This window comes from Pholcus phalangioides, unplaced genomic scaffold, assembly GCF_987345545.1.
Source record: "Pholcus phalangioides strain wild (caught in Gottingen) unplaced genomic scaffold, Ppha-v1.0 ptg000002l_1, whole genome shotgun sequence".
Classification (NCBI taxonomy): domain Eukaryota; kingdom Metazoa; phylum Arthropoda; class Arachnida; order Araneae; family Pholcidae; genus Pholcus; species Pholcus phalangioides.
This window is the reverse complement of record NW_028301595.1, coordinates 4,113,066-4,181,225: the sequence shown is the minus strand read 5'-3', so window position 1 is coordinate 4,181,225 and position 68,160 is coordinate 4,113,066. Positions and strand designations below refer to the sequence as shown.

Genomic DNA, 68,160 nt, shown 5'->3' with positions numbered 1-68,160 from the left:
GTCAAAAAGTTTAATATTACAAAAAATGCCCTAAGAGCACAAAAAAAAGCAGAAAAATTGCAAAAGATACGAAAAAAATGTAAATGTCATCAACATCCGGGTTATGATTACAATAATAAAAACTCACAAACTCTCTAAAATTGCCAAAGAGCATGGAATTTCTCAGAGTCGGGTATCAAGCATTACAAAAAATGTGCATGAAATTGAAGATTTTCGAAAGAACGGAAGCTCTTGATCTCTCGGGAAATCCAATTTCGACGATGTTAACTAATTTCTATTGCAATGGCTTTATGCTGAAAAGCCAAAGCTGCGTCAACCGACCTCGTCATGATTAGGCAAAAAACATTGGAAATAGATATTTAAAACTACCGAATTATAAAAGCATGTAATTATACAGGGTGTCCTGTAAGTGCTAATGTGGCCCCAATTTCATCAACCGTCGTAAAGGTATAATTTCAATTTAAAAAATGCTCACAAGGCATTCCAAAATCACTCTGTACCAGTTTTTGAGAGGGAAAATACGGTGTGTGACAAAATAAAAATATATATTTTTGGCCTCTAACTTACAATAAGAAAGAGGTGTTCTCTCTTCTGCGAAAAACTTCCATGTTTCCAAGTGCCATATTCGCTAAAACATTTGAATTGAAAAATCGGAAAAAAGTTATGAAAGAACAGCAAAAATAAACGGAAAAAACGCTCCTTTCTCACATTTATGCTGTCCTTTCCCAACTTTTCTCCGATTTTTTAATTCGAAAATCTTAGCGAATATTGTACTTGGAGACTTTGAATTTTTCTTTTGTTGGCCTCAGGAGAAAGGGTGCAACAACTTTCTAATAAGAAGTTAGAGAGGAACAGGGTGGACCGTATAAAAAATTAGTTTTCTTATTTTGCTAGAAACACTGTATTTTCACTCTCAAAATTGATAAAGGGTAATTTTTGAATGCCTTTTGAGCATTTTTCATTCGAATTATACCTCTATGATGGACGGTTGATGAGATAAAGGTCCCATTAACACTTACAGGACAACCTGTATGCAGTAAATGCTTTCAATATAAAGTCTATACTACGGTATGAAACTGCAATCTAACTGTTCCCCGCATAATCGGATACTATATGCTAGAATCACTGATATCCCTTTAACCGGAGCCGATTGCAGTTTGATCATTAACGAAAAAGAAATCATCAGGTATTGAATGAAATTTTGATTCCTAGATGTCTACTATAGACAATAATAAATGAAAAATTTATGTTGTCATACTAATAATCTTATGTTGACTGACGTATGATTGATCAATCAGTTTTTTGTTTCATTTCAAAACGTGACGTGGATTTGCTTCCTCCGCCATTTTGAAACTATTGTAAAGATATAAAATATATGACATATTTGGGTCTTTTGTCTAAAGTGGTTGCGGCTCTTCAATTTCGAAATTGAACATCAATCGAAGAAAAGACTTTGATTAGTGTTCTCCTTAGCCTTAAGGACGTGGTCTGCCTTTTAAAAACATATTTTTTTGTCCTTGGGTGTTGTTAAATCCACGGGTTGAAGTTATAATAACTTATCATTGTTTCGTATTTATTTTTGTGGAGAGACCTCAACCCTTTGGAGATTTTTTACTTCTCATTTTTCCGTCTCCCCATGACTGTCATCTCTTTCTCCCTTTGATTTTAATTATCTCTGTTTACATTGATTTTTCTATCGGTTAATCGCGACGTGGGAATTTCCTCTTATGTTCTTTGATGATTATTTTCGCGTATCTGTTGCAAGGCCGGTTAATTGACAGACACGTTATCGGATAGCGTTATCTTTTTACTCTGTCTCATTTGTCACGATTTCCTTTTATGTACTGATTTGTGGGGTTGAAAAATAACGTGAAGTTTGTGGTTTTTTTCTTCCATATGTGGAGTGAAGATTGGAATTGTTTACGTTATTTTTCGGTCAAATTTATCTATTCTAATTAATTTTAACGTTAAAAGATCATTTTTATTCATGGGAAACGAAGATGAATGATGATATTTACGTATTAGACTATTTTGAATCTAAATATGAACGTTCAATTCCATTTTCACTAAACGATGACGAATTTTATGTTTTGGTCACTCCCATGCTTGTACAGTTTCGGTCACTGTTTCGGCTGCTCACTGACGTGGTTCCTTACTGGGTCACTTTTTTGGTCACTCACATGCTTGAACACTCTGTTGGTCACTCTTTTGGCTGCTCACTGACATGGCTCCTCGCTGGATCACTCTTTTGGTCATTGACATGCTGGCACACGCTCTCAAAAAATCCTATATTTATCCAGAGGTACATTTATGGTTTTGCCACCTGTGGGCTACACAAACTTTGCCGCCCTTCTCTCATTCTAGTCTAATTTTTCTTGACTCTCTTTCTTCGGATTCGCCCCCCTGTCCTATAACATGCTTGGCCTCCCTCATCTCCTGCAAGTACACCCGTGTTTCGAAGTCACTCTTTTGGTCACTCCCATGCTCACGCACTCTATAAGTTCCTATTTTAGCCACTTGCATGATTGCACACTGTTTCGGTCACTCACATGCTCGCACACTGTTTTGGTCACTCATATGCTTGCACACTCTGTAGGTCACTCTTTTGGCTGCTCACTAACATGGTTCCTTACTGGGTCACTCTTTTGGTCACTCACATGCTTGCGCACTCTGTAGGTCACCCTTTTGGCTGCTCACTGACACGATTCCTTACTGGGTCACTCTTTTGGCTGCTCACTGACATGTTTCCTTACTGGGTCATTCTTTTGGTCATTGACACACTTGCACACACTCTATAGGTCACTCGTTTAGTAAGTCACATGCTTGCACACGCTCCTTTGCTCCCCTCACGTGCTTGCAAGCTCTCTAAGGTCACTTTTTTTGGTTACTCAGTAACGTAGCCTCTAGCTGTCCGGTCAGAGGTGGATTCATTGAGGGTTATACGAATTTCACCGTCCTTCGCCCATTCTACTAATTTTCTTGGCCGAGCATTCCTCAAACTTGCTGCCCCCCAACATGAACTCGCCGCCCTGGGTTATAACCCGTTAAGCCCCCTGTAAATACGCCACTGTATATATCCTTAACCCCTCCAATATTTTCTTTTCTCTCCTCATGGGCGGAGATACGGGGGGTCATGGGGGAGGCAATGCCCCCAGCGTCGAAGGCAAAGCAGACTTATATAATGTATTTGCGTATACACGAATTGACATCATCATCATCATCATCATCATGCCCCCCCAACAATCATCGTGCCCCCCCCAGACTTCCAAGTTTATCTCCGCCTATGTCTCTCCTCTTTCCAATGAAACGCGTCTTCTTCTACCCCCACACAAAAATAGAAATCGACAAAAAGTTGGAACAAGGCACTGCAGAAAGCAGGAAAGAGGATGTTATTCTAGGTTTTAGTGATTCATTAAGAATAGACGATGTTGTACAGATTAAGGAAGGCCTATGAGTGACTATTCATCATTGGAGTAAGTAGCAATTTTAGAGCTGGAGAAGAATTATTTGCTGTCATTTGGTCTTCGTTTTTAAACAATCCTCGCTATTATTATCATTATTTTTTAACGACAGATTTAACACAGTCGAATTAGAGCTTACGGGGTATTCTGTAAGTCCTAATTCGGCCTTTATCTTGTCAACCGTTGGTCATAGAGGTGTGATAATAATTAAAAAAAAAAAAGAAAATGCTCCAAATGTGTTCGAGAATCACTTTGTACCAGTTTCGAGAGTGAAAATACAGTGGCTGGTTTAATAACTGGCTGTTGCGAAGATGAATTTTTGAAAAGGGATAAACTTCAACTGCCTTTGCGGGGAATAGAACCCACGTCCTTTCCGGGTGAATGCCCTAGACCACTAGACTACAAAGGAAACGAATATCGCAATCTTTCCTTGGAGCTCGTGCGCACTGAACGGGACCGTACATGGACGGCTGGTCCTGACTCAGGCCAAGCTCACAACTGCTGACGCTGCCACCAGATGGCGACTTATAACAGGATGACTTTTATATGACTCCCTTTCCAAAAATTTATCTTCGGAACAGTCAGTTGTTAAAAACCTTCGTATGGTAGCGGAGAATGACGCGATCCTGTTATAAGTCGCCATCTGGTGGCGGCGTCAGCAGTTGTGAGCTTGGCCTAAGTCAGGTCCGGCCGTCCATGTACGGCCCCGTTCACTGCACATGAGCTCCAAGAAAAGATTGAGCGATTCGTTGCTTTTGTAGTCTAGAGGTCTAGACTGTTCACCCGGAAAGTGAAAGGATGTGGGTTCGATCAGCACCTCCTAGAGATAGAAGGCGTCTGCAGTGTTTGCCATAAACGTCATTCAGACTACCTAGCAAGTTTGCCACATTTTGAAACACAGCATCCTATTTCGTTTCTTCTTATTTTGGCGTAGAATCTTCCTGATTGGCACACAAATACTGCATAGCGATTGGTTGTGAGGCATAGAAATCGCCAATTCTCAGCCTGATCATTTCTTTTCCTCACAACGATGATACTGGCACGAGCAGAGAATTTTTTTCCCTGAATATTCTGAGGGAAAATGGACTACTTACTGACGTCACAAGCAGACTGCGGAGGCCTTCTATCTCTAGGAGGTGCTGGTTCGAGTCCCCGCAAAGGCAGTTGAATTTTTTCTCTTTACAAAAATTCATCTTCGCAACAGCCAGTTCTTAAAAACCTTCGTATGGTAGCGGAGAATGACATCATCCTTGTTATAAAATACAGTGTGTCATAAAATAAAAATCTAAATTTTTATACTTTCCCCTTGTCCTCTAATCCTCTAACTTCTAGTAAGAAATTTTTTTTGCCTTGTCTCTCCAAGGCCCAACCAGAAAAATCTCCCGTTTCCAAGTGCAATTTCACTGAGATATTTGATTTCAAAATCACCTGGAAGTTGGGAAAGAACAGCATAAACTAACGCGGCAAAACCATGAATGTTCCTCGGCAGGTCTTATGGTTTTTCTTTATCTTCAAGTTTCTGGTGCGCGAATGGCAGGAAAAAAAAACGAAACAACAACAACAACACACAATGGAATTTCGAAAAAAAGCGTAAATTTGTGAGAAATAAATTAAAGAATTTTTCAAAAAATACAGAGGAGCACTGTTACTCCCCCCCCCCCCCCCACTTGCTCAAAAACAAGAAAAATGCTCAGAATTTCTATTACGATCTAATAGGTGTTTTTCCCTGAAACCGAATTGCAGAATTCACGTGTCAAAAATATTTATGACTATCATTACTATTTATTGGAAAAATAATATTGTAATACTTTATCAAAGCGCATGATATATTACATCAATTCCAAATATGAGAAATCGGATTTTTTCTTATTCATTACAAAACTTAATGTTATTAATCATTTCATGCTCGAAATATTTGCGCGTGAATTGAATTTGAAATAAATATACCCATAACCTCGTTTTCTTTCTTCTTCTTCTCTGTGAGAAACGTGAAACATTTCGGAATTTCTACATTACTTTGGTCTATTATATTGAGCAATTTTTTATATGTAATATTCGGGGGATGTAAGCGGGGGTAAAAAAGACAAAAAAATTAGATTAATTTTCCATTTTGTAATCGTTTTTAGAATTTTTATCCATTTTGTGGGAAAATCTGTATTTAAATCTACAAAGAAATAATTCCGGAATTATTTCTCTCATAAATTCTGAATCTCCACCAATTATGTAATTGTTCTCTCTTTAGCAAATTCCAAAATTTAATCAATTCTGGAATTATTTCTTTTATTTATTTTGAATTTTTATCGATTCTGGAATTATTTCTTTTATTTATTTTGAATTTTTATCGATTCTGGAATTATTTCTTTTATTTATTTTGAATTTTTATCGATTCTGGAATTATTTCTTTTATTTATTTTGAATTTTTATCGATTCTGGAATTATTTCTTTTATTTATTTTGAATTTTTATCGATTCTGGAATTATTTCTTTTATTTATTTTGAATTTTTATCGATTCTGGAATTATATTTTTATCATTTATAATGAATTTCCATAAGATTGTAGAAGTATTACTTTAATTATTGTTGGAAACTTTCATCAATTCTGGAACTATTTTTTTATGATTTACTCTGAATTTTCATGGATGCTGGAATTATCCTCATCAATTATTTTTCTCATTTTCGATTCAGTGATTCTGAATTTTCACTTGGTTTAATTTTGAATCATTTTAATTAGATCGAAGTTGAATAATAATTTTAATAAAACAAAATATTGTCGAATACTCAATAATATAATTGAATTTTATGATTAATAATTATTTAGGATACATATATTTATGATATTATATGAATAAACACACACAACTTATAGAGCATTTTTTGATTTAAATTTTAGTTTCGAAATTTTTTCTCATAACGTTTGTATGAAACATTGGTTTTTTATTATTAGCCATTACCAAATATTTAATTAAAATATTGTCCTTCATAATCACAAATCAATAATGGTTAGAGATTATTAATTATCCAGTTAACTATGAATTGATGTGATAATCATAAGTTGATACTTATTACTACAATTATCATTCCGCAATTCTAATAACGTTAATAAATCGATAATATAACATATATTTAAAAAACCCTAGAATTTTATATATAATGATTAGAAAAGAAGAAAAATATTTCACGCACACAAGCTATATAAATATTCATTCACATAACAGTAAGAAATAATGGTGGGAATAAATACTGAATTTACATAATTCAGTACATTATACATTTACTGAAATACTGAATTACTGAAGCAACAATGTATGCAAATCAGATGTAACACAGTTAATAATGTAATAACGGTTACTGCTTTCTATGCTTTCGTATGGTGTGATGATGCCATGATGGATGGTCAAAATGATCTGACTCCATTATAAGTATGAGTGGATTGAACAAGGCTGTACAAGAAGAAAAATAGAATTAACAATATATTTGTAGTTTTATAGTTGTAAATGATACTTTGAAAACAAACCGAATAAATTGAATAAGTAGTTATGTGTTTTCTGTGTATTTTTGAAATTTCTAAGGCAAATTTTTATTATAACATTTTGTAAACACATATTTCTTGGATGTTAATGGATAAAAATATAATTAAGTTTTTCCAAGTGGCAATCATATATATAGATAATTCAGAAACAATGTCTCATAATTCCATATTAAAATCCGTATTTGTTTATAAACACACAATTTATTTGATGATAATTTGAAAATATGTATATAAATTTCTTTCTAAATAATTACATAACGTACTAAAATTTATAAAACAATTACATAATTTCAAAAAAAAAACCTCCAAAATACACTTATTTAAATAACTGCAAAAAAAAAATTACAACCACGGGTTCCATGACCGACGAAATACAAATCGCAACGTAACCAAATAATAGACTAACTTACTAACATCATTGTGATACAACTAACAAAGCTATCAAAAAAAGATAATTTACATTATAATAATGATAATTTTTTTCCCCTTCCTTTCATTTAATAATCCGTTATCCTTCAACCTTGAATAAAAAAAACCGCTGTGTTTTTTAAAACCTTGAATGTTAAGAAAAGAAAACCAAAATGGTTGCCGCTTCCACCGACTCACTTAACCTAGTAAACCGGTAACTAAAGTGTTTTCGGAAAGCTCGAGATATCAGTTAGAATGAAAATAAATAACTACAATTAAATTGTTCAAAAGGTGAATCTCTTAAAGCTTCATAATATATCAAGTAGGAGCGGAGAGCAAAAAGCAAAAAAGAAAAATTACACGCCAAGTGAATTAAGTATCATCATCGAAGATCTGAAAGTAACGATTTGGATCAAGGCTGTGGTAATCCCCCGCTAGGTACGTACGTAAGTACGAATCATGGGCGCGGTTAAGAAAAACGCCATGTCCGAATCTCAACACCCATGTCGAGAGCGGGGCCTATTTATTTATTTGTTTTTTTTTTTTTTACCCCATCTTGTATGATGTTAAAAAATGTTAAATATTTTTTCTGGTCACTCCCATTTTTTTTTCTTTCCGTTTGAAGATTCATTGTTTCCTATTCCAGTTGGAATCATATAAAAGGGTCTCGGCGACTCAGTCTGGACATTCAGTTGTATCTGAAGATCTTTTTCGAAAAAAACCCCATCATGCAGGTGAGTTTTTAGTATACAGCGTTTTCCATGCTTTGAAATTGGTTCTAGTTTCGTGCATGTTTCGGATATTGAGCGTAACGTTGATGCGACTTTTTTTGTTAGATTTTTATATTGATATTTAAGACTTGGAAATGAGGATGGACTAGGCATGGTCGTAACTAGGAGTATGGATCATATCTCTCACACAAGGAGGTGGGGAGAGGGGGGGGGTGTAGTTTTTCCACCCTCTCCAACTATAACAGTCGATTCTATTACGATTCTATTCCCTTAAATTGGCTTATCATTGAGTAACTTTTAGAAATTTGAAATGTCTGACGCTTCTTTGGAGAACTTTGTTGGCTCTCAGTTTAGCATTGTTTGCTCTGGATAATGCTTGCTTATTCGGCTAGCATTCAGATAATTTCAGACTGGTTTGGTTAAAAAATTCATATCAAAGAAGTTTATTAAGTTATTCGGATAAAAAAGTATGATTCAGGTATAATTCATATGATTTCTGATTGACTCAGTTTTCACATTCAGATTATTTCCAGTTAGTTTAATTAAAATCCAAGTCAAAAAATCTGATTCAGTTAGCATTCAGATAAAAAAAAAAAAGGTTAGCATACAATTTATGTTTTCCACGAAGGTACGATTATATTCCTTCTTTAAATTCCTCATTCACTGAAACACATTGCCTTTTTAGATTTTTTGCAAAATACAGTGAAATCTACATATAACGATAGTCTGCGGACCAAGAAAAATATCGTTGTAGAGAAATTATCGTTATATCGATAGGCAGCAGACAGAGAATAATCATTTTGAAACGATACTTGAAAAAATATCGTTGTAAAGGAATTTATCATTATGTCGAGTATCGTTGTAGCGAGGTTTCACTCCATTTGTATAACTTTTAAATTTGCAAAAATATTTATGTAGTTTTCGAACTTTAGAAATATTTGCTTAATTTTTAAATTTTCAAATATTTATGCAATATTTAAATTAGTAAAATATAAAAGTTTTTTAACTCTCTAACCGTTAAAAAGACATTGCAAATCGATTTTTTTTACAAATAAGGATGTAAATGGGTGCTGTTAGCGCATATTTAATTGAAACAATACATCAACACAGCAATTTCATTAATTAGAGTGGGTTTTTCAATTATCTAAAATGATTAATCAAAGGCAACATTTACGGTTAATTTATATTTTGCTGTTGTCTATAAACAGATTAAATCTTGCTTATAAAAGTTGAATAATTATTTCTTTGAATTGTATTTCGAATTTCCTCAATTTTTGGTGTGATTTTTCTAAATCTCTAAACAATAGTAAAATTTCGGCAACTGTCAAAAACTGACGCTGACAGACAATCGCTCTTTCTAGAAAGTTATTGTACTTATATATAGCCGCATTTTGCACTGAAATGACACCATAAGATGTACTTTTTAAAATTTTAAAAATATTGGTATATATATAATGGGTTTTTGAGCGTGTGTGAGCTTGCCATGTATATTCAAATATACACTGGATCTAGAAGATTAAGTTATGGCATTAAAAATATTTTTTGGTAAACATTATTGGCATATCTAATTTAATTTATTGAATGATATAGGATTCATGCTATTTCGGCAATTTTCTCTAAATATTTTGAATTTTTATGCATTCTAGGTACTTATCCTTTTCGCTATTGTCGCCGCTAGCCAGGCTGCAGTTATCCTGCACGGCACTGGATCTAGCCAGCAATTTAGGAGCCAAGATGTAAGTAGTATACGACAATATATTGTGGACTTATCGGTTATATATATACGGTTTAGGGCGGTATTCACCGACAGGGTAAAAAACTTTAAACTATAGTCTCAATTTGTGGGTAGGAGATAGACACGGATTCTTTAGGGCCCTATTCACCGACATGGTTTAAACCTGTAGTTACAATTTTTGGATAAGAGATCAACATAGATTGGTTAAAACCTCGAATTTAACCAATCCGTGTCGATCTCTTATCAAAAAATTGTGACTATAGCTTAAACCATGTCGGTGAATACCGCCCTTAAAGAATCGAATCTAACCAATCTGTTTCTATCCCTTACCCATAAATTGTGACTATAGTTTAAAGCCAGTCGGTGAATATCGCGCCTTATAGTTACATGTTTGATGCGGATCACATCATTCAATGATTTTCATTCTTTCTCCCGATTTCATTTAGGGTCTTGGCAACTACGCATTCGGATACAACGAGGGCCATGCCTCAGGAGGCACCTTCCGCAGGGAATCTGGTGGCCACGGAGCCGTCGCTGGTTCATACGGACTCACTGATGCTGACGGAAGGCAGCGCGTCGTCAACTACGTCGCCGACGCCGCCGGTTTCAGGGCCGACGTCAACACCAACGAACCAGGAGTCGAACCTAAGGACCCAGCTGCAACCAGCATCAACAAGGCCGGACTCGTCGCCCCAGTAGCCCTCCACCACGCACCGGCCGTCCACCACTACGCCGCTGCCGTGCCACACCACACTGGAGCTTTTGCCTACAGCTCTGCCGTCGGACACCACGGACTCTCCTACGGACACCCATTGGGACACAGCTATTACACCATCTTCTAATTGGTCTCGTCAAGAGGTAGTCGAAAGGATTATGCGGAAGAACAAATTAAATTTTATTTTATGAACTTATTTTTTTTTCCTAAAAATGCCTGGGAACGCTTGTTATTTCCTTTTCCGGAATTCACAAATTTGGGGCTTGGTCGCCAAGTACGGTTAAAGCAGAAAAAGTGCTCAACACACACACAAATATAAAATGAAGAAATATTCACGATGCTGTCACTTCTTTCCTATGGAAACTCTTCTGGTCAATAAAATTCCTTTTATATTTTTTATACACATGTTTTTATTGCATTATTTTTGATCATTTCAATTATTTCAATTCACAAGAAAAACAATTGGAGTATAGAAGTCAGATTGCACCACTGGAAATCAGTCACATTCCTGCAGGAAGTTCAAGGAAAAATGATTACGAAATCTATGCAATTCTCGAAAAATAATCTGAGCCAATATGAGAAAAACAACGAGTAAAATTTCAAAATGATATGATAGAAAACTAAAATGCAGGAATATAAAATTTTAATTTAATAATAATAGGGAATGAAAAAAAAATTCACCGTTAATAATTTTCATTCTTAATTGCTCCCCCCCTCTGGATCGTGGGCCCCAACGTTGGGATCCATTGCACCATACTCATCGGCCGAGTAGTAAAAACTTTTTCTTCGTTCCTGGATAGGAATTTGTTAGTTCTGCGTTTGCTTAGCCTAAATCACGGATCTTCAACGAATGCCCCGAAGGCCAAAATGTGGCCCTCGGAGCTTTTTTGTCGTGGCCCACCGACCATTCTGAGAAATTTCTACTTCGCGTAGAAAAAATATTAAATTACGAGGAAAAAATCATCTTTGACGAGAGCACTGGGGCCACTGAAATCTATATTGCTGTATTCAGATCTTTGAGATACTCCCCAGATTCAATAGTAATAATAATATTTTATTTCTGCTTTAGGAGCAAGAAAACACAAAAATTACATTAAACGGCAGAAAATGGGGGGGGGGGTGAGTTGAGATTTATACACGTTAAGGGCATTAGTGAGAAGAGAGAAACATCAAATCTCATCAAATATATACAATTAAAAGAACAAAACAAGCATAATTTACATACGAGAGTTGCCAGTGCGTATTTTTACATAATTTATAAAATCTCAAACCTGACCTGGCTGGGTATTCAAGAAACTGATTAACTCGGAAAGGGGAAGGGTGAGAAGTATCAAAATGGTGATCACGTAGGGAGATCAACATAGGGAAGGTGCAAAGAAATGCATAAAATCTGTGGGAAATCGCCCGTCACAGAGAGGGCAGTAGTGGTTGAAACGGCTGCAACGTAGTGCAAAATTACATCGGGCCTGCAAGATGGCTGGTATCTAGGTCTTGTTATTAGAATTGTTAAGATACGGCCCAGTCAGGGTAGAAGGAGGAATTGAGATGTCTGTGGAGAGGATTGGAGTTGCTAACGGGAATTTTATTGGTGAAATGCTTCACGTGAAGTGTGTTTTCAAAAGCCAGCACCTGATCCCCACCCCCTCCCCAAATGACGGCCCTGGATTCCAAAAGCAGTCCAGAAGAAGAAAGTGTACTATTAAGTTCCAATTCGCTGGGAAAAAATTCTGACAGAAAGTTATAAAACCGGGGTTGTCCCAGCCCTTTTAGGTATGGAGAAACCAATTTAAACTCATTTTAAGTATAAGATTGTGCGAATCTTTTTCTCTATCTAACCACTTGAGAGTACGTTTAAACATATTGAAAGGAACAGGAAGCCTTCCGAACAGATTCACAGATGCAATTCACAGATGCAATAGTAATTTTGCCCATTTGATACATTCAATGTGAAGGGTAATGAATTCAGGGGGGGGGGGAACTGAAGTGAAAACACTTTTTGTGGGATATATGATTTCATATAACTCATTCGAGAGTCCTCGGCATCCAAGAGGCTCAAATAATTACAGAATTACAGAAATAGTGAAAACACCTTACTATGAATGAAATAGTTTCATAATTGAATAGTTTCATAATTCCAGAGTTAATGAAAAAATAGTTATATAATTCAAATCAAATCAAATTTATTCATTTCCAACATACAGAGATTTAGATTAGTTTAAAAAAACATATTTATTATCCAGAGGCTGTGATGATTGATGCTGTACGGATGATTGGAAATTTACATGATAATTAATGAATAAAATATATAAAGCATGCGACATGAACAGAAACATAAAAAAAAAGACACACATACAACATAAAAGAGACAAAATTATCACTGTCAAATAAAAAAATACGTAAAGATAAAAAATCAAAGTTTTTTAAGTAGTTCATGAACATGAGATTTTCATTTTAAATTGCTGTCTACATTTAAACCCAAGTATTGAATACTATTTACTTCTTGAAAAAACGTACATAACACAAAAAAGACAAAGTTCTTAATGCATGGCGAGAAATGTAAAATAAAACAAAACATTAGATAAAAAATATATGGAAAAAAAATGAAACTCGCACATGCATAGACAAACACAAACAATTTTTCTTTTAATTGAAAAAATACACATAATTAAAGTGGCAAAGCTAAATTGAATAAATTTTATTGCTCCTCCTAAAGGTCAAAATAAGAGTCTACATCGTCTATTGAAATTAATAATTTGAATAATGATTTTTTAAATGCCGCGTGTGTGGGTATATTTCGTATTTCTAGTGGTAGTGAATTATATAATTTCGGAGCTAAATAATAAAAATGTTTACGAAAAATTCCTTTCCTAAAACTAGGAATACGGTAAATCATATGAGGTCTTCGCTGGGAAATATTATCTTTTAAACTGCATAATAGCCTTTATTACGGTTTAAGAACAGAATAATACGAAAAAGAGCATTATGGCGTAAAGGAAGTAGATTAAGATTTCTAAAAATTATAGAAGAATGAAACTGACCCCGATTCAAAATTTTGAAAACCCTTTTTTGTATTGAAAATGAAGGCAATAAATAAGTTTTATAATCACCGCCCCATATAATTGTACCATAATTTATAAGTGAATAAAACTAAGCATAGTATAGATCTTTTAGAAAATTAGCGGAAACTTTCTTACTTATATTATAAAAATTATATAAAACCAAACGAAGTTTTTTAAGTAGTTCATGAACATGAGATTTTCATTTTAAATTGCTGTCTACATTTAAACCCAAGTATTGAATACTATTTACTTCTTGAATTGCATCGCAATGACAATGAGGTTGAAAATCACAAGCGAGGGTGTGAAATTTAAGATTAAGATGTAAATTAGATTGCGTGAGATTGAAATTAATGTATTTTGTCTTCTGTGAATTTAATTTTAAATCATTACCATAGAACCATTTTTTCATTAAAATTAAATCGTGGTTAATATGATTCTTAAGGCTGTCAAGATCATCACATGTATACATTAATACAGAATCATCGATCATGGAACCGTCAAATTCTAAATTACGAAGATCATTAATGAAAATCAGAAAAAGCAAAGGACCCAATATAGATCCTTGTGGGACTCCTCTATTTATATGGGCATAATTACTCAAATTACCTTGTATTTTGACTCTTTTTTCTGTATTAAATAAATATGAAGTTAACCATTTCAAAATATGATCCCGAATACCAGGTGAATTGAATTTTTGAATGAGGATATAATGGTTCACATTGTCAAAAGCCTTTGAAATATCTAAAAATATTGCAACAGTGAATTTGTTCTTGTCAATGTCATTATAAAAAAATTTCGAAAAGGCCAAAAGGGCATTTTCAGCACCTCGTCTTTTTATAAAAACAAATTGGTTTTTAGCAAAGAAATTCACAGAATACAAAAAAAATATATATTCTTATTGAAAGAATTTTTTCAATAAGTTTAGAAAAAACCAGTACAATTGAGATAGGCCTATAATTCAGCAGAGAATTTTTATCGCCAGCTTTAAAAACAGGAGTAATAGTGGCTCGTTTCAGTGACTCAAGAAATACAGCAAGTTGAAATGAGGTATTTATGAACATTGTGAAAAATGCGGCATTATTTGCAGCAAACTCTTTAATCAAGTAAATCAATTACACAAAGGAATACAGTAATTGGTAATTGCAGAACTACTGGTAGAAATAATTTCAGAATTATTGAGAGTGATTTCACAGTTGGTAAAAATAATAATTCATGAAAAAATAAAGAATTGATGGAATAAATCATTTCATAACTAATGAAAATTTAAAATTAATGAAAAAAATAATTTCATAATTAATTAAAGAAATAACTAATTAAAAAATCGTAATCAGTGAAAAGTTATTTCAAAGTAAAGAAAAATTCAGATTTAATTACAATTATTTGTTTATACAATATTGTTAGAGGCCTACAGGCCCATGCAAGAGGATACGGTTGATTTAATCCATGATGGAATATATAGCTGTAGCAAAGCGAGCAACGAATCAGTCCAACGAGAGAACGCAATTTCTCATTCGCGAAAATTCTTAAAAAGGCGGCAAAAGAAAGTGCCACCGGACTTCAAAAAGTCACACAAGAATAATAAGTTTGCAAACACGAGGGAGTGTTAGGTTGTATTCATTATGGTATTGTATGTTTATTTATGGCATTATATTGCAGCATATATATTTTATTGCATTGTTTATTATGTTACTATTGTGTTACAATACCGATTGAATGCGGTTTTTGTTAGTCGTTTTTATGTGAGTGAATAATTATGGAACGAATTATCAGAGTTTCTAATATTTCCTATGGGGAAGTTTGATTCGATATACGAGCGATTCTCGGATAACGAGCACGTTGGCGGAACGAAATAAGCTCGTTAACCGAAGTTCCACTGTAAGTACAGTAGAAATAATTTCAATGTAAAAAAAAATTATTAATTGAAAGTTTTAATAACGGTGAATACTACGGCATATGACTTGGTAGTTTTATGGAAAATTTTAATTTGGTCCGCGCAGTGTCTGAAAGGCTGAAGGCCCCTTTCCTAAATAATTACGAAAAGGTTATTCCTTTCAAGCTTTGCTTTTGTGGTAAAGAACACCGAGATTTGCGGACTGGTCACTAACCATTAGCTGACTGGGTGACAAGAACATTGAAAATGACAAATAACAACCTTTTCGCCTTGATAATCATTTAAAAAACTGCAAATAACTTTCAAAATATGAGACACGTGCAAAGGAAATAAAATTAACGTTAAAATAAAATTCGAAGTTCAAAAAATGATGGGATTCCATCTTTATTCCCATATACGCTTTATATCACGTTTTAGCTCCCAGAAGTAGTCTCTGTGATATTTTCGTTTAATTTCCCCTGATATAGACGTTCTTGTAGTCGAGAATTCCTTAGAGAAGGTGTTCTTATAAGCAAGCATGCTTTCTACGAATTTGTCCAGATGAGCGTGCAGGATGTGATATGCCTGCTACTTTTTTTATTTTTTGGAATTCTGTTTTTGTACAGATTCATATGCTTTCCTACAAGCGCAAGATTGTTTTGGAATTCTAGATTTGTTCCAGTCTTTATCTAGATTTGTTCCAGTCTTTATCTAGATTTGTTCCAGCCTTTATCTAGATTTGTTCCAGTCTTTATCTAGATTTGTTCCAGTCTTTATCTAGATTTGTTCCAGTCTTTATCTAGATTTGTTCCAGTCTTTATCGAGATTTGTCCCGTAGTCTCAGTTGCATATTATCTGGTCACCTTACCCAATACCATAGTCACTCACGGTCAACGGAAAACTACGATTGTGAAAACATCGATAACATGCGAGAATATTTCTCGAACGTTTCAATCGATACTAAGTTCACATAGGTCTTAGGCCAGCTGGTCAAGTGGACATGCCGGCACGCCGGGGCATTCGAGTCATAGATACGGGGAAATTCTTAAATATCTCTATTCTAAAGATCCATTGAATTGGCTTAATGAGTATAAGGTGATCCTTATTGAACCTCGCTTTTCAGTCCCGTCATTTGGCGGGGGAAGGGTTTGGGGTCGATTGCCCTCCTGGCTTTAAAAAATACAATAGAAATGGACAAACAAGGTGAAATATGTTTATGTATGCATACATATATTGAGTATGTGTTATTATCGTCTCCCGCAAAAAAAGTTGAAATGACGGGCGTGTCGGTCTTACTGGCATGCCGGGAACGGACCAGATTCCAACATTCAAAAAGCTAGTGTCCCTCGAGTTTTACAGCATAGCTGGAAGAAGGTGACTACTTATCATTTACAATTACTTTTTTTTCAGCCACCTCGTTGGGCATTTTGCCTGTTGTGGAATTGTATTTGTATTTGTATAAACCTCCGCACAACGAGAAGGGCCTGACCAGATGTACTGATCTGATATACGAAAGTCACTCAAATCAAGACTCTGGTAGTCTGCTTTGCTTTGCTCTTTCAAGTGCAGTGAAATTGCACCGGTGAGCTATCTAGAACAAACTCGCATGGCTCGTATTGCCATGCTATGCCCGAGTAGCGTGGTGGTAAAATGCTCGTCTACCAACCTTGAAACTTGCCGTCATGTCACAGGTTCAATCCGGAGGAAGAATATAGATAAAAAGGTATTTTCACAAGCTACCACCGAGAGATGGGGCCTTCATTTTCAACCTAACTCTGTAACGGCTGTAAATTGTAATGTAGCGATGTGTGGTGAAGTAGTAGTAGCCTATTAAAAGGCTAGGTTATAGGTGGTATCATTTTAATACATAGGTCGTTTGTGCTCTATCTCATCGAGGTAAATCTCGATGAGATAGAGCAACACGATCACCTTCAAATTATTACATTTGTAAATATGACTCTTTAAAACTTCTTCACAACAAGTTAGAGCAAAAAAAGAGCTTTGTGGTTTGTTTTTTAGCGGTGTTCAGGTTCTGGTTGAAGCAGTTATTCTGAAAATCAAGGGCCATGCTGTGGGAAAAAAAATTTCATCTAAAATAGTTGCAAGCTGCCTAGATAAAAGAGGAATTGGATTAAGTTCAATGGGACTCGGCAAAATCATTAAAGACCATTTATTTGTGCATCAACGAACTGAAACTGGCCGCGCATCCGTCGAAGAAGAAAAACATCTTGGGTGTCCGGTATAGGCCGCCACCCTGGAAATCATTGAAAAAGTTCACAGTATCGTCATGGAAGATCGCAGTTTGAAGTTGCTTCCGATAGCTGATGTTGTGGGCATTTCAACAGAACGGGTCCACAATATTCTCCATGAGAAATTGGAAAAAATGAAAAAGCTTTGCGCAAGGTGGATGCCGTAAGTGCTGTGATCAAAATCGAATACAAAAGACATTTCAAAAAGTAAATTTGTCAATATTGGCTTATAATCCTGAAGACTTTGGGCGTCGATTATTGACCGTGGGTGAAACATGGACACACCACTACACACCAGGGTCAAAACAACAGCCAAAGCAAAAGTAAAGCGTGGTTAAACGGCCGAAAACAAGGCAGTGACCGTTTTGGCTGCTAGAAAAGTGGTACTAGCTACATTTTTTGGGATTCTCAAGACCTAACCTATACAGACAACTTCCAGAAAAGTCAGAAAATAATTAGAGAATATTATGACTCATACTTCTGCGAAATTGTAAAGAACTGCAGCAGATGAAACGGCCTTTATTGAAGCATAAAAAAAGCCCTATCTCACCAAGCCAATGCCCCATCTTAGAGGAGCACCATTACAATGGCCAAATTGCATGGAGTAGGGAGGTTTGCACCAGGACTGGACTATTTATTGCCTGACATGTCCGGGGAATGTAAAAATTCTTACCGGACATATACATTTTTTAACCACATGCCCATAAAAAACCAAATAGTAGAACACTTCGTGGACTTTTAGTATGGTTATCGGTGGCGATGCATGTGTTTCTCCAGCCTAGTGACATATGAAAGAAATACATTAAGCGAGGCCTAATTTAAAAAACAAAAAGAGAAAAATTTAATTCTAAATTTCCTAATTTTTGTAAGGGCCTAATTTTTGTGTTACTGAAACTACCACAAGCTAGGGATGAGTCATTTCACGACTCACTGTAATAATTGTATGGGTGTGCAATACGGCGAAATTTGGTTTGCATGGCATATAATACAACGCGTACTGTGAAAGTCCCCTCCGGGCATTTTTCTTCTCTACCGTTGGCTATAGAAATAAACTTCAATTAGCAAAAGTATCCAGTTAACGCAACCATTTGCATGTCATTTAAATTGCCAGCCCCTCCATCCAAAAGCACTGTATGTAGTTGCAAGATAGACAATATTAAAAGTAAATATTGCAAGCTATAGTAGGGGACGGTAAGAGAAAAATTCTGGCGTTGGACGTTAAGTGAAATAAGCTGGCAGCCGTCATGTCAATAGTCACAGTAGTGATAAGGCAGATTCAGATGATTATTTATATTAATTTCTTTTTTTGAAAAGGATTATGTGAATAACTATTACATGAAACTATTTTCTGCGTTATTTTTTTACAATGAGAAAAATTATATTTCTTTAAATAAAATAAAAAAAAAAACAATAATAATAATAATATTTAGTTATACTGAGAAACTGAATTTTCTGGATGCCGAAACTGATATTTGGAAAGAAAAGTGATTTGCCTCTTCCTGGATTCGAACCCGGGCAAGGGCGCTAACCGATACACCAGAGGCACTTTCAGTTTCCCAGTATATTGGAGGCCAAAAAATACCATCTCTTCAATATTTTGTTATATTTTTCGGGATAAAATGTAAAATTTCGGAGATTTTTGTTTAGCCCTGGTTTTCTGGAAACTCTCATCCACCAATTTCTACCTATTTTTTACCAAGTGACTTTTTCCTGTTCCCAATATTGAAAGTTCGGTTGGTGGAAAAAATTATTCGCCAAATGGAAAGGCTGTTGTACCTGTAAAATTATTATAGTTTTTTTTTTGGAGAATTAGAAAAAATTTGTAATTTTCTAACGGGATAAAGAAATTTGAACATCATTGAAAAAAAGGGCGTGAAGCTTGAAGCAGACCACGTTGAAAAATAAAATAGCGTAGTCTTACCCTTATCAGACCACCCTCGTAAATCTGTCTATATATATAAAATTGATTTTTCTGTGTGTGTGTGTATGTTCTCTATAAAAATCTACAATTTTCGATCGATCGATCGATCGTCGTCAAATTTTGCGTATATACCAAACGGAACCCGACTTGAACGATAGGCTACTTTAAAATTTTGTCAATTTATGTCAGGGCAAAAACCCCAAATGGGCAAAAAACTGTCGGGCAACAATGGTTTTTGGGCCTCAACAATCACTTTCCGAACGTTTACTTTGGTTCCCTAGCAATGCGTTCCAGACGTGTATATGCCTTTAAAATGGTTTGTCACTTCTTCAATGCTGCCAGTAGTTAGGCTTTTTGAATAGACATCAGAATCATCATCAGCATCACTTTGAGGGTCAGGCAAAAGATGACCCCCATAGAAATCAGTGTTAAAATTGCCGATTTTAAAAATTTGTATTGAATTTCCGATTTTTGAAGTATTGAGTTCACTTAGAGATACGAAGCCCAAAAAATTAAATAGGAAGTAATTAGCCGGGCCTACTTTTGAGTTGGATATCATGCAATAACATTTTATTTTAACTTTCAATTTTTTATTTTTATCTTCCCAAGCATGAACATTTATGTCTCCGTATTGTATTTTAATATTCAACTGCATAAATTCATATTGTTTTGGTTGTTTTAAAATTAATTATGGGCCCGTAAAGTACATCGAAGAAATTCCACAGCTTTAATAAAGCATTTTTGGAAGTAGAAACAGGCAGATCGGTAACTTGAAGTTCAGGGGGGGGGGGGGAAGGATCGAAATACCTAGCGCTCCTTAAAAAAAACGGGGGAGGGGAGAAATCATTTTTACGCTTCTTTAAATCTAGATTTGTTTATTTCATGAGTCGCGCAGGAAGTCGCCATATTGGTTAACTTAGACACGGTTTGCATGTCCCTCAAAGAAAGAGAGAGATATCACGTAATCCAAAAAGCCTCATTGAAGAAAATACGGGCAGCACCGGGTATTATAGCTATAACACAGGGTATTCATTCACATTTAACCTCACGGTGAGTCATTCATTAACGTTATAGTCGACGTGTTTTAACGTCGTCATACTTTTAATAACCGATCTATTATTGACTGTTTTTACAAATTGATTTGGTATTTCTTTGAAGAAATCGTTTGAAGAAAAGCAAATATTTCCATGATTTTTATGGCTTTTCTTGACGTCAAAATAAAGGAACAATAAAGAAATTTTCAAGGTAATTTGCAATGATCACCAATCATTTAATAAAATATTTTTACAAAAAATAAATTTGTATTTCATTTCAGGAATTGGAAAAACAACATAATTTATATCTGTCCTCCTAATAGATGTTGTAGAGACCATGATGTCCGAGAGCGGCGTAATGACCGAGACCGTGGTGTCCGATGGCCGTGCTGTAAGCATAAGCTCCGCCGTGGTGGATTGCTGGGGCGTAGTGCAAGGCAGCTGGCACAGCAGCGGCGTGGTGCAGGACAGGTGCAGCGGCAGCGTGGTGGAGGACGGCACCGTGGTGCAGGGCTGGTGCTGCCACGACTACTCCGGCCTTGTTGATGCTGGTTGCAGCTGGGTCCTTTGGCTCGACACCTGGTTCGTTGGTCTGGACGTCGGCCCTGAAACCGGCGGCATCAGCTACGTAGTTGACAACCCTCTGGCGTCCGTCAGCGACGCTGAGTCCGTAGGAACCGGCAACGACTCCGTGTCCACCTGATTCCCTGCGGAAGGTACCACCGCTAGCATGGCCTTCGTCATATCCAAAAGCGTAGTTACCGAGTCCCTGCAATCAGATAAAGCAAAAGACACAACATGAATATCTCATATACCTTGGAACTAATGGAAAATAAATTTCATGACAGCAATGCAAAATTCCCGATAGAATTTCTCAATGTAAAGAAATAATATGTTTGAAGCTTTTAGAAATATCATTTAAGGCAGTGTTTCCTTTCCGTCTTTCTCAAAACAAGGACCAGTAAAGTGTTTGAAACAATTTGAAGGGCCACTTGTGTCCTGTATTACGGGACATCTGTAATTGTTCTGATTTTTTTTTAATACATTTGTCCCGTTTTTTGAAAGACATTAATTTGAATTTGGAATATTTACCAAAGTCGTGAACACGCAAGGCACACGCGCAGCGTTTCATGATATAAATTATATTTTGATAATTATGGCAAAAATTATAAGTAATGATATTCAAATAATAATGACAACATATAATAATAACAAATTAAATATTCATCTCACATATTTGTCAGGTTTAACGTTTTCCCCAATTTTTGTGAAATGTTAATTACGATTGGTGGTTGTTCCTAATTCTGCTAATGTTTCCGATGACAATTGGCGATGTCCCGTATTTTACGGATTATTATTTAAGATCCCAGTTAACAGAAAATTTTATTCTCCTCAGTCATCAGATCATGTGAATATTGTTTTAGTGAAATACACATTTCCGTTTACGGCGAATTGTAGCAGCCCTTTATTTCCACACCTTCAAATTGCATTTGAAGAAATGAATTGCAATTTTTTTTGCAAAATTTTGTGATATTTCGTATTTAGGATCGTGATTTCTCGCATTCTCCTCAATGATGTATGATGAACCTAAGTATGAAAGTATAATTTTATTTGAACTTATATGGATTTATTACTACTATCAATTACAACGGGTGAGTAATTTTATCAAGTCTGCCTGCTCACCACCTATGCCATCGCCTCGGATCATAGGTTGAGAAACGCCGATTTAACTGAAATAAAGATCATTTGATATTACACACACAGCTTTTTTTTTTAATAATTTTTTTTTTAATAATAAGCTCAAGTAAATTTTCAGTAGGAAAACAACGCATTTAACTATTAATGCCATATGCTTGGATCGCAATAATAACAATATTGTACTACATACAATCAATGTCTATTATGTCATTATAACTGAGGTTGACGTTTTCAAGACCTATTTTGACGGAAAATATAAGCAGGTACAATCAAATAATGTTAAATTTTTAACTTCATTATGATTTGGGAGTGACCATATTTTATCGATAAAAATACAGGAAACAGGTTTATTATAAATACGGGATGTTGCCGATTGTCACCAAAAAGATTATGAATTGAAGAGAGTGAGCTATGTTGAAATAAACGGGACCTATTATGTCCGAGGTCGTTGCGTTTTCATCGAAGTTAAAAGCAAAGTTCATTAGCATTATTCTCTATGGGAATCTGTTGGGACCGCCAATTATGGATATAAAGCCGAAGTGTCGTTATAACTGAGGTTGGATATTGTATTTTGTTTTTGAAAAATAATACGTTGTTTTCTGTCTTGTCTGAACCCCATATTTGGCATCTGTACTGGAGTTTTTAGTCTAAGAAAAGAGGAGATAGCATGTGTTTGGGAAGAACTATGAAACTGATTTTTGAAATAGCCTGCGTTATATCTATCTTTGTTTTATCTTGGGGATTTTATTCAATTCAAAGCCTTGATAGGTTCATTCGATTTTAAGAACATTTAAAATTGACTTACATCTTCGCTCCTGTACTGTTGACTAGCGCCGGTTCCGGCGTGTAAGACTGCTGCACCCTGGCAGACAGCGATGAGAGCGAGTGCGATGAATGCCTGGAGGAAAATATTAAAATTAATAAATAATCATAAATTTCAAAAGTAGATAATTGTAACTCTAAAAAACAAAACAAAATGCATACTAAATCTGAATTCCATTATTGTGCTAGAACCATTATTGGTAGTTGAGGAACTAATACAATGCTGTCAGTAACAAGTACATGAACAGTAAAATTATTATATATATAATCTTATTAATAAGCAGAATTCAATAATAAGTACTGGAATTCGCAGTTAAACTAAATGAACAAAAGCTGAAATTCATAAATAAGCTGAATGCAGAACAACTGGAATTCACAAATATGCTAAATCAAGGATCAGCTGGAATCAACAGCTATTTAAATCCAGAACAACTGAAGTGATTCCCACCTATGCTAAACACCCAAAGTGAAAAATTATCGATAATGCTTTCCTTGGCCATTTTCAATAGGTTTGTTTTTTCGGTCTAAAAGACAGTCGCGTTGATTCTTCTTCCTCCTCAATATTTTCATAAATATAGAATTGGCATCATAAGTGAACATTTTTGCAGGTAGCATTAAAGAAGAGGCAAACGATTGGAAAATGATAAACACGTTTGAAATGATTTGTCTGAGATTCACGGTAATCAAAGTAAATATTCCAAACGTCATTGTTGAAACCCAAGAATCATTACTGACCGACAGTTTTTTTACCTTTTCGGGCATTTGCCGAGCTTTGACAAACTTCAAAATTAAGCCTATCGTTTAGGTTGGGTCAAAATTGGTATCCAAAATTAAAGATAAAATTTAGGACATTAATTTGGTTATTTTGGTAAATTTTAGGAGATGAAATGCATACTTAAAATTCGAATTTTCATAGACAATATCATTATTGGTAATATCAATAACATTTAAGAATCCCAATAGAATAATTTAGAATAAAATATAACTTTAAATACTGATTTCGTCTCTAGAATAAACGGATTATTTCTGCAAATTAAAAATTTCGTCAATATCGAACAATCGCAATGCTTAAGAAAACGAATCCACCAACACTTACCTTCATGTTCAGAGATGATAGTTTTGTAATGTGCTTGGTACAAAGCTACTACAATGTGGCTGCGTATCGACCGCAGCTCCTTTATATACCCAAACACACCGGCATTCTTCAATGAAAAACAGAAGGAAAAGGAACAATGTTAATGAGAAGTGTTGAAACAATTATTATACATAAAGAAAACTTTCATTTCCTTAATTTTTTCACACAGAAAGTGAAAAAAACCCGAGGGAAAAAAAGAATTTTTTTTTTTTCATTTCTCGAGGGGAATTTTTCAAAAGGTTAACAAGACGGGAACGTATATAACTAGAATATTAAGTGTTATAGAGAGGCTTATGAGATGCATACACAGAAGCTAACGTACGCATTTAGCGTACGTACGCTTCGGGTTTTCAACGCCTCCGGGCACACACACACACACACACACACACACACATTTTTTTTTCTAAGGCGTGTCCCGAACCTTGATCTAGATTCTGTTAAACTTCCTAAACACTTGAGATGTTCAACGTTTTCCTTCCCTATAAGCTTTGAAACATCTTGAAACACTGTAAGAATTATGTGTAAATTATTTATTGTTATTATCAGCGTAGTATTTGAATAATAAGGTGGGCATTGAGGGTGTTCCGGAAATGTATTGTAATGTATGTCTAACACATTCGCGACGCTAACTCATTATTACTTCCACGCTGTCTTCAAGTAGTGTTTAAGTAACTGATAAATTAACTGCATTTCTTTCTCAAAAATTATATTTTCGCATGTATGATTTGGTGACATTAACGCACTGCATAATTATTATGTAATAGTTAATTATAGGCGTTTTGCGTTGAAATCAGTAAAATGTCATCTAATGCTTTAACTAAAAAAATCATAGTAGTTTTCTTGTGGTTTTTCATAATTCAGTTAGAGAATTATGATATATACATAATCATAACAATTTTATAATTGCAAACTCCATAAATAAAAATATAAATGGTATTTATGCACTATTTGGATAATTGAAATTGAACTACACAAAAAAGATTTTATTTGAATCATTTTTAAAAAGTTTAATTAATATAAATTAACTGACCAACAGGATATTAAATTTAAAGTAAATGATTATTTGTTTATTAAATTTATATTATTATTAGGTGATTATTGAATGTTTATTACATTTAAATAATTATCAAATTGTCATGAAATATTTATTAAACTTTAATGATTATCAAATTTATTTTTTCAAAATTTAAATGATTATTTTGAATGATTGTTAAATTTTTATTAAATTAAATGATTGTTAAATATTTATTAAATTAAATGATTGTTAAATATTTATTAAATTAAATGATTGTTAAATATGTATTGAATTAAATGATTGAAAGTGATTAAATGTTTATTAATCACTTTCCGGTGGGTTTTTAATTTTTTTTCTGCACAGAAAATGTCAGGTTTTTGTATTTTTTCTATTCTATTCATATTTCTACGACTAAGATTGACAGGAAACAACAGAAAAGAAACCAACTTAATTTTTTTAATTTAAAAATCCTAAAATTTTGGTTACCTTTCTTTGAAATTAAAATTTTCGTTTCAAAAGCTTTAATTTTTTGAGTTTTTTTTTACATGGAATACAAATAATCTAGTTATTAGATAGATTATGTAACTATGTAATTAGCTTACAAGATTTTGTTTCTAGTTGTTATTTTACTACTGCTGCATGAAGCCATAGCATTTATACTGATTTAGTTAAATTTCCGATTTTGGTTAGCGCCATCTAGGGGCAAAGATTACGATGCCTATGATACTCTCAGGCAAGTCAATTTCAGGAAGAGGATGCCTATGTCTGACAAGAGCGAGATAAGCAAGTATAATTGAACTTAAATTATTATTAAATGAATATTAAACTTGAGAGCGATAGGGATAGATTCGAGAAATAAGATAAATTAATTTATGATTAAATAAATTTTTAAAGTATTGTATTAAGTCAAATATTGATAAGTGTGAATATGCTGTAAACTTATGTTGTAAAACATTAGTAATTTTTGTAAATTGTGGCAAAGTTGGTCACTTTGTGAAACTGAATTGTTTAATATTGTAGATATTGAGAATATTCGCAATCTACGAGATTTATATTTGAAAGTAAGTGTAATCTGATGGGGTCATCGAGCTTATATTAATGGAGGGAGCATCCAGCCGCAGCGACGTCGTAGATATCTAATGCAAGAAAACCACGTGACTCGGTGCAAACAAACACGATCCCACCATAGCGATCAATGTTAAAATTGCCGATTTTAGCATAGAAATGCGGAAATTTGGTGAGGTTTTCCGCCGCATCAATAATTTTAAAAATTGAATTGAATTTTTGATTTTCGAAATATTGAGTTCACTTAGAGATACGAAGCCCAGAAAAATTAAATATGAAATAACATTAGTCTGCATGATATCAGATGATTGAAAACTAATAACTGTCCTTAGCTCACTTTTTTATGCTGATTACAGAACTGTGTTCTCAGTTTTCTTCTATCCCGTACAGTTCGTTCACAATTGACCCGAGTTGATTTTGAAGATTCATCGCTAAGAGCATTATGTATGAGGCAGACTATTATATTATGAGGCAGACGATGTTGAATGTGAGCGTGCTGCAATCTCCAAAGATGATAGTGATGATGTCTATGAGCCTGAAGATGACTTTAATTCACAACGGTTCTCCCAGAGTGAACTTAATGATCTAGTACATGATCTGAACTTGCCTAAGGAATCTGCAGAACTACTTGGCTCTCGGCTCAAAAGCAAGAATCTTCTGGCACCGGGAACACATTTTTCCTGGTACAGACACAGAGAAAAAGAACTACTTCCTTTATTCTCAAAGAATTTTTTTTTTTTTCAAAGGAAAAAAACATCGGTTTACTGCAATAACGTTAACAAGTTGATGCACTTCTACGGTACTGAATATGATCCTACTGAGTGGAGACTTTTTATTGACTCCTCCAAGAGGAGTCTCAAAGGCGTGTTACTGCATAATGGGAATATATATGGATCCATTCCTGTGGCCCATTCAGTTCAAATGAAAAAGACATTCGAGAACATGAAGGATTTGTTAAGAAATATTCAGTATGCGTTATACAAATGGCTCATCTGTGGTGACATCAAAGTTATAGGAATACTATTAGGACAACAAGCTGAGTACACAAAAATGCCTTGCTTTCTATGTGAATGGGACAGTCGGGTATAGCAATAGCGTTGGATTGTGAGAGTTTGGCCAGAGCGGAGAAATTTTGTCCCTGGGAGTAAAAATATCCTGCACGAACCGCTCGTAGACCCCCAAAAAATCTTGCTTCCACCATTACACATCAAATTGGGCTTGACGAAGCAGTTTGTGAGGGTTCTACCACAAGATGGGCCCTGCTTCACGTACCTTTCTGTGAAATTTCCCTCCATCACACACGAAAAATTGAAAGCTGAAATTTTTGTTGATCCTCAAATCAAAAAACTGATGAAGGACAAAGATTTTGAAAAAATGATGAATCAGAGAGAAAAAGATGCATGGATCGCCTTCTCATCTGTTGCTGAAAAACTTTCTAGGGAATAACAAAGATCCAAATTACAGGAACATTGTTGAAACAATGTTGGAGAATTTCAAGCTCCATTCATAAAACTTGCATCATATTGGCTGAAAAAACTTGAATAAAATGAATTATTTCTTCAAAAGAAAAAGAAAAAAATTGAAAAATATTTAGACATTTATGTTTTTAATAAATTTTTTGAGCAGCAAAATGCAAAAAAAAAAAAAAAAATTGGAAAATTCCAGAAAAAAATCGATGTTCGGGTCTGAAAAGGATGAGAAGCTCTTCAAATTTTAGTCCGTAAAAATTGAAATCCCTTTGATCAGAAGCTTTTCAGTTTCAATAAGAAAACGTTTTTAAGACAGGGTGTCCATGGATTTCGTAAGAGTGTGAAATTCAACTGCATAAAAAAATATTATCACCAATCAATGTCATTGCGAAACCACCCTCTCTAATCATCGAAGATGTCCAATGAATCGAAATCACCAACTCCCTTTTCTTCTATCTTTCGAATGACGTGATTGGCTTCAAGAAGTAGTTTGGTGACAAACTCGTGCTCAATATGTGTCATAGTGTCATATCAATGATCTCCTTCATGTTAACAAACAAACAATATTGTGAAACAAATTTTCACCAAAAATGTTCATTTTTTTGCTGCGGAACACGTAGGTTCGTCTTCAATTATTCCACGTTTTGCCACAAAAGGGTCGCCCAGTTTCAATCTCTCTGTGATGGATAACCCGAATTCTTCCGAATTGAGCAACTTTTAATTATTGAGCAGTTGTTCTGTTTGTAGCTAGAATATTGATCTCTTTTTTGGTAAATTTTGAGATAAACGATACAAAAATGTTCCATTTATTTGGCAACTGATATCAATGTCCAAACACTTTTACATTAAAAGTGGATGAATGATATTTTTTTAAAATCTGGACCTACTCCCACTGCTGACTTTCCGGTCAAACTAACTGGGTTAGTGTTTCTCGAACTGCATGCCACTGTATTTTCGGACGCCATTCGAGTGTTTAGAAATCGGACATGAAGTCAGTAGACTTTCAAAATAATTTATATCAATCGAATAAAGCATTGATGCACAAGCTCCGGCCATCGGCCCAAATGTGGCCCGTTGAGGGGTTTTATTCGGCCCTCGAAAGGTGTTCCGGTAGTAAAATATAAATACGTACAATACGATATAATTATCTCTCGGCTGACTACAATTCCTTCATGGAAATACGTTGAATTGAGATCAATACGTTACCTCTAATCATTGCCAAAAAAAATGCACATAACTGTGCCAATTTTAGAGGTACCGTATTGATCTCAATTCAACGTATTTCCATGAAGGAATTGTAGTCAGCCGAGAGATAATTATATCGTATTGTACGTATTTATTTATTTATAATTTATTAAGTTATAATATATTTATAATTTATTTATTTATTTATAATTTATTAAGTAATTAAGTAATGTTACTCATTATCACGGAAAAAGTGTCAAAAGTAAGTAATGCTGCTAGTTATAGCAAAAAAAAAAAAAAAAAATTGAAAGTTAGTAATACTGCCATTTATTGCCTAAAATTGTGACAGATAAATAAAGCTGACATTTATTTTATTGTCAAAAAATGCCAAGGTGGTAAATAAAGATACCAATAGTGAAGCTGACCAGTTATCAAAGTAAATAATAAATATTACCAATTATCACCAAAAAAAAATCAATAATGAAGTAGTGTTGGCAATTGTAGCTAAACAAATCGTCAAAGGTAAGTGAAGTTGCTAGTTATCGCTGAAATTGCTGAAACATCGCCAATGGCGAGAAATAGAGTGCTACTGCAAGTCACGATGGATTAAAATGCAATTCACGGGAAAAACGAAGTGTAAAGGGAATTATGTATGATAAAAATATGTGAGATGAATATATTTATACGACTATAATTCTTTTGTGGTAATACTGTGGTTTTTTAGAGTATTGAAGTATTTAGAGTATTGAAGTATTTAGAGTATTGAAGTATTTAGAGTATTGAAGTATAATATGTTATGAAAATAATCGCAATCCATGATTTTCAGAGTAAACAATAAAAATCCAAGTAAACTTCGACGAAAACACGAGAATAGACAAAGCAGCATTTATAAGATATCTGGACAAACAAAATCACGGAAATGTCTTTTAAAATATGGGTCATATCCATGGCCCCCACATCCTGGAGCAGGACCCCCCAGGCCAGGATCTTATGCGGGCCCCCCTTTACGATGAATTTACAGCGGGAAAAAACAAAAAAAGGTGAAAATCGTCCCGGGCCCCAGGGCTGGAGCCTTGTCAGCCCACCCCTTGTGGGGGCTATGGTCATATCGTCACCCTATATATAACCCATTTCTGGCCCGCGAGCAGTGTCTATATCGCATATTCGGATTGAATATGTCGAGTATGCGGTTATTACAAAATTTATCGAAATCTATTCGGACTTGCCCGGCATAAAGAAGTTCAAAATTTATCTGATAGGTAGCACTTACAAGGAAAGGGACAAAACGTGTCCATCCTCAAAAAGTTATAATAATTACCTCTAATACTTTTCATTTAAATATGCACAGAAATATAAAAATATCCGGCAGAATTACTATGAGTCACTCAAAAAAAGAATGCAAATATTAATATTTTGAACGTCAATAGAGTCTCAGAATGAAATTAAAATCCCGCAACCCTATAGTCTTAGAACGACGTCATTCAAACAACACAAGGTTGGATATCATTCTCAATTCTTTTGTATCTTTTCATAATTGCATTGTAGTCTATATGCTCATATGTGTATAATCTATATATCTTGTATAACTAGTTTTCGTGGACCCCACTCGTGGCGTACAGGCGATGTGCGTCTGTGCACCATGTATCATTCGCAATTCCTTTGTATCTTTTCATAATATGCTCGTGTGTGTGTATGTATGTATGTATGTGTATATACATATATACACACATACATACAAACACACACACATATATATATATCAGGATAAAATAACAAGAGAAATGAAGATAAAAATGAAGAGGCAGCGAAAAAGTATCTTTTGAATGACAAAAACGCTAGTGATGCTCACTTGTTCTTTCAAAAATATAGGCTATTTATTATTTAAAAAAAAATATTTTAAGAAAAATGAAAGCAAAAATGAATTTTATGAGAGTGAAATAGAGCCTATGCAGTGGGTCTTCATCAGGGGGAAACCCCATGCATGGTGCATAAAGCGTAGGCGTTTCTGAAGGCTGGCTATGCCTACCCTTGTTCCCCGACGCCTGCCTTCTCAAAAACCATGTTGGACGAAAAATAGACAATGAAAAAAGTTAAAAAATACTATATTTGAAAAAATATATATACAGAGTTTCAGATTAAAAGCTCATGAGAAAAATATATACAAAGTTACAGGAATTCAATAATTGCAGGGAATATTTTACAAAGATTATGAAAAAAGTTAAAAAATAATAATAATTAAAATATCCTAAAAAGTAGTCAAAAATCACCGGACATAACTTATGAGTGGGGAAGATCGTTCTTATTTGGGAGAAGTTTTTTAAAACGTCGTCGAAGAGAAGGCGGTTGGAATACTGTTACCGGATGCATCTTTGAAAAGATTGAGGAGTGCTGTATTGAATTCCTGTTTATATTATTACAAATGTGTCCGATATCTACAAATTTGCGAAATGTGTTTATGAATATTGTGTGTTATTGTACTCCAGTTACTTTGTATATATTGTTCTCATGAGCTTATAATCTGAAGCTCTGTAAATATTTTTCAAATATTGCATTTTTTAACATTTTTTCATTGTCTTTTTCTCGTCCGATATGTTTTTGAGAAGGCAGGCGTCGGGGAACAAGGGCTGGCATTTTTAATGCAATTAGGTATAGCCACCCTTCAGAAAAGCCTACACTTTTCGAACCATGCATGGGGTTCCCCCTGATTTCGACCCACTGCATATAGGTTCTACTTCACTCTCATAAAATTCAATTTTTTTCCTTTTTCTTAAAATAATTTTTTTGCATATATATATTTATATATATACAATATATATGCTTATACACACCGAAGTATATATATAACTTGTGTAACTAATTTTCGTGGGCCCCACTCGGGGCCTGCAGGCGATGTACGTCTCTGCACCTGCCCACGTTCCCCCATATCTTTCTATTCATACATCATTTCATGTACAACAAGTGGGGAAGTGTGTGTGCGGGGGTGAAGTTGCATGAAGGGTCCTGCTGCTGTTTGGCTTGTGGCTGTCCCGTGACAAGGTAAAAGTACCATGAAAAAATTAGATTTGCGATCACTGTTTTAACTATCGGTTCCAACAGCAGATTCCTTGATTAACAAACTGCTTACAAACTTCTTATTTCTGGTGACGAAATTAATTTAATAACTAAATAATTAATTCAATTAATAATGGAGCGGCTCATATACCGAAGTTGCACCACTTTTCCGCCTCGCGACGCTATAGCTGACCATTATGTTGGCCCACCAACAGAAATAATTTGGCCACCCCTGCCCTCGACCAATAGACTGCAGAGGTAACGAATATCTCAATCTTTTCCTTGGAGCTCGTGCGCACTGAACGGGACCGTACATGGACGGTCGGACCTATCTCGGGCCAGAGCTCACAATTACTATATTTTCGCGTCAGCCAGCTGTTAAAAGCCTTCGTATGGATAGCGGAGAGTGACATCATCCTCGGATATGTCGCCATCTGGTGGCATTATCAGCAATTGTGAACTTTGGACTGAGTTAGGTTCGACCGTCCATGCACGTACGGTCCCGTTCAGTGCACACCGAGCTCCAAGGAAAAGATTGAGATATTCGTTGCCTCTGTAGTCTAGTGGTCTAGAGGCAGTGATTCCCAACGTGGGCGTTAACACCCCCTGGGGGGATGGAATGTTCCAAGGGGGGGGGGGCGGTAGAAACTACGGGTATAACATAGGATCCTATGGGTTGGATTGCGTTTGGGGGCGATGGGAGAAAAAATTTCTGAAGAACGGGGTGATGGGACAAAAAAGGTTGGGAAACTGGTCTAGTGCGTTCACCCGGAAAGTGAAAAGACGTGGGGTTCGATTCCCCGCAGGGCAGTTGGATTTCCTCTCTTTCCGAACAGCCAGCTGTTAAAAACCTTTGTCTTATAGATATCACCAAAAAACAAATCGCGAGAAGTCATGAGTAACCACCTGTTGCCATTTTTCATAACTTTTGTAGCTTTAGTAATTGCATTCGACCGCTAATTTTTTGTTTTTATGTGTTTGTGAGTGAGATGAATACACTTAAGTTTTTCCGTAATTTTTTGAGGATGATACCTTTGGACACTTTCCTTGTTACTTAACCATGAGGTGGCCGTGCACCTAGAAGTGAGAGCCTTAAGCGACCTTTGCACTATGACTGGGTCCCTACGCAGGGTCAGATAGTTATGGTGAAAGATAATAAATAGTCTTTATCGGACATAAACCGGAAAAAAAAAATGCTATCGGCAACCGCAGCCGGCGTCAATAAAAACCATACTTTTTCAGATATTTTTTAAGGAAGATACTTGGTGGCGGCGAAAAACCTCCCGTTCCGTCATTATTCTATGAACTTTGTATTGAAAGCCATAAATTATTGCTTCCCCGAGGCCCAAGGAGGATGACTGGAACCCAGTCATAGCGCGCGCGAAGGGCCTTTCACGTTTGGCTTAGAGAAGTGGGAAAACTCGTTGTCCCCCATCTTGGGAAGCGGTAAAACCAGTTTTTTAGTCGAAGTGACGTCTAATCGTTAAGAAAAAGCAAGAGAGTGAACAGCGATTGCCTATAGCGATAATGCCGACATCACATTTTCCACTCAAAGATGGGATGTGATTCAGCCTAGTATTTCAAGGAGCTCTAAATATCATTATTTTCTCTATCCTGTGTTTCATATGCAATCATCTTCATGAAAATCCAACTGAGTGTATTGTAATCATAAATTTATAGAGTAATTGTAAAGAAATAATGAGAATGATTTACACAGGAACAAAAATATGAAAATTGTTTAATGGACAATGAGATTTTTACATTAAAAAAAGCAGAAAGTCCGCAGAGCTTAATTATTGATATGATGTGATTAGTATACGACATAGTGATAAGATGGAGCAGCGACCGCATAACCGTGATGCGGTAGATACGACACAACCGATGGGATAGGCTTCAGATCGGTTTCCGTGACGGTGACGTCCGCGGGGGTTTCGGCTTCTTTGTCGACTTTTTGGTTTGTCTGGATTTCGGCCCTGAAACCTTTGGCATCTGCCACGTAGTCGACGACCTGCACTTTACCGTCGGGTAAGGCGACGCCGTACGAGCCGACTTTCGATTGTCCCGATCCGGTTTCTCGGTGGAAAGATGCCGAATGAGGTTTCCCAGAATGGTATCCGAAGACGTAGTTGCCGTAACCCTTTACCGGAAAAAAAAAATTTACAATGAGCATTCAATTTCAATGGAGAAAGCTCCACTTATACATTAGTAAATTTCATGTTTCGTATACCATACCAGGTGTTCTCAACCATTTTCAGTAGCGACCCAGAATCAACAAAACCAGCTTCACGGCCCACACAGAACTGTGTTTTTGAAAATTAGTGAAACCAGGGACGCAGTAAGTGCATTTATTACACGACTGAATTTGAATTTGTACAACTCATCTAGGAAGCTCCTGAGACTAACGTTTTATCCTTAGCTCAGGCAACCCTGGATGTAAGTGGATTTGTGAAACCCATCTCAGAAGCCCCTCTGGATCACGTTTGGGTCGTAACCCATAGTTCAAGAATCCCTTTCTGTAAATGGATTCGTACAATCCTTTTTGGAAGCCCTTGCGAATCAAGTTTGGATGGTGGCCCTAAGAATCCTTGACTGTGAGTGACCTTCCTCGGACAATCCCCTGCGAATCAAGATTGGGTCAAGAATCCCTGGCTGTGAATGGATTTGTGAGACCTTTCCCAAAAAATCCCCTGTCAAATTTGGTTTGCGATCCTGAACTCAGAATACCTGGCTGTAAATGGATTCGTAAGACCCTTCACCGAAGCTCCTGTGAATGAAGTTTGGGTCGAGAGCCATAACTCAAGATTCCCTGGCTATAAAGGGAATTTGTGAAGACCCTACTCGGAAAACTCCTACGAATTATGTTTGGGTCGTGACCCATAGCTTAAAAATCCCTGGCTGTTAACGGATTTGAAAGACTCGTCTCGGAAGTCCCTGTCGTGACCCATAGGTTAAGAACCTCTGATATATACAGAGACAGCTACGAAAGATGGAGCGATGTTTTGTCTCATAAATGTGATTCTTCAAATGGATTTGATGCTATAAATCAAATGATTTTGAACAAAATTTTAAATGAAAAATTTTAGTAAGCACAAATTAAAAAAAAAAAAATGGTAACCCGTAAAATATGGTCATCCCATAATAAGTCTCAAAGCGGGAGTCTAGTGCGGAAACGAAGAGCCTTGGTTAGCGTTGAATATTGCGCTATACCCTTATTCCGTGGATATTGGTACTTATCTCTTAAATCTTAGTATAATCATGGTCACCAAAGATGGGTCTGGCAGGGCTTCAACCTGAGGAGACATAATTTTTTGCTTTTTTCAAACTATAAATTCAATATACAGGAACACTTGAAAATTGTGGCCTGGGGCGCTCTAAAGATCTCACCCTAGGGGCGGGCCGCCCTCATCAGACGCGGGGTGGAAATAATTTCGTGGGCTCTTTAGCGCCGATTTAATATACCTTTTTGGGGAAGGGAAGAGAATCGGCACCCATAGATTCATGTATTATCACAGAATATTCAAGAATGCTGAAAAATATCCACTGAAAGAAAAAAATTAGACATTATTAAATGCAAATTAATGCAAAACACTAATGAAAATTAAGAACTAAAGAAAATTTCAACTAGATGAAAGAAATTATGTCGAAACGTATGAAAATTAGAGCCTACGGATCTGCGAACTAATGATAATTCAAAATTGATGAATCAAAAAATGAGAAATAATTCTAGCACTAATGAAAATTCAGAATTTGTTAAAGAAAAAATTCCAAAATTGATCAAAATTCGGAATTAAAGAAAAAAAAATTTCAGAATAGATGAAAATTCTGAATGAATGAAAGGGAAAAAACTTCAGAATTAATGAAAGATAATTTCGGAACTGATAAAAACTCTGAATAAATGAAAAAAAATTCCCAGGATTGATCAAAACTTGCAATTAACAAAAGACAAAATCTCAGCTTTGATCAAATTTCATAATTAATGACAGGAAAAACCTCGGAATTAATGAAAATGTAGACGTAATGAGAGAAAAAATCTTAGAGTCAATGAAATGGCAGAATTAATGAGAGAAATAATTTCAGAACGAATAGAAATTAAGGATTTATGAAATAAATAATTCTAGAATTGGTGAAAACTCCATAATGAAATAAATCAATTGAAGCTCAAACACCTCATTTTCTACAAGGAAAAAAAAACATTTTTTTTTGTATGTTTATTTTTTCACTTATACTGCCATGAATGCGGGTCCCTACAAACAGTGGGAGCCCGGTGCGACCGCACCTATCGCATTCAACTAAGGGCGAATCTGGGCCCTACTGCAGGATATAGGGTGCCATGAGTAAAATATTCAAAGAAGAACATAATTTTTAACGATCTGCAACAAACGATGGCCGATAGAACTGTTACTACTTAATCGTGAATGCACCTCGTACAGTTGGGGAGGTGAGCATAGTAATATCTGTGGGTACAGCCGTGGTCCTGTTAAGAATCCAACACGTGCAATCGCAAGTTGACAAATTTTCAGACAGAAAATTTGATATGTATACAGGGTGTGCGTGATTAGAGTTCATCTATTCAGAGCTGTCTCCAGCCGCAACTGGCTATCAGAAAACTATGGAAGTTTGGAAACGCCTGAATGAAGGGACAGGGACATCAGCTCTCTTACGAACACGGGGATTTCAAACCAAAATCTATCCAGCAGCTTTCGGTCCTCAAAAGTTCCGTTCACATTTACGATATTGTGGTAGCATTGGGAGTTCTGGCACCCGCTTGATGATTTTGTAGGGAAAGAGGAGTAAAGAAGAAGGAGGAAAAACATTTACACCCTCTTCTACGAGGATTTTTGCGCTGCATACCCCTTTCCCCATAATTCTTTGCGATTTTTCCCTGTTGCGGGGTGAACGAAACCGGATTTTTCATTTCCTATGTAAACGGGGCTATAAAGAGGCTCTGAAAAATCTCCATCCATCCCTTCATTTAAAGCACAAATACTCAACCCATGGCCCTCGGAGTCATTTGATGCAGGACCGCCCTTATCAGAGGCGTGATCAGGTGCGAAAATGATTGCGGGACTCTTTGGCCCCGATTTTGTAATTTTTATGGGGAAAGGGAATCGGCATCTAGAGGTTCACTCATTATCACAAAATGTAAAGGAATGCTGGGAAATATAAATTAAAAAATATATATAAAACACCTAAATGTGTGTAAATTAAATACAAAATTTAATTAAAATTTTGGATCAATTCGGAATTTATTAAAGAAATATTTCGAGAATTGATGAAAATTTAAAGAATTCATTTAACGAAAAATCCTAGAATTAGTGAAAATTCAAAATTATTGAATGAAAAAAATTCAAGACTCGATGGAAAGTCATAACAGAAGAAATAATCCTAGAACTAACGAAAATTCCGAATTATTGAGAGAAAAAAATTCCGGGAAAGCCAGAATTAATAACAGAAACAATCCCAGAATTGATGGAAGTTTAGAATTAATGAAAGAAGTAATAATTCAGAATTGATGGAAATTCCAGCATCAAATCATTTGAAACTCAGACAACTTAAAAACATATGTACAATAAAACCTCTCTTTTGAGGACACTGGCGGGACAAAAAAATTTTTTCCTTGAAAGAGGGATGCGGTCACCCCTGATGGGTGTCCGTCAAGAGGAGTTTTACTGTATTTTTTTATGTAATGTATATTTTTTTACTTCTATTACCATCAGTGTGGGTCCCAGTGCGTTCGCGCCTGTCGTACACCCCTATGGGCGGCTCTGATGTGATATCGCCCGTGATATCAAATCCAATTGTTTTTTTAAACAACAGTACATTTAACAAACTACATAAGGACAGAATATCAAAAACAAAAGTACACATAAAAAACAAACAAAAAAGGGCATACATAAACCCACTATGTGACTTCGATTACTTGTCCGCTTAGTAAAAATGAACTAAGCGGTACACACCCATATTTACAGATCACTTAAGTGTGACGTGGTTCCGTTCCAGATCACTCAAGTTGCCCGTGGCACATTTACTGACCACTTAAGTGACCCGCGCCACAGCATTTAGAGTAACCAAAATAGTGTTCGATCATCGGAGAGTGGGGTAAAAAACATATCTAGAAAGAGTGTATAAGCATGAGAGTGACCAAATAATGACAGAGAGCGCAAGTTCCATGAGCGATCGAAAGAGTGTTGCTAGTATGTTAGTGGAGCGAAAGAGGTACTTGAAAACAGAGGTGTATTTATAGGGGCGATTCAGCCCAGACAGTACAAAGTGTAGGAATGAACAAAATTGCGGCAACAACAACATTCCCGCTCTCACATTTTTACACAAATAATATTTGCAATATAAAATTAAAAATAAAATTTATGATATTCTTTTTTTCACTGAATATAATTCAACTGGCAACGTTATGGCAATTGATAGTACAGGGGTTCCAAAAGTCATGGAAATTAAAAAATTAATAAACAAATTAACCAATGGATTTACATAAAAAAGTGTAATTACCACCAAACTGCTGATCAAGTTGTTGAGTTCTTTTCCACATAAATAATTTGAAAAGGTTTAAAATTTTACTCATAGATGACGCTGTATCCTTTTACACTATGGACAAACATAAAATGCTACACATACAGCGCATAGGCCTAGTAAATACTTATAACGATTTGCGTTACGTAAATGCATGTAACTACCACTTTTGCATATGCGCCCCGTTTCACCCGCTTAAATGAGGCTTAAGCTAGAAAAGACGCTCAAATTTAAATGTGGTAATTTTATGTAGATTGTGAAAATTGTGATAAACATTAACACTGTCTGCTCTTGATTTGTGTCAAAAGCAGGATTTATGGTATAGCCACAGATGGGCCACGCAAAATGTGCCACCCTTCTAGAGTTCTACTCGACATGCACCGCGTAGACATCCTCTTGGAATTTCTAACGAATTGGTACATGCAGCAATTTGCGTGTACGAGCACTGAACCCAACTTGATGTTTTTTTCTGTGTAATGCTTGTTATGTGTGGTGCTGCTATCCGCCCTTAATTTTTCTTACTATGAGTGAAGTGTTATGATCGAATACCATTTGTAGGGTTTTAGGCCTGATGCTCTCTGTGGCTAGACATTCCAACGGGGAGATCGGCTCGCATTCGCACCTCGAAGTTGGAAACCACCCGTCACTCACATGTTTCTTGGTTACTCTTCTGGCCCTTTCACTGACCCAGTCCTTCACTATCTGTCTCTTTTTTAGTCACTTAGTCACTCCCATGCTTACGTTCTCTATACGGCAATCGTTTGACTATCACTCACTAACTTTCACAACTGCGAGGTGCGAATGCGAGTCCATCTCCCCTTTATAAAGTCTCGCCACAGCGAGCAACGGGCCTACAACGGTACAGTTATTAAATCATTGCACTTCACCCATAGTTAGCAAAATTGATGGCAGGTGACAGCACTATACACGTGACAAGCATTACACAGTAACAAACTTCACGTTTGGTTTACAACACGTACACGCACATTCCAACATGTACCAATTCGTTAGAAATCCCGTAGAGGAATGTGGACGAGATGCATATGTAGTTTCTCCAACAAGATTGTAAATGCATGGAATAGCTTACCTTCTGATGCCGCGAATTCCCCCACGATAGACACCTTCAAAAAGAAATAATACAAGACGTGAGGGGGGGGGGAGTGCTCGTAAAGCTATCCATGCTTAAAGGATAACAATCATTATTTCTATAGGCAGATATTTTGGTAATTTAGTTACTTTTTGTGGGTTATTATTTTAGGGTAGCTGTATTTAGGCCGACTACAAACATAATATTATGCGCGGGCTGTTTCCCTAATACTCTTGATTTTAATATATATTTATTTTCTCCTTTTTCTTTTGTTCCCAGCCACCTTGTTGGGTAATTTGCCTGTTGCGGTTTATAAAAATTTGTATTTGTATTTGTATAATATTCTCACAAAATCAACACCGAAGGACATAATTAAGAAAGCTCAAAGTTCCTTGCTTTTCAAGGAAACAGGAAAAATATTATTAGGCCGTTATACAGTATTGTTCTGGATAATGTCTCTCACAAGCGCTCGAGATGGAAAAGCACGAAGCAATTTGATAGACAACACAGTTTGTATTTTACAGAACAGCCATTTACAAACATTCACAAGCAGCGATTTGACTAAACACGCTAAATAGAGAGCGGCTTCTCTCGCATCCAAGAGATCTCTCCCCCCATCTTCAAAAGAATTCAACAAACATCCCATAGTTCCGCTCTGTGGTGGCGCTATCAAGTAGCCAGAGAAAAGTCGGGAACCTTCCGGAAAGATCCCTTGGCGTCATAACATCGCCAAATCATTGGAGCGGTCGCCAAATTCGTCAAGTTTGTCGTCGACTTCGCGATATTTACAGAGAAATGCGTTAATGACTACTTACAGGTGAAAGATGACTTGATAGATGATTGAATAATGACTATTTACATAATTTTTGTAACAATATGTAACCAAAGAAGCATCAAAATCTCAAAAAGATAAAAAACGGCAAAGGTATCTATGCTTCGTGCTCCTTCTCCCTAATAATGTTGTGCTGGAGTAAGAGACCCCCCCCCCCAGATAAATATTTTCAACATCCTCTAATAAAAATATGAAAGCAGCAGCAATAAGAAGTGGATAAAGGCACTAGAAAAAGTGAAAATCGAAAGAATAGAGCTATTTTTTTAATAGGATCATCGTGAGAAGAAGAGGATAATTCTGAAACGTATATTTTGCAATGAACATTGTGTACAGTTCAAATTATAAGAGAAAAATTAATTCAGCGCAGCATTTTAGCGAAGTACGCTCTAATACAGAGAAAGATGGCTCTTTAAATGTGGTCATAAACGAAAGAGGACCTTTTTTTTTCTAACCTCTTCGAGTACAAGGTGTTGGCAATAAATTTGAATAATCGTAGACGTACTGGTGATAAATAGAGAAGCCTTGTTGAACGTTAAAAAAAAAGGGGGAAGGAAAAAAAAGGGTGTAGAGGAACAGTACAGAGATATATTGGATAAGAGAACATTAGTACAGTGTCTTGCTTTGTTTCATCCTCATCTACAAACTTGTGTTGTAGTTTTTTCTTTAATTTTCTGTGTTCTTTTTCTCACTTTTATGTACAGTATATAATAGAAGGACTAGTTCTGAGAAAGATGCACACACCACACACATTATATGTCTCTGGGGGGGGGGGGGAGAGGAGATACCGTAGAGAAGGGGGGGGGGATAAAGCCGAGGAGAACCGCCACCATCGTTATCGGTTGATCATTATTTCGTTGAGATATCACGTGGTTGTGGGAGGACAGAGAGGGGGAAAACACATCCACAACTTTTTTTTCGTAGGGTTACAATAAACTTTCGTTATCAGGGGGAAAAAACAGATTGAAGAAAAGATCAGCTCGATTGAATTTATTCCACTGGCGTTTGGAAGCAATATTATACCCCTGATCGTAAAAGGGTTAAGTGAAATGTATAACTTGAAAAACAAATGTGTAAATTTTTCGCTTTTTTTTAAAACAACACCAGAAAGTCTGTGGGGGGGGGGCAGCACGGTCATTATTTCTGAGGGCACGATGATGATGTTGTCATTATACACATATACATTCATATATACACATATACATTAGATCAGTCGAATCCACCTTCGAGGCTGGGGGGGGGGGGACAATGCCTCCCATGCTCCTCGTATCTCCGCCTATGTTCAAAGGGTACCCGGGTTTACTTCCTCCATGGGACAAAATCGGGTATTTGATCCTTTTTCGGGGGGGAAAAATCATTATAGTTGAAGGAAAAAAAAAATCTCTTATATTCAGGTAATTGAATGTCCGTTGAAGCTGACATGATATGATCATATGATAAACTATTGTATAAATTTTTTTCATGCTTCTCAGAATAAAGTGAGCTCAAACTTTTGGTACCCGGTTTCACCATATTTTTCCCTACTGAAGTGCACAAACCGCACTTTTTTGTATCAAAATATAAAATCACAAATATTTATTGGTTGATTTTCTATTAATTTTTTGTAACTTGCCCATGACTTCTCACCCACCCAGTGGCGTATTTGCAGGTGGGGGGGGGGGCCTTAGCGAGCTATAACCCAGGGCCGCAAAGTTCAGATGGGCGGAAAATTTGAGGAATGAGTGGTCCAGAAAATTAGCAGAGTTGCAAAATTTGTATAACCCTAAATAAATCCGCCTCCACCGAGCAGTGCTGTCTTAACACACGTGCCTACCCGGGCACAGCAGGGGCCCTCAAGACCACGATGGGGGACTCATAGAGATGAGATGTGGTTAAAATTTTCTAGAGCAAGTGCATAAATTAGTACAGACCAGCATTTCTAGCCAGATAGGGCCGCAAGTGGCGGCCACCCACCCAGTGGCGTATTTGCAGGTGGGGGGGGGGCCTTAGCGAGCTATAACCCAGGGCCGCAAAGTTCAGATGGGCGGAAAATTTGAGGAATGAGTGGTCCAGAAAATTAGCAGAGTTGCAAAATTTGTATAACCCTAAATAAATCCGCCTCCACCGAGCAGTGCTGTCTTAACACACGTGCCTACTCGGGCACAGCAGGGGCCCTCAAGACCACGATGGGGGACTCATAGAGATGAGATGTGGTTAAAATTTTCTAGAGCAAGTGCATAAATTAGTACAGACCAGCATTTCTAGCCAGATAGGGCCGCAATATACATCACTTTGCCCAGGGGGGCCGCTGATGATCTTAAAACGGCCATGCTGCAGATTCAGTAAGGGCAGTGAGTTTGGTCAATGAGTGAACAAAAGAGTGACCTAGAAATATTGCAAGCACGTGAGCTGGCAAAAGAGAAACTTGGAGCGTATGCAAGCATGTGAATGATCAAAAAGAATGACCTAGAGCACGTTTAAACGATCAAAGGAGCGAATTTTAAAGCAAGGAACGATGTAATTGGCAGATTAAAACAGTGATTTGGGGGAGTTTGTGCAAGTATGTGAGTGACCAAAACAGTGTACAAACATGTGAGTGACGAAAACAGTGTGCAAGTATGTGAGTGACCAAAACAGTATGCAAGTATGTGAGTGACCAAAACAGTGTGCAAGCATGTTGAATGACTAAAAGAGTCACTTAAAGATACAGATGTACTTTTCGGGAGTGGAGATGCTAAGCTGGTTATAGCAGAGGGTGGCATATTTGAGGAAAGAGTAGTCAAGAAAACTAGATTACAATGAGAGAAGGGCGGCAAAATCAGTGTAGCCGACCGGCGACAAAACCACAAATGCCCCTCTGCACCCACCCTGTATTTTCTAAAAAAATATCGAAGCCTCCACACACACACACTCACACAAATATAATGCATCTAAATATGTTTTCTTTTCAAGAGATGGATTGGAATTCCTGAGCATCCAAGACAGGCCCTTGAAAGGAAACGAATTAGAACCGAAACGCCTCAAGAAAGGACGAATCAAATACAATGAAAGGCGATTCAATAAGAACACATTTCTGAAGACAGTTGGTGGTTTTTTTGTTTCTTCCTCTGGGTAAGTGTTACGAAGTGTTACGAAGGTCATCAAGAAGCAATTAACAGACCGAAATGAAAGCGTTACCCTCTCTCTCTACATGCCACAACGTAGGTGTCTCTCTCTGCTAGCGTTAGATAATAAACATTAAATGTTATAACGAGATACGATCGTTCGGGATTGTTATTTCTTGAGACGCTGTTAAATCGATTATCGTGACGATATAATTTGTTGTTTTTTTTCCCCAAACAAAATAAGATTGTTTATTTCAGTAACAATGCCAGACTTGAAATTGTTAATTGGAACCAAAACTAATTAAAATGCGAAACAAAAAATAGGATATGCGTTATAGCAAAAAAACTTAATTATTATATTATACAGAATCCGCATTTTGAATGTAAATGAGGCGTGGGGTGATGGATTGTTTTTACATTGTTAAATTTTATTATTCAAATTTTGATGCTATTTAATTCTCAACATTATTGGAATGAAGAAAAATTGAATACATATTGTTGAAATTTTTTTTATGATTTCGATTGGTTTTTTTTTTAATTTTAATTTTTAAATTTACATTTTATTTTTTTAATTTAAATTTTAATATTATTAAGACATTGATTTAAATTCTGATATTACTGCAATTTCTGATATGTAAGCCCTTTACCCAGGTCTTTGATCACCTGTTTCGTTGAGACAGAGCGGCGGGTCATGTTCTAGTTGGGAGGAGGAGGTGGTATATAAGCACGTGAATTGCATTACGCCAGGGGTGCGCAACCTCCGGAGCGCGGACCAAATGCGGAACACCAAGGGGTTCCATCCGGCCCGCGGAAGGTGTTTTGGTAGAAAAGTATCTATGCACGAAATACGGTAGGTACCTAGGCTAGGCTGGCTGGTGTAAGGAAAAAAAATATTGTCAAATATAAGGAAGTTCCTGATTACAGTCAAAAAAATTGTCATATGCAAGTGTAGTTTCCCATTATAGCAAAAAAAAGTGAAATACGGGTAAAATTGCCAATTACAACCACAAAATTTGTCAAGTACAAGTAAAGGTGCCCATTACAAACAAAAAAATTGTCAAAGGCAAGTAAAATTTACAATTGCTGAAAAATTGCTAATAGTGAGAATTAGGGGGCTACTGCACCAGTCACAATAAACTAAAGTGTATTTCACCAAAAAAAATAAGTATTTTGTCAAATATTTAAAATAAATATGTATATGCATATGACTATATAATTATGATAAACATAATTATTATAATATAATTTATAAATCCTGAATGCAGTTTTAATTCTCGATTTCAAAAATTCAAATGAAATTCGTTAAAAATAAGAAAAAGAAAATGAAAAAGAAAAAAATAAACAATTTATAATGTTTATGCTGTTTTTCTCAAATTTTCTCCAATTTTTCAATTGTAATATCTCGGCAAATATTGAATTTAGAAACTTGGAGTTTTTTTTTGTTGGCCTCAAGATGGACAGGGCAACAAACTTCCAATTGGGTTTTTGACAAGAGAGTGTCCGTGCAAAAATTTATTTTTATTTTATTTTAATAGCTATAGAACCCCTTGAAACATGAATAACTTATCTGAGATACACACGTAATTTGGATAATTTTTTTTCTAATTGGAAGTACGTATGCCTCTAGAACAGTGGTTCTTAACCGGGGGTGCGACAGAGCATTTTTGGGGGTGCGAGATGGAAAAAAAGTACATGTTGACTGAGATTATACAGAAAAATAGAAATTATTGAAAAAATTAAATTTTTCAGTAAAAAGTATGAATCAAAGCATTATTTCTACACCTCATCACTTAATTTTCGGTTGCAGAAATATGTCCCGCGAAATTTGCGTTGTAAAATTTTCTGTTTTTGTATTACTTGGTCCTAACTTGCTTTCCATTTCGGTAGAGAAAAAATACCATTATTCATATACCAAACTATTTCGTGGTTTGTTTACATTGGTACTTCGTGTTATTAGCATGTTGTGCTTAGATTTTGATACTGTCGTGAGTATGACTGAGGAAAAACGTCAAAAAATTAGGCAAATATCAAAGAAACACTTATTAATAGTTGTTGCGGCTGGAATCAATAAGTGAAGAAGAACTTATTCAATGAAATTTTTATTCCAAATCTCAAAAAAGCACCGAAAATAGTAACTTTTTTTTTAGCTTTGTTTCTGAATTAATTAATAAAAAAAACAAAAAATAAAGCTTAACATTTAAATATTGCAAATAGCTGAAAAAAGCATTAAATAATATGTAAAAAAATTCATAGAAATTATTTAATAGATAATTAATTACGAAACAAAAACTGAATTTTCTGACAGATGAAAAACGCATTATCGAAGTATTGGAAAGGGTAAGTCGAATTGCACTGGGATTGCGGGAAACGGGAAAAGGTCGGGAACTACTGCTCTATATAGTCAAAGGTTCACTAGTAATTTGCGGTGCCAGGTGTCAGCTGTGCACCTTTTATATTCGCCTCATAACAAGCAACTCATGCATCGATATGATTCATACTTGATATGACAAACGTTTTTTCATCGTTATTACCATGTTCAACATTGGGGACATAAAAAAAAACAGGTCAGATACCGCCAGTATTTAGGCAATATTATAAGTAATATATATAAGTAATGAGATAGATCATTTTGTTGATTTTTAAAAAATATTTTTTTTGGCTTTTACTTACATCTTGGCTCTGATAAGCTGACGCTGACGTCAATCCTGCATATGGATAAGGATAGCTATAGACGACAGCGGCTGCTTCACAAGCGGCTATAATTCCAAGAATAATCAAGATCTGAAAAAAGAAATCGATAACAATCGATGAGAGATGAAAAAAATCGATGTCTAACAAGGTGATTGCAATTAGTTAGTGCCCAGTAACAAATCCCCTCACTTACTTGAGCTAAGCTATTTTCTATTACTTTTGACATTTTTTCAAGCAAAAATGTAAAAAAAAGTATTTAAATATAAAAAATAAGAATAAAAAAAATAGTCAAAAATAAAGAAAATATGCATGAAAATTGTGAAAATATGAATTTAAAAATACCGAAATATTACATAAAATACAAAAAATATATATATATATCTCAAAAAAATTCTTCAGTGTAAGCATACTGAAAAATTTACGAGAAGTGAAAAAAAAAGCATTTAAAAATGCTGAAGTTTCAATAAAAAGGAAAAATATGCACAAAAATGGAAATCAAATATGCATATTGAAAGCACTGAAGTATGGTTGAATCTAAAAGGAACAAAAATATAAAAAAAAGTATGCGCAAAAAAAAATAACAACACATGCATTCAAAAATGCCTTCATGACATTCGAAAAAATGCTAAAAATATGCACTTATTTCTTAAATTTTGGTGATTTCAGGCATCTATAAGCACCAACTATATAAATAGATTTATTAAATATTATATAATTTTTACATTGATTTTTTTCATTTTTGTCTCAGCCGTCAAGAGGTCTGAGAATTGTTTTTCATTTATTTTTTTGCAGATCCGCAAAAAATTATTTCCCCTATTAATTTCTTGTCGGCCCGTAAGCTACTTCTATCAGTTTCTTGACGGTCTCCTATTCCTTCGTTTTTCGTTGGTCCGCAAATTATTTCTCCTAGTTACGGTATTCATTTTTTGACAGCCCACAAACTATTTCTTTTAAAGTCCTCAAATTATTTTTTGCTTCTCGGCCCGTGATTATTTCTTTCTCTCTCGCTCTGGATAATTTTTTTTCACTGATGCTTTAATTATTTCTCCCATTCATTAATTTTTTTTTTGCCTGCCCGCAAATTATTTCTATCCATTTTCGCCGTCCGCAAAATTGTTCACCTGCTTCCAGCTGTAGAAAAGGGTTAAAGATCATTGCTCTAAAAAAGACAGAAATTCCTACTATATTCAGTGCTATAAATTAAATTTAAAAATTAATTTAAATTCAATTATTTATATAAATAAATACATGAGTTATATTCCCAAAATACGGTATTTCGAATTTATCTAATAATGATAGTTATCTGATTGAAAAAATATATGCATTTTTGAAATGCTCTGAAAATTACTCAATACAAAATACATTGCACTGATTTCATATTGCTTACTAGAAAAACTGCCAAAATTGTCATAACTTATGCTTTTGTCCCCAGTATTGGAGCGAATACGACATAAGACTCACCTTCATGATGAAACGGAAGATGCCAATATGAAAAAATTTCCACCTGAAAACCTTCTAATATTTATAGAACTTCTTTTTTTTAAGAAAAGCAATATCTTATGGTATTACGAGATGCGACATGGAATAAATATTCATGAATCGATGAGTATGAGATAGTGATTATTATTATTATTATTATTGCAGGTAATAAGAGCTCATCTTCGTCGATTTTCTGACCTTGGCCTTAAGCATTAACTTTTGCTTTTATTCTTTTCTCTTGCTTCACTTGATGCATTTTTTGACTTTGATACTTCGACGTTGTGACCTTCGATTTTATGACATAGAAAATGTGAGTCTCTCTATCTCTCTAGTTCTTCTAGTCTCACTAGATGGCTACATAGGCGGAGATAGACTTGGAAGTCTGGGGGGGGGGGCAGTAATTATTTCTGGGGGGGGGGCCCCCACGATGATGATGATGATGATGTCAATTCATATATGCATATGCACATTAGATTAGATCAGTCAACTTCGCCTTTGACGCTGCCCCCCCCCCCCCAACGTCAATGTGTCTCTGCCCATGGATGGCTATAATATTTTAGACGCAATTCTGATCAATTTCGAATCATATTCGTGTCTCAATGGATTTCTACAACATATTTGGGTGGGAACCGTTTCATCTTTTCCTGAATTATCAGGGCGAGAGTGAATCTTGCCAGAGGAGGCCCGATGAGAAAATAATAGTGGGGGCCGGGTTCATTTCAATAACATCGGAGAGCAAAAAATGTTTAGGACACCTTCCCCCACCTCATGCCTTGGTTTTATTTGTATTTTGTGAGGACGGGAATCGGCATTCATTGTTTCCGATTATACTGGAATGCTGAGAAATATCGATATAAGAAATTTCGAACACGATGTAAATTAACACAAAATTTGATGAAAACTCAACACTGAAGGTCATTTTTAACCATATATACTCGATCCATGGCCCTCGGAGTCGACCGATGTGGCCCTTGGTCTCAAACCTAATTTGTTTTAAAAATGAATTAGCGGTGTATTTCCCAGACCGCTTAAGTTATATCAAGTTTGCAGTTACATATCACTTGATTGCCCCGTGTCATATTTCAAGATCACTTGAGTGGCCCGCGACACAGTTCCAGATGAACCATGCACCCACCGCCCATTTACAGATCTTTTGAGAGAGGTACGGTGCATTTCCAAATCCTTAAGTGACTCGTAGCACATTTTCAGATCACATAATTGTCCGTCACATTTCCGGATCTAATAGACTGGAAGACGACTCCAAATCTACTAGATTGTTTTAACATTTCAGGTGACATTCTAATCAAGTCCCGAATCATGTTCGTGTCTCAATGGATTTTTACAACACATTTGGAAGCAATATGCAAGCACGATGGAACGATTATCGACGACAAAACACCAATGGATATGAGAGGGAAAGGCGATGGAATGGTGTAGAAGAAAATGAGCGGAAAGACAGACAAAAGAATGCAAATAGGGCCAATTATGTAAACAACAAAAATGCAGTTTATATTTCACAAAGCAAGGATACCTCTAATGAATTACATACGACTTATAGACCTATAAAAGAAGGGATCCTCATAACAAGAGTTTTCAACAATAAGAAATATTTCTAAGGTGTTCTTCGATCTCGTGCAAAATTAGCTGATTGACGGGCTGATTTGCTTCGTATATTTCAGCTGACCTGATGTGTGTATAGGTTTTTTTTTTCTTTCTCTTTCTCTTTTTTTATGTTGAAAGATCAAATGATTGTCAGGCTCATGTGTGATATGTGAATGTGTATCTACAGTGTGATAATTACAATGTAAAATATAATACTTAAGTGAAGCAATTATTATAAACCCCAGGGACACTAAATTGCTGCTCGCGAGTTGTTAATGGTTGCTCCCTGGGGCAAGATGTAAAGTTGATGAGATTTTTTTTTCTTTTTTTAGTGGAGAAAATAAATGCTCCCTTCGGGGAACCCCGTATGGCGAACTATGTTTCCCAGGCCGGGGGTTAGTATCTCTTACAACACATTTGGTAGGAACCGTTTCATCTTTACCTGAATCATCAGGGCGAGAGTGAATCTCACCAGACGAGGCCCGAGCGAGAGGAGCTCAGTGATGAGCGACACTTAAGTGAAACGAGAGAAACATAGTTCACAGATAACTTAATCGATCTGCTGCGCTGTTCCAGATCACTTATTAATTAAGTCACCCGCGACACGTTTCCGTAGTGGCCAGCACGTTCCTAAACGTTAAACACCCATGTTTTAAACTAGTGAGAGGTAAAATTTCCGAAATCTAATGAAAATTTTAGATTTGATGAATCACATATAAGTCCTTGAAGAAATAATTCTGCGACAGCACCTGCTGCACACGCCTAAGGGTGTTCTGTGTATCCTCCTGCAGAGTTTAGTGTTTCTGGTCCGCGGACCAGAAGTGGTCTGTAGCGATGCCATAGGTCAGGGCTACACAACCTCTTCAGTCCGCGAGCCAGATATGCGCTATTTCTGCTACTCTCGGGTTAGAAACTCATATGTATGACAAGTGAACACGCCACCCGAATTTTAACATATTCCCGTAATATTTTGGCCATCTCAACATTTTTTATAAAATGTCCCGTTTCTTCCCGTTTATTTTCAAAAACATAATTTTTGAAATCAATACTTAAGATATATTTTCATGAATTATAAATTATATTATGACATTTATGACTGAACATTGAGCATTGAAGGACCGGACACACCTCGCTTCCCATCATTTATGATTGTAATGATAATTATTATAGGTGTTATAATTAATTTCGTCAAATAAATATATTCTCAATATTTGTCAAACATACTTTTTTGGTGAATTGCATTTTGCCTTGCAGCAGTCATGATTTTCCACGATTGGCGATTTTTCAGCAATTTTATCGATACTTGACAAATTTACTTGCCGTTGACAATTATTTCGGCTGCAATCTTAAGTAAGGCACAAGTAAAGGCAACATTACTCCGCGAACGTCCTCCGTTCTCTGTTTTAGAATCTGGTAACCCTACTGAAGGGAGCCATACACGGCTCCAGGTTGAGAACTAATAATCTAGATTGGTGTTGAAGTGACCAGGTCACTTCGTGGAGTGCGTTCGTTCTTCGACTGTCCCGTACAAATTATTTTCATTTGAAATTTCTCGTAGACTACTGCATCAGTATTAGAGAAATCGCGATCGATCTAGATAGATTTCAGATGCATGTCAAATAGAATTTCTTAGAAATTAGAAGGTCTATCGATTCGTATTTTCCTCTACCGATGATCGATCGATTTTTGCTATTATCATACATTGTAATAAAATAGCGGTTTGTTTATTTATCCACGTGCCAAACAATGAGAATGCCTCGCGTGCATTGTTTTGTTCTCACTCGTCCTTGCTTCCAGGGGAACAAAAGTAGAATTCAATAAGGAAAAACTCGCACAATTCTCAGCTTCTAGTTTATTCTTTCCAATAAAGAAACACAAGGGAATATCATGTGTCTTCAATCCCTTTTGGTTGCATACGTACAAAGTATACGAAGACAGAGAAAGAGAGATCTTTTTACAACCGAAGGTCGTTGATGTTAAAGCATTTTGGGAAGATCCAGCTCGTGTGTGTGTGTGTTTGAGATCCTCCCTTGCCCCGGGCAAAGCTCCACCTGCCCAACGCCCGTCGTCCCAAGGACCTTGGACTAAATAATTACCCCCAAGGACATGCCATACGCAAAACGTACGCACCACTCTCTCTCTCTCTCACGCACGTATCGAATATGTATGCGGTTTGAAAGGATGTTAAAAATAATAATAATGGTAATTGGCCGCTGTGTCTTTTAAGCTTCTTCTTGACCGCTGCCAATGTTTGACTTGAATCTGCAACTCTTGTCCGAATACACAATTGCAGGATGTAGTTTTCTCGCTTAGTTAGTGAATACGGTGCACGTCGCTTTATGTGATCACACCGGGATTGGGATTTTCTGATAATAATAACAGATTGATAAATATGTATATGAAAGAAACCCCCCTAAATGCAAATATAATGACTGGAGCACGGATTATATGCATAAGTGCATAGTTACCATTTTTCATAGTCAGTGCATATAAATGCATAAAATCTCCGGAATTTTTTAGAAAATAAGTGCATTTTTGTAGCTTTTTTTTTTTTATTGGCATTGTACTATTGTTTGCAAGATTATCTTTATCTTTTCATTCTATAAATTTAATCATATTTTTTTAATTTTTTCAAGAAAATATTTGAGGATTGCTCATAATTTATAAGGCATTTTTAAATGCATGTTCTTAGGCACTCTTAAATGCATATTTTTGCACTTTTAAATACACGTGTTCTTAATTTTTTTGCACATATTTTTTTTTAAGCTTCACTGCATATTTTTCTTTTCTTGTAGATTAGGCTATACTTCAATGCTTTTAATGCGCATTTTGTTTTTAATTTTGTGCATATTTTACTTTCTGTGCATATTTTACTTTCTGTGTATATTTTTCGTTTTTAGGGAAACTTCAGGAGTTTTGAATGCATATATTTTTTTTTCATTTAACGCTTTTTTGCAATATATGTGTAATGTATATGTCCTTTCGGGCAGGCATATTGAAAAAAAAATTTAAGCATGTTTTTTATTTCATGCATATTTCGATATCTTTAAATGCATATTTTGGTATCTTTAAATGCATATTTCAAATTTTGAAATGCATGTTTCAGCTTTTAAATGCATATTTTAGCATTTTTAAATCGTAATTTTTTAGTTTTTCTTTTTTTCGGCATTTTTAAATGCATATTATCATTTTTTTTTCATTTTTGCTATATTTCAAATTTTTTGTGTCATACTTAAGCATTATTAGATGGGATCTTTCTTTTTCATTTTTCGCACATATTTTTTATTTCACGGCATATCTAGGCATATTTAAATGAATACTTATTTTTTATTTTTAGAATATATTTTAGTCCATATTTTGCCACTTTTTTAGTGCATAATAATCGGGGCTCTAATAATGACCATGCATCTCGTTCGAACAACGGAATAATTCAGTTCTAAGGAGTTAGAATGGAATCTGTCTAAAAAGACCGGCATTACACTATAAAAGTTTTAGAAAAGTTCTTTTATAAAACTTGAAGAATGCAACCAATAAGCGTATCGGTTATATTTGAGCGAGGCTTAACGGTTGTTTTTTTAAAGTTCCTAAAAGATATTTTATCAAATTTGCATAGCCGCCTCACACCGAATGATAATATTATCCATGATTTCAATAAGAGGCATCCACTGTACTTGATTTTTCTTTTATCTGTGGATGGAATAATCTATTGGGAGTAATTTGTCTAGAGAGCCGAGATAAAGTAATAACCACTTGATATGACGATCAATGTAGGCATAACATTATATATACACTTGACATTCGTTATAACGACATCCACAGAAATCTGATGTTACATTGGGATGTCGTTATATCGAACGTTCAAGAAAAAATTAGCTTGCACGGATATGTAAGCTATGTATATACATTTATTGTCCAATATGTCCATATATGTCCAATACATATATTGGACGAGCCAAGGAATTTTCAGAGATATTGACCTAGGCCCGCGCCTATCCTGGCCTAGAAATCAGTGAACTTCCTTCTTGCGGGGAGGGAGTCTCAACATCATGGGTTCTCAGGAAAAGTGCATGGTCGTCTTAAGAGTCCCATCGGCTTCCCCCCCCCCCCCCGGATACAGGAATTTTTCTAAGGCCCCATACTTGCATAGAAATGCCTGTCTAGTATGTTATTCACATATCGAAGTTCTCGAAAATTTTGATGAAACATCGTTATCATGAGCATCCCTTTCAAACTTGAGCCGTTCCAGGGTGGGCCCACGTATTAAGACGGCACTGACAAAGTGTTCTGGGGTCACCCGTACTTGACTGGAGAGAAGTAATAGAGCTTACATATTAATTCCATCCAGAAATTGTAGTACCAGTTCTCATCTTGCGCCCCCCGTGGATATGAGGGGCCCGGGCCCTGCCCATATGGGGACCGCGGATTTAGATGGTCTTGGTTCCTTGCTGTGCTGGATTCAGAAAGTATTAACATTTTCTCCCACCAATATTCACTTGAAATCTATCACCACTCTCTCTGAGGGTACTTGCCGTGGTTCCCCTTCATCAGATTTTCACCTGTGCCATATTACTGTATGCGAACATGTAGTGATAAATTTTTTTTAGTAAATTTAATAATTCTATCATTGTTTTTTAAATTATTGTCAATGTGCCACAATATTTTTTTAATTATTTTTTTTATGCTATTCAGAAACCGGTCAGCAACTTCAATCGGAAAATTATAACAGTTTTATTCGATAGGTAACAGCAAAAGTTTCAGTGAAATGATTTTTCTTTGCATGTTACATAATACACTACAGCTGTTCGCAACCTGATGCCATGTGGCCCTGGGATACTCTAGAAGGAAGGCCACAGATAGAAAGGGGGCCCACAAATGGGAAGGGGATCCACACACACAGAGGTGAAGAATTAGAGCTTTCAAGTGAAATATGTACAGTATATATAATGTGCCGCTGTGGTGGTCGAGTGGTCATAGTGACGGACTCGCATCGCGGGGACCCGGGTTCGAGCCCCACCGTCGCCACAGTGGTGGTCGGCTGAAGCTGGTTTTCTGTGGTTCCCAACTTCGAGGCGAGGCGCAAATGCGAGCCGATCTCCCCGTTAAAAAGTCTCGCCACAGAGAGCAGCAGTACCTACAAGCAGTACAAATATTCAGTCACTACACATCACTAACTTCACTTCTGAGATATAGATGGTAGCGCTGAAAAATCATACACAACACTAGATACACACTCAGACTGTTAGGTACACACACACTTACACTTCCTGCACAACTCAGTAGGTAGTAAATTGCCTATGGCGATAGACCTGAGTTGTGCTCGGTTTGAAAAAGAAAAAAAAAAGTATATATAACGTAATAATGTCATAAACAAACATGCGAGAGATACGATAATGTATACAAATTAAATTATTCTAAACAACGAGAGAGAAGAGGACAATCTCGTGTTGGACGATTTACGGACTCACTGTTGTTTGTATTCTTATTCTTTTTGTGTGATTTTAAAAACAACGTATCCAATGATACTTGCTTTTTGCCTCCTTTTTAGGATTTCTCGAATATGGCAAATTGCATTGTCGTTGGACAGATTTATTGCTTGCTTTACTGTAATTCTATTTCATTGGTAGTTTTCTACAGAATTTTGCACAGTAGTAGTTCTGTAGTTTTCTACAGAACTATGGTCACCTCCTGGCCAAGCAGAATTTATATAAAAACACCAGCACATATAAGCGTGATTACAATGCGACATCTTGTTTCGTATAGTAGTCAAACTCAATTTTTCCAGTGAGGCACGCTGACCGGACACTGTAGGGGAGAATATTACCTACAATTCCACATTACGTATGTGTGCGCGAAAGCGAAAAATCATCAGCTTAGTTGTGAAAACGTGACGATAAATAAACGAAGCGCAAAATGTTTGCTCGTAGTGCGAATCATCGCTCGTTAATCGAAACCAATTTTTTTTTCAAAATTCTCGCTCGTTATGCGAATTGCTCGCTAACCGAACCACTCGTTAACCGAAGATCCACTGTATAAGCAGTTTCAGTAAAAATGCATTAGCTTCGAAGATAATAATAAAATTGTAATAATTACATGCACGTACCTATCTATGTACTCATGGGAATCCCCGGAAATTTCGCCCTCGACGATACATTTCACCTGCTCCGACCGTATGAGGGACCAACTGAAGAACAGTGACCGTATCAGTGACCAAGTGAGTGATCATGAGATGTGACCTTATGAGCGACCGAGTGAGTGGGTGAGTGACCATATGTGTGCGTGTAAGACCGCATGAGTGACCAAGTGAGCAATCGATGAGTGAGTGTGTGTAACTGTATGGATGAATGACCATATGAATGAGATAAGTAAGTAATTGTATGAGTAAGTGACCATATGAGTGAGTGTAAGACCGTATGGGTGTGTGTGTGTGTGTGAGTGACCGTATGTATAAGTGAGTGTAGTTACTATGTAGTAAATGAGTGGGTAAGTGAATAACCATATGAGTGATCAAGTGATTGAATAACCATATGAGTGATCAAGCGAGTGAATAACCATATGAGTGATCAAGCGAGTGAATAACCATATGAGTGATCAAGCGAGTGAATAACCATATGAGTGATCAAGTGAGTGAATAACCATATGAGTGATCAAGTGAGATAATAACCATGTAAGTGATCAAGTGAGATAATAACAATATGAGTGACTAAAAGACAGTATGTGTGTGTGTGTGTGTGCGTGAGTGACCGGGGCGCGGTAGCCCAGGTCGATTAAGATACTCGCCTAAAGTACCGAAGGATGTTTAGAGGTGTCGTAAGTTCGATACCCGGTTCGTCCTTGTCAGAAGACTTTCCTGACACGGGGTGCAACGGCCTCATAACCACAGAAAAAATTGCTACCGCAGGGAGTCCCCCATCGAGGGGTTAGCGCACCAACCTCTCGATGAGTATAAAAAAACAAGCCTGCCGTTCGGAATCGGCACTAAATTGCAGGCCCCGGTCTGATTAGCCCTCATGTGCAGAAAATGACCGTGGTGCGACAAAAATGAACGAAAGTATGAGTGAGTGTGTGACCATATGAATGATCAAAGGCGGAGTTGTGTCGTGAATTGTTTGGAAATACATAAAAATTGAAATAATCGGTAGTTTTGAATGCTGCTTACGAAAAATTATTCTCACGAAGGGGGATATTTTTTTCACGCTGACCAAAAATTTAGTACAACCACTTGTCACTAGAGTGTGCCACACGAATGTCCTGCAGGAGTGATTGGAGCAGGATCTTTCGTCAATCTCTTCTGTGCCCAGAACGTTCGCAAAGATTCAACTGCCGATTCGTGGGTGAGATAAAACAACATGGTGCGCAAACCGTGGGTCGCGACACCCCGAGCGTCAATGAACTGGGGGTCACGAGAGATTCTCCAAAATAAAAAAATCCAAATAAGAAATTCATTTTTATTTAAAAATATGTCAAAACTAAAGAAAGCCTTTATTCAACTGAACAAGTTGTTAATGGCTTTTTTGAAATTCTGGAATATTGAAATAATATATGCACTTTGTTATAAGTTATGTAAGTAATATCGAATTATTGCAGTCAATGAAAAGGATTGAATTTCATGCAGTGCGAGAGATGCATATATTTTGGGGTATAATATTTTATTTTTAATGGTAAGAAATTAATTACAATGGTATTTTATATCTTGTTTTATTTTCATATATAGAGAACATATGTGTATTTTTTGGAATGATAACTTATCAGAGATTTGATAATAGAAAATAAGGATTGAAATTTTGATTTAAAACATATTGTCTTAAAAAAAACACACACACACGCACACACTATGATTGTGAATTTTCAATAAGCTATAGATATCGGCTCCACGACTCCAGAATCACAAAATGCAAGATCGTCATTGGCCGCTGGATCAACTAGTCGCAATGGTTTTTCAGCGTGAATAGCATTATTTCGAATCGTCAGTATCATGGCGTGTCTTTTTTGACTAAAGTTACGAGATTTTGTGTATCGTCACGGATCAACGGTCTTGTTACTTCAACGAACAGCGGTTGTCTTCAAGATTCTGACAGCTTTTCCCGGGGTTTGTTTTGGTCGTATGGTCTCGCCCAGGGTTAAAACCTGGCCATGACAACAGATGTGAATCACGAATGTGCAATGTCCTTGCAAAAAAAAAAAAAAAAGAATGTGGGAAATGTCGTTTGAATGTTTGCTCTACCCATGCTACTCTATAGAAGTTATTTTCCTAAAATGTTTTGGAACGCGTGTTTGTTTCAATAAGGATACACATTCGCATTTCAAGCGCAACTTAGCAAAACAAGGTGTCCAAACAGCTGATAAGAAAAAGAAAAATCTGTACATTCGTGCTTCTGGCTCATTCGGCGGATGATATCAAGTTAGTACTTCTACAGGGTGACATCGAGAGAATCACCCAATTTCAAAATTGTATATTTCTTAAAAATAAAAAACAAGTGTAGAATCATTTTGAAATCGGATGATTCATGGTGATCACCCCGTATACGAAAATAAAGGACCATACACCTTGCTATACGGTCCATACACTTCGATCTTGCATAAGGGACACTTACGTACATTAAAAAACAAAGTTTTCCAAAGACTTGCAAAGAATATCTTTGGAAGTCAATATCAGGGCCGCAACTCGGGGGGCTCATACCCGGGGCGCAAATTTCATTCTGAAATCTCTCCTTCAACATTACAAGGGGGCGTCAAAATGCGAGCTTGCCCCGGGTGAAAAAACATCTAGTTACGGCCCTGGTCAATATCGCCTAATTAAAATCGAAACAAGCGTTCCGAAAAGTACTTTCAGGGTCGCATTTAGGAACAGCACATTTACTGGCAGAAAACCTTGGCATATCTTCAGCATTTGTAGAGGTCGACGATAAATTTTTCTTTGTCAAAGTAAAAGGGGGGGGGGGGTTGCGCTTCAAAAAGTTTGCGCACCACTGTTATGGAGAGGACTCCGATTTTCATATTTCCAGTGATTTGCGTTTCTGTAGTGCCATCTATCAATAAAAAGCTTAACTATTATTTTCACAAACTGTTATTCAAGTTTTTGTAAACTATCAGCGAATTTATAGGACACCCTGAATTTAAACATTTTTTGAACCATCCAAAATCTGACGTCAGAATGCGTTTATTACGGTTTTTTTTTTTTGTCACGCTATTGCTATTTTATTTTTGACGCAATCATGATTTAAATGCAAATAAAAAGAGCTTACGATAAATGTTGAGTTTCTCAATCCAACCGACAGATGGCAGCAGTGCATATAAAATAAAAGGAGCGTGTAGTAATAGAGAGGATTGGATTCGATTTGAGGTTAATACCTACACTAACCTACACGATAAATCGACCCTTCCAAGACATCAACCGTTGCTCTGGCGGCCCTCCATACTCAGCTGGAAGTAACAGCTTACATACGAAAATCATAGTACCAGATCTCATATAGTGCAGTCCCCCTCCCTCCATTATATACATGAAGACTCGGGTCATGCCCACATACACCCAAGGGTTAAGATGGCCTTGGTTCTATATGTACGGAACTGATGGATTCTGAAAGTAGTAATATTTTTCAACCATGTTTCACTTTTAAAGCTTTTCTCTTCACAGCTCTGTATGACTCCTTTCACCACCTGTCGTGGATCACCTTTCTTCTGATTTTCAACCGTGCCCCCCCCCACCTAGAATATTCCAGGACCGCAAGGGGGCCATATGGCCCCAGGTTGAGAACCACTAATCTAGATGACCCCTTGAGAAAATTAACTTAATACATTTATGGAAGATCTTAGACGAAAAAGAATGCTTGCTACCGCAGGGAGTAAGAGTTGGTTAGCGCACCAACCTCTCGGTGAGTATGAAAAACAAGCCTGCCGTTCGGAATCGGCAATAAATTGTAGGTCCGGGGTCTAATTAGCCCTCGTGTGCAGAAAATGACCGTGGTGTGACAAAAATGATAAAGTAGGAACAAGAATGCTACCTTTCTTTTCTTTTTTTTACAGTAAATAGAACCCAAGATATTTCCATCGTTCGGTTGTTGTGCGTACTGTACATTCCCAATAGTATAAAAAAGGGAAATTTTTATAATGTAAATAATATATGTGAGTAATTCAAATGTGTGTGTGAATGCCCAGCACTGTCAACGGAGGCTCTGTTTGATTATTCCCTTCGCAGTGGAGGCTCTGTGTGTTTTCTGTATGTGTATATTGCATATTCCGTAAAAGGAAAGGGAAATAAAACGGCTCAGCACTGTGGACAGAGGCATTGTTTCTTCGTTTACCGCCACAGTGGAGGCGCTGTATATATTTTTTGTACGCATTGTGTATTTAGACCATAGTTTCCCAACTTTTTTTGTCCCCCCCCCCACACACACACGGTTCTACCACCCCCCTGGCACTTTCCATCGCCCCCAAGCGACGTTAACGCCCATGTTGGGAATCACTGATTTAGACCATTCTCAAATCTCTCCCACCTAAACATGCCAAATTCATCTGCTTATTTGCCCCACAAGTCTTTTCCACACTCCTTTTGAAATTCCAGGCTGCGGTCTTCGCCCCTTATATGCCACTTTTTTTTCTTTTTTTTTTAACCGAGCACAACTCAGGTCTATCACCATAGGCAATTTTCTATCTAGTGAGTTGTGCCGGAAGTGTAAGGGTGTTGTGTACCTAACAGTCTGAGTGCGTATCTAGTGTTGTGTATGATTTTTCAGTGCTGCCATCTATATCTCAGAAATGAGGTGAGTGATGTGTAGTGACTGAACATTTGTACTGTTTGTAGGTCTGTTGCTCTCTGTGGCGAGACTTTTTAACGGGGAGATCGGCTCGCATTTGCGCCTTGAAGTTGGGAACCACAGAAAACCAACTTCAGCCGACCACCACTGTGGCGACGGTGGGGCTCGAACCCGGGTCCCCGCGATGCGAGTCCGTCACTTCTTATATGCCACTGTGCGCACGTGCATTTCTCCCTAGTCATTGGGTTCAGCTATCAATTTAAGTCCAATGGCTTGTACGTTGCATCGAGTTGATGGCTGTCTTCATGGGGACGACGCGAGTGATTCCATACTTGCGAGCACGGGGCAAGGGGAGCCACCACTATAGATCTCTGCTAACTTTTCCGATACAACCCTGCCTCTTTTGAGGTCACAGAAGTAAGGTGCTTTGCATCAGTCCGGGGTTGTGAGCGGTTCTATCTATCTATCTGTTATTAATACAAGAAACTACGTTAAGTTAGGACCTGGTCTATCAACTATGGGATAAAGAGAAAACGCTCAAATTCTCGTACAATTCTTGAAATGAAATGTTTGTCGGTTTCAAATCACCGGACAGCGTTAAATAAAAATCATAAAACAAGCAAGATAAAAAATCTTAATTTTTTTATTTATTTTCATGCTGCATATACCGGCATAAGTTTTTTTCGAATTCAAATACAAATACCTATATTTTTTAATTCACTGTGAGATAAATTCTCACTGAGAACATAATTAATACATAGTAATCGATATTTTGGAGCATAAAATTTATATCGATCAATGCAGTATATAAAACGTTTACAGTACTACTACTAAATCAGACATGCACCTCGTTTAGATTTCTCTGCGGAACTTCTAACGAATTGGTACATGTTGGAATGTGTGTGTGCTTGTATAGTGAACCTTCCGTGAAGTTTGTTTCTGTGTATTGCTTTCTATGTCTAGTGCTGCATCTGCAATCAATTTTTTAAACTACGATTTCCCATCTCCCCCCTAAAATTCGTAGTGAGTGAAATGTAATGAATGAACAATCATACCGTTATAGGCCCGTTTCCATGCTGCATATCTGTTTAAAACCAACAATAATTTCATTTGATGAATTATAACAGATAATTTTGCTTTTATCTGTTATAATTCATCTGTTTAACCAACAGGTGGCAGCAGAAGTCCTAGAGTTGAAATAACATTCATATTGTTTTTCTTGCATAGAAAAATTACCGATACTGGAAAGCGTGCTCTCCCCGGACCCAAACCTTCGATTAGCAGGGGGGGGGGGGAGTAGAAAAAAAACCGGGGCAAACAGCTGTTGCATTTATTGGCGAATTTGACGTTAAATCCGGGCCTAGGAACCCAAATCCAGCCGACTAAACCATACATGCACCTCGTTGATATCCTTCTGCGAAACTTCTAACGAATTGGTACATAGCGTGTGTGTACGTATAGTGAACCTTCCATGAAGTTTGTTTCTGTGCAATGCTTGTTACGTGTAGTGCTGCCCAATCCCAGCCTATGACCCTAGCTGCAGTATACGAGGACCCATGATCACAGCCGACTGCTAAACATTAGGATCGTAAAAATACATCAAAATTCGTCGGCTACACATTTGTATCATGGCTGCCAAAGAAAGAACATAAGTAAATTCTACATTTCTGTTGAATTTCATGTTTGTCTGTAGGAACACTTGAAAAAGTGTTCGTTGAAAAAAAAAAGTTCACATTGAAAGTGTTCACATTTTTGTCCGGGCGTCGGGGATGAGGCCGAAAGCAAATACATGCCCGGTCGAATATTTTACATGATCCGGGCATGTAGAGCATCAGATTCGTCCAGCCATGGATTGGATACCATCAAAAATCATAATAATAGAGTGAAATAATTTTATATGATCGCGAATAAATTGGTTCGTAAAATCGAAAGTTCGTAAAAATAGGAAATGAATATCATGTAATTAAATAAATAATAGCACGTTGTTCTGAACTCGTTCATAAAATTGAGTGGCGATTGTATTACTAAAAACGTAAAAATTGTCAGTGTTATTCATCCTTCCGACAGCTGCGGACTGGCGACAATAGCTAATTATTTCGCTGACCGACGGAAACGGGAGAAATAATATGTGAACCGACAAAGATTGCAGTTAATAAGATAGATAATTTTTGGTCCGGTAAAAAATGAATACCGCAAATAAGAGAAATAATTTGCAGACCGGTAAGAAATGAATACCTTAACAGGAGAAATAATTTCAGAACAACTGACAAAAAATTAATACCGTACATAGGGAAAATAATTTGCGGACCGGTGAAAATAAGTAAATAACAGAGAAAATTTTAGGATCTGCCAAAAATAAAAAATAGGGGAAATAATTTAAAAACCGGGGAAGAATAAATGCCGAAAATATGAGAAACAATTTGCACACCGGCACAAAATAAATACTGTAAATAAGAGGCCATTCAAGTATTACGAAAGCAGATTTTCAGCCATTTTGGACCCCTTCCCCGTCAGCAGCTTAGAATATTTCATATATTCAAAAAGGGGTGGTTGATGACGTCATCAAATCCGAAACCCCCCTTCACGTAATACTTGAATTAAGACGCCTTCATATACGTGTATTAAGGAGTTCTAACTTGAATGACCCCTAAGTTGAGGACCGGCAAATAAATGATTACCGCAAATTGTAGAACTACTTTGAAGACATTAAAGAGATAGTCATGACAGAAAAATATGTTTTACATATAAAAATATCTAGTTACCATGTGAATTGGTAAAAATATTTAGCGTACCGAAGGACATTCTTACCGACTAGTAGTTGAAGAACACAGGTTAAAAGATACAACCTGTGAGACATTACTGACATCTGTTGGTAACAAGAAGAAACGCAAACAGAATGACTAGAAATAATCCAAGCAGATGGCGCCGCTGACAAACATTCATGAATCTCATTTCCCTGCATCAGTGGTGCGCAACATTTTCAGTGCGCGCGTCAAATATGCGGTATTTCTCCCGCTTGTGGGCTGCCCAAACAGGGCCGCAACTAGATGCTTGGTCACCTGGGCAAGCGCACATTTTGACGCCCCCTTGTAATTTTGAAGGACAGGTTTGAGAATGAAATTTGCGCCCCCTCGGGGCACGAGTCGCGCCTGCTCCCCCCCCCCCAGGTTGCGGCGCTGGGCCCGAAACACTTTTTTTTTTTGATTGCCACGTATTCCCAAGGGATCAGCATGATCCGTCCAAGGAAATTTCTTAGTGTTAGTAAACATCCATGTGCCCGAACCGGGATTCGAATCCTGACTTGCACGGTGACAAACTAGCTCCCTTCACCACTCGACTGCTAGGTTGCTATTTGTACATATGAATAGGAAGCGGACACATGACCCGTATTTTTACGGTAGTTGTTTTTTCCACTTTTTTTTCAGAAAGTCTATCCTGAAATCTTGAAATAAAGCATAACGATTATTTTCATGATTTTTTTTAAAATTATATGTTATGGCCTTATGAGCTCAATCATAATTAATTATAGTCACATAAATGCATTCATCAAGCATTGCTCCCTATTTCACGCTATTGACGATTTTTCATCACTTTTATACAAATACAACGCTAGAACAGGCGAAGTGCCCAACGAGGTGGCTGAGAAAAAGAAGCCCATCACACACATATGGATGCCATATATTTCTAAAATACAGCAACCCAATTAAAAATGCAATTATAAACAATATATATACATGATAAAATATTATAAAATGTCCATAAAGAATAGTTATGGTTGTCTTATTCTACGTACGGATAGTTTCTCGATTTACCCCGACATGTTCATCGTATTTATTTTCAAACGTGGCAATCGTGTTAGAATTTACTACCTCCGAGGGTAAGCTATTCCATTTATTAACAACCCTATTAAAGAAAAATTCCCTGTGACACCATAACCTTGCATTGTCCCTCACCAATCGATACTGGTGTCCCCTTGTAAAAGCAGTCGATTGGCGGTGTACTAAGAGTTCATGCTCCATCCTATCCATCCCATTGAAAATTTTGAACACTTCGATCATATCTCCTCGACACCTGCGTTCATCAAATGTAAACATATTCAAAAAAATGAAGTCTTTCTTTATAACTCAAGCCCCGTGTGCCAATAAGGACACGCGTAGCTCTTCTCTGAACCCCTTCAACCAAGTCTATGTCCCTCTGTAAGTATGGTTTCCAAAACCTTACAGCATACTCCAGTCCAGGATCAGCTAACCTTCGGAAGAGCGAAAGAATGACTTTAGGAGAACAGACCTTTTTGAAAATGAAACCGAGTCTTCTATTCTATTTTTTTTACCACCGCTGAACAGTGTTCAGAAAGCCTAAGCCACTTCTAAACAATACATGTACCTCGTTCATATTCTTTCTCCAGAACCTCTAACGAATTGGTACGTGTTGGAATGTACGTGTAGTGAAACCTGAAGTGAAGTTTGTTTCTGTGTAATGCTTGTTATGTGTAGTACTGCCATCTACCACTAGTTTTTTTCTAACTATGAGTGAAGTGTAATTAATGATTGAATAATTGTATCGTTGTAGGCCTGTTGCTCTCTAGAAAGCCTAAGACGCTGGTCAATGAGAATTCCCAAATCAGTGAATCTAGTTGTATCCGGGATAGTAACGACATTCAACTCCTAAGAGAACCGTGGGTTGTTCGGAAAAAAATGAGCGACCACGCACTTGTCAGCACTAAACGTCATGCTTTAATGATTTGAACAAGCTGCAATCCAGTTTAAGTTGATCTGGAGCAAGTCCCTATCGCTTTGATTCCCGAGTGCCCCCATTAGCTTCACGTCATCTGCGAATATGATAGCAATCCCATCGATACCCCTGGTCAAGTTTATCAATAAAATGTGAAAAAAAGTACGTGGCCTAGGACACGTCCTTGAGGAACTCTTGTCCAACCAGAGAATTCCCCGTTCACCATAACTCGTTGTGACCTATCTCTTGATAACGATTCTATCCGATTCAGCAAATCGCCCACAATCCCAATCTTGTGTAAACGCGTCAAAAGTTTACCATGTTTGACCAGATCGAATATCTTCTGGAAATCAAGGTAAACAACATCTACATTTTTGCCCTTACCCAAAGCGTTCGTCACGTGATCATTGAAGCAAAGGAGGTTAGTTACACATGACTTCCCCTTCCTGAACCCGTGCTGATTATCCGACAATACATTATTCTCGTCTATCCACTTCAAAAATTGCCTTTTGATGATAATTTCCAAAATATTCGAGAGGGAACACGTAGTAGCCAAAAGCCCTGTATAATTATTATTGTACTGTATTGTAACAATAGCACATCTACATTGAAAAATATGCGTACCGAATTTGAAATAAATTAAATAAATATAAATCCAATAAATAATTTGTTAAATAGCATTTTTAATGATATTTCTACTAGATCACCGTTTTGACCATGTTAAAATTTGAGAGACCCCCCTCCCTTCCCTTAATTTAACCGTCTTTCAAATCTTTGTGGAAATCTTCTAAAAATGGTCTGCGGACCACGGCAAAAACAGTACTAATATTCGTGGTTCAAAATCTACATGGTTCGACACCTGCGGGGTACGTGAAACCACAAAAAGTTCCTTATATAATATATCTCACGGGCCATGCATTGAGAAGACTCCTACTTCACATGAAACAATGCATTTAGAACAGACAATATTTATTGAGAGAAACCTAAGAGAGAACCTAAGACCTTTTTTTTTTGGATTCTGCCAATGAAGGACTAACTGCCTGTTTAAGAGGCAAGAGAGGTTTGAAACAATGCAGGGTTATCTTGAACATGAAGCAACAACGATAACTATTGTTCTTGTCGAGAGTAGAACTAAACAGGGCACATTAATATGCTAATAAATCCTCACCAACGAATATTCTTAGATGGTAAAAAATGAATAAATAAAACAATAATAATTATGGATATCAAAAAAAAAAAAAATCATTATAACGCTTTACGCAACACCTAAAAACACGAGGAGAAATTCTATTCAATGTTACCTTATAAGTGGACTTCTTCACTATTATTGTTATTTTACATTGTTTTTCTTTTTTGTTCGATTCGCCTATGGCTGTAAACTTTCAAAATGTTGTGATGATCGGGTCAGGCCAAACGGCGAAAATCAATAATAAGATTGGGTCAGTTTGGTGCTGATGGCCTCCGGGTATATACGAACATTGGGTCCCATCTTTCTCTCTTTAAAAAGGCCTCCTTGTCTATTTCTTCTAAGAACACGAATATTAATTAGAAGAAAACAAAATCATTTAACTGCTTCGATTATATATGTCTGAAAACTAAATCGTTTCTTTTGAGTATCCCGGAGGGATATTTGTTTGATGGCTGGGCTCTTCCAATTCAGAATAGCCGAGCACCAATTACTTCTTTTCTCGAAGTCTTTGTTCGAGTTTTAATCGTTTGTGAAGAGTTAAGTTGTTCGAATTTGGCAACACACGCGAGACTAGGGTACGTGAAAATGTTTAATGAATGAGAGGATTGAATAAGAAATGAAGAGATTAATGGGTGTGTGGACCGCATCCGTTGGAAAGAAAAAATAAGAGTTAAATATACGTGAAGAATGACATAATTTGCATGAAGGGGATTTGAGTTGGACTTAAGTACGTTTTCATTATGATAATGTACTGGGATGGTAGTAACTAGAGCCCGGATTATATGCAAATTCATATATGCATATGCATTTGCGTATTTTGAGTTTTTTTAACATTAATTTAAATAAATGCATGAAAGTAAAGAATTTGCTTAATCGCATTTTTGTAATTTTTCGAATTGCTGATAATGCGTGCATCACGTCGTTTTTTCAAGTTGTGTTCCCGAAAGCCTCGCATTTTAGTGAAATTTATTAGCATATCAGTAATATTCTCAACTCACAATATAGTATTGTAGTTATGAGATTGAATTATTTATGTAACCGCAGAAAAAATGCAGTAGTTCAAATGATAGTTTAATTGATTGTGGTGAGCTGAAGTATGGTCGAATCCACTCAAAACAACATTATAGCTACAATGAGACAAAGTTGAAGGGTTGGGTGCTTCATTTGGCAAAAAATTGGCAACTTTTTACACTATTTCTCTTTTGTTACTGGTGTGTGCACATGAACTTTATTTCTCTCCAGAACAAATTCTTTTTTCCTATTTGTGAGCAGTTACTAGCAACCAGAAATTCTTGAATAAAAATTATGTGAAGTTATTTGCATGAGAATGATTTTTGTACATGATTATGCATTAAGAAATAGAAAATATGCATGCTAAAAGCATGTTGGCTTTTTCGCGCGACTATTTGTTTTAACGCATATTTTCTCAGTTTTAGTACACATTTTGAAATTTTAACGACTTTTGAGGGACTTTATAGTGCGTATTTGCATGGCTTTAGAGCATGCTTCCCCACTTTTTTTAGTGCACATAATCTAGTATATAGTTATAACTTTAAGGTCGATCAAGTGAAACTTACTTGACTGGATATATTGAGACGGACGAAAAGATATGTCCGACGGTGTGGCAAAGTTCAATAAAATGATCGATTAAGAAGCCAGCTTCGTCCAGCTTGATTAGGCGGACCAAGCAAATTTCTAAATCACAGAAAAGATGCGTGTTTGAATGCCTTATGGTGACTTTTTCCTAAAGAACGAAGGTGCGAATCTGGCTCTTTAATAGATCTCGTTTACGTAAAACACACGCTTCGGGAATTTCTCTATTAAATAAGAATAATAATCTCGTCTACATGAAATAGAAATAGAATTAAAATAGGCATCCGGAATTTTTCTGAAAAAAGACCTGCGTCTAGAATATCTGAATCGAAAATTATCTCATTTATCTAAAACAGCTGCTTCTGCACATGGGCTGAGATACGGGGAAGGAGGGGGGGGGGGCATCACCCCAGCGTTAAACGTAAAGCCTACTGATCTAATGTATTTGC

General features: G+C 36.4%; 3 protein-coding genes across 3 annotated transcripts; 1 reads left to right on the top strand and 2 right to left on the bottom strand.

Moving 5' to 3' along the window:
* Nucleotides 1–8,025: 8,025 nt before the first annotated feature.
* On the top strand, nt 8,026–10,977 carry LOC149089097 (cuticle protein 14-like). Its single transcript, XM_089237237.1, has 3 exons — nt 8,026–8,131; nt 9,775–9,864; nt 10,310–10,977. Exons 1-3 carry the CDS (start codon nt 8,126–8,128, stop codon nt 10,703–10,705), a joined length of 492 nt encoding a protein of 163 aa, XP_089093363.1. The 5' UTR covers nt 8,026–8,125; the 3' UTR covers nt 10,706–10,977.
* A 9,949-nt stretch (nt 10,978–20,926) lies between these two features.
* Nucleotides 20,927–24,446, bottom strand: LOC149089096 (uncharacterized). The gene is made up of 3 exons (XM_089237235.1): nt 24,328–24,446; nt 23,215–23,307; nt 20,927–21,480 (listed from the first exon to the last, which is right to left on the bottom strand). Exons 1-3 carry the CDS (start codon nt 24,331–24,333, stop codon nt 21,028–21,030), a joined length of 552 nt encoding a protein of 183 aa, XP_089093361.1. The 5' UTR covers nt 24,334–24,446; the 3' UTR covers nt 20,927–21,027.
* Nucleotides 24,447–33,872: 9,426 nt separating this feature from the next.
* Nucleotides 33,873–48,046, bottom strand: LOC149089095 (cuticle protein 14-like). Its single transcript, XM_089237234.1, has 3 exons — nt 47,828–48,046; nt 46,346–46,456; nt 33,873–34,288 (listed from the first exon to the last, which is right to left on the bottom strand). The coding sequence occupies exons 1-3, from the start codon at nt 47,831–47,833 to the stop codon at nt 33,962–33,964; spliced, it is 444 nt and encodes a 147-aa protein (XP_089093360.1). The 5' UTR covers nt 47,834–48,046; the 3' UTR covers nt 33,873–33,961.
* Nucleotides 48,047–68,160: the final 20,114 nt, after the last annotated feature.

Bases quoted from the DNA above. Each gene is read 5' to 3' on its own strand.
- LOC149089097 (XM_089237237.1), top strand. The intron at 9,865-10,309 runs GTAAGTAGTATA...GATTTCATTTAG, and splicing joins AGCAATTTAGGAGCCAAGAT to GGTCTTGGCAACTACGCATT.
- LOC149089096 (XM_089237235.1), bottom strand. The intron at 21,481-23,214 runs GTAAGTCAATTT...ATCTGATTGCAG, and splicing joins AACAGTACAGGAGCGAAGAT to GGACTCGGTAACTACGCTTT.
- LOC149089095 (XM_089237234.1), bottom strand. The intron at 34,289-46,345 runs GTAAGTAAAAGC...TTTCCGGTAAAG, and splicing joins CAGCTTATCAGAGCCAAGAT to GGTTACGGCAACTACGTCTT.